Consider the following 72,089-nt stretch of genomic DNA (forward strand, 5'->3'; position numbering starts at 1 on the left):
AAGCCATGTTTCAATATCTGGGTACCCAAATAAATCTCAGCTCAGCATATCATCCGAAAATTGATGGTCAAATAGAGCGAGTGAATCAAGTCATTGAAGATATGCTTTGAGCATACTGCAACCAGCATCCCCAATAATGGATTAGTTTCTTCCCCTAGTTGAGTTTTCTTATAACTCTTCTCACCATCGCAGCCTCAGAATGTCACCCTTTAAAGCCTTATATGGTCAAGAATGTTTAGTCCCTCTTCAATTAGCCAACTCAGCTCTTCATATTCCTACCGTTGAGTCTACCCTGGAAGAGATAGATTATCAACTTCTAGTCATTACAGACAACATGAAGAGAGCTAGTGATAGGCAGAAGAGCTACGCTGATCTTCACCGCATCCACTTGAAGCTTTAGCAAAGGCGAACAAGTTTTCCTCAAAGTTAAACCCAAACGCATCTCCTTAAAGTTAGGGAAATTCCGTAAGCTTGCATTAAGATATTATAGACCTTTTGGAATCAAATAAATATGTCCCTTTTGTCCAAACCCTTGATCATATTTTTGGTTGGTTCTTCGGAACAACTTATAATTATTGGCACTTTTGATGTAATTTTTATCCAAATGTAATCAATCATCATATTTATGGAATTCAAGTATCTCTAGTCAGTCAATTCTTTTGAGATTCAAATCGTCTATGGTGTTTTACAGTCTAGTTGTTATGATACATGAAATATCTGATTACCAAGTGAAAGATGAGACAGTAAGCTATAGACAAAAGAGAAATAAGGATGGAGGAAATAAATTGGGTACACAAGGGAGGAGATATTGCAAGATTAATTGAAAGATCAGTATGAAATCCTTTAACTGTCAAGAACATGGTATCAGTTGGATGATATTAATAGTGAAATGAGTCAACACTCAAAATGGAAAAAGTTAAAGTGTAGGTAAGAATGGTAAGATTTTTACAAAGCGTATTGAAGCTAGATAGAGAGCGAAGTGAAGAAATGATCTTCATACCTCACAAGAGAAACAAAATCCGGTCACACCAAAGGAAAAATACCTAGTTGAGTAAGATCCCACTTAGTAATTAAAGTAACCCCGAGTCATTAAAACTTCTTTAAGATTAAGACTTTTGAATCAGCGCTAAAAATACATTCAAGGTCCAAACCAGCTTCACTGTCCTTTAATCTAAATACCCTAAAGTTACAGACCATCTTCAATCATAAGTTGACCGAAGATAGAGTTTGACTAATCTCTAAATCATGTCTGGAGCTGAGGACAACTCTTTCTTTTTGTTGGGGAGTTTGTAAGGTCCCTCCCTAAACCCTAGAGCCATTCAGAACTTTTTCCAGCATAGAAAATAAATGAGAAAAAGAAAAACCGACAAAGACACCATGTGGACAACGAGACTTTACTCCAGAATGAAAAGACACGGATATTTTGGATCAGAAATTACGCAATCCCTATATTTTTCCAAAAAGATTAAGATTATTTTTATACTTCTTCGTGAAGATCCGCGTGGGAACTGATCTAGATCGGGAATTGGGAGAAAAACGGACTAACTTGATTGAAAGATAAAGTTAAGAGATAAGAACTAAGAAGAAAATTAGGATCCAATACGAATTAAGAAGAGAATTGGGGTCCAATAGCATTTGAGAAGAGAATTGGGGTCCAATAGGAATTAAGAAGAGAATTGGAGTCCAATAGGAATTGAGAAGAGAATTGGGGTCCAATAGGAATTGAGAAAAGAATACCCACCATTTCCTATATAAGCACCCCCTCTCGTTTGTAATTTTACACACATATTGCTAAGCTACTTGCATACTTGCCATGCTCAAGATAATGCTTAAGTAAATCAAGGTTTTCATTAAACCTTGCGCTTGCTCTCTCTCTCTCTCTCTCTCTCTCTCTCTCTTGAAGGCCAAACCCTTGAGGGTTTTGTGAAGAATCTCCTCTCTCCTTCCTCTTCATCCTAAATCCCTTTCCTTCCTCCTTGAGCCTCACATCTCTTCAAGAAGGACTTCAACCCCACTTCCCTCTTGTTTAGAGGAGGTAATCTTCATTTCTAGTAGGTTTAATTAATCCATGTGTTTTAATACTAAGAAGGTGTATGTGTATCATTTTAGGTTTAAGATTTAATGGTAACCTTGGAATTAGGATTAAGTATTAATGGTAGTTATGCATCATTAAGTTAAGCTTCAAATGTAGATTTGCACTCGTAAGCTAAGCTTTAATGGTAACTTCACACTTAGGTGTAAGCTTTAGTGACTACCTTGCATTTTTAAGTTTAAGCTTTAATGGAAACCTCTCAATTAGGGTTAAGTAATAAGAGTATCTATGCATCATAAAGTTAAGCTTCAAAGGTAGATTTGCACTCGTAAGCTAAGCTTTAATGGTGACTTTGTACTTAGGTGTAAGCTTTAGTGACTACCTTGTATTTTAGGTTTAAGCTTTAATGAAAACCTCACAATTAGGGTTAGGTACTAAGAGTATCTATGTATCATTAAGTTAAGCTTCAAAGGTAGATCTGCACTCTCAAGCTCAGATTTAATGGTAACTTTGCACTTAGGTGTAAGCTTAAGTGACTACCTTGTATTTTAGGTTTAAGCTTTAATGGAAACCTCGTAATTAGGGTTAGGTGCTAAGAGTATCTATGCATCAGTAAGTTAAGCTTCAAAGGTAGATCTGCACTCTTAAGCTAAGCTTTAATGGTAACTTTGCACTTAGGTGTAAGCTTTAGTGACTACCTTGTATTTTAGGTTTAAGCTTTAATGGAAACCTTGCAATTAAGGTTAGGTGCTAAGAGTATCTATGCATCATTAAGTTAAACTCCAAAGGTAGATTTACATCCTTAAGCTAAGCTTTAATGGTGACTTTGCACTTAGGTGTAAGGTTTAGTGATTACCTTACATTTTAGTTTTAAGCTTTAATGGACACCTCGCAATTAGGGTTAAGTAATAAGAGTATCTATGCATCATAAAGTTAAGCTTCAAAGGTAGATTTGCGCTCGTAAGCTAAGCTTTGATGGTAATTTTGCACTTAGGTGTAAGTTTTAGTGACTACCTTGTATTTTAGGTTTAAGCTTTAATAGAAACCTCGCAATTAGGGTTAAGTGCTAAGAGTATCTATGCATCATTAAGTTAAGCACTAAAGGTAGAATTGCACTCTTAAGCTAAGGTTTAATGGTAACTTTGTACCATAAGAAAAGAGTAGTTGTTTAAGCTCGATAGAAGTAGTTCAATTTTTGGTATTGAAGAGTATTTCTAAAGTTGTCAATTTCAAGTTTGTTTGCAAATACGGGATAGGGGAGATAGGGGATAACTTCGCGGAATTGATCTCCATGTATTTTTGAGCCGAAAACTCCACAGGCTTCCATGGAGATGCCCCATGGATGGCAAAAAATTGCAAAACCTGGGATTCGTACAAAACTGGGATTGAACTTAAAAAGTTGGCATTTTCGAAGAGACATTAACCATCAAACTGCCTATGGAAAAAACTCGCTTGTATTTTTTAAATAAACTTGGCTGGTAGATAATTAATGAAAGTAGGAATTAAGGTTGATAAATGAATGAACTTGGGAATTACCAACTAGGAGTTAACAAGGAATCTCGAGAGGTGATAGGGATAGCCCATTGCAAAACATAGCTTTAACTAGGAGTTTTGAAGATTTTCTAGAAATGACCGGAAACCAAGATGGATCTTCTTGGGGTCAATATGATTGAAAGGCAGGCCCATTAAGAGGATTCTCTTGAGAAAATTGACGGAGATTGGCCCTTTTTGGCTAGGGCAGTGTAACCGGCAAGTTGTTATACCTAGGTCATTCATGCCCGAGGGATAAGGGATGAATGGGTTTGTTTTATTTTTGCCCTATCATGTGAAGTACCCGCGGTATCTTATTGGAAATCGGCCATAATTTGGGTATGTCCTGATGCCAATAGTTGGATGAGAAGGTCATACTCAGGGAGGATGATGTGAATTTAATTAAGGAAATTTTTTGACTTGATTGCTTAAAAAGGAACTGGAAAGGCTAGGAATATAGGGGCTATCCTATGCATCTGTCACCAGATGGTGCTATACCTCTCGAAATAAAATGCTTACAAAGGAATGATTAAATTACTTGATGAGCCTTTTCGAAACACTTAATTCTGGGAAATATTGTGAAGATACTGCCATTTTGATGGCTTGTAACCTATTATCTTGGCCTGAATGGGAAGGCAAGATGAATTGGTTGAAACTAAATGTGTTGCATGATTAGTTAGGAAACTAGTTACAAGCTAATTATAGCCGCGATAAAGGAAAGGAAATGAATTAAAAGTTTCTAAATAAAGATCTGGTGGGAACAACCAGATAAATTTTCCTGAACAAGGGTATGCAACAGATTGCATGATGCTTGTTGTTTGATGATGTTTGATAGACTGTTGTCTTCCTTATTTTGTAGTAGTTAAGTACTACCTCGGAAAGGGTTTTTCATGAAATGGTTCGGTGGGTGGGCGGATCTGGAGGGTCAGATGGCCGGATGTTGATTTAAAAATTTTATGTTAAACGCTAGGACTACGTGGGATAAAAATGGATAACCGAGGACGAGCAAGACCAGGTAGGATTGCAAGATCCCTCTTCCTATGGGAAAGTGATAACTACCATGTCTCCTTGTCAAGAAAAAGGGGTTATCGCCATGAACCAAGGGGAGAAGAAAAAAGCAAGAGCAGATCCTCAAGTTAAAGATCAAGAGAATCAAGACTAAGAACCACAATTTTTGGTGGAGAAAGCTGTCAAGGACAGATTGATTATGAGAAGCGGATAGAATCATTGAATGAAGGGATGTACCCCCTTGGGTTGGCATTCGAGATAGGCTGGAGTCCTGGCTGAGTGTCGTTCCCAAGTGGGAGGGATACTTGCAAATAGATCTATGTCATTCCCTGGAACGGCTGGTGGTCTGAGGGAGGTGAGTAGGGTCGAGTCTGGGTATGGCCCTCACATCATGTTACTATGCCATTCATTGATGATCTAGCTATTAAAGGATGTGAAGAAGGAGCCAAAGATGAGGTAAAAGATCAGAGGGGATGCTGACGGTTTGTTGCTCAACATATTGTGCTCAACATATTGCTGACTATGATGTGATTTTATCCAGGCTTGTAGAGGTTAACTTGAGACTTTTAAGGCAAAAATCAACTTTTGGTGCTACAGAGGTTTTAAGTGTGGTGCGTATGTTCGGCCCAGAGGGTAGAAGACCAAGTCTAGTTGAAGTTGAAGCTAGCCAAAAGATGAAAGAAACATGCTCTTCTGGTACTGAAGTTCGTCGATTTCTGGGTGCGTGTGTATTCTACCTTATTTAGTCGCCACATTTTGGTCATGTTGCAGAGGTGATTTATCAATTGCTAAGAAAAGGTAAAAGGTTTGTATGGGAAGAAGTTCACATAAAGGCTATCAGGAAACTAAATAAGATGCTTCTCGAGGCTCCTACCTTGAGGAAGGTTGACTACAAATGCCAAAAGCCAGTAATCTTAATAGTTGACACTGGAGCGACAGATATTGGGTGGGCTATAGGTCAGGATGATGAACAAGGACACATGTATGCAATTTGATTTGCAGCAAAGGTGCTCAATGCTCGTCAATAAGGTTACCCACAGGTTAAGAGAGAACTTTGGGGTGTTTTTACTGTTGTAAGGTCTGATAAAGAATATTCTATTGGAGCTTCAGTTGTGGTAGAAGTAGATTGCTTTCCATTGATAGGGATGATTGCAAACTTCTCTACTCTAGACATTGCCATGCTGCAATGGATAGCCTATATTAAGTCTCTTAACTCTAGATTTTGTCATATGCAGGTAGAGATAATCTTGTTGTAGATATGTTATCAAGGGCCAGGTTTGAAGATGAAGAAGAGATACTTACCACAAGTGATGATGTTGGCTTGAAGGTCTACACTTCTTCTTATTTACATGCAAATTGTGGTACTATTTCTCATGTTTTTATAGTATTTTTTGAAGAGTTATACAAGGGGGAGTGGCTTTTGATTGGCCTCTACCTTAGCACTCTTACCAAGCAAGAAGAATGGAGTGATCAAGATTATAAGAGGATCAGGAAAAAGGCCTACGGCTACTTCCCAAGGGACTATTATCTATGGAAGTAGCCAAAGCGTACAAGAGGGTGTCATAGTGGGTTGTTTGTGACAAAGCCACTCAACAACAGGTGATAAAATAGTTTCATGAAAGCTTATGGGATGGCACAAAGGAGTATGTGCAATCTTTGTAAGATCAAGGATCGGTATTGGTGGAAAGGTATGTATAAAGATGTGGCTCAATGTCTGGAGACACTCTTAACATGCCAACAATATTCTAATGTGCGACATTGAGATGGATTGCATCCCACTTATCCACTGGCTATGCACTACAAGTGGGTGGTGGACTTGATTACGATGCCATTAGGTGTGTGTAAAATGAGGTATATTGTGCTTGCTAGAGAATATCTTACTAACCAGGTTGAAGGCAGAGCTTTGCGTACCAAAGCTACATGTTTTGTATGCAAGTTTTTGCTTGAAGATGTGATTTCTAAGTCTAGATGAGTTGGTAAGATCACTGTTGATAGAGGAGAGCTCGATGTAGATGAAGCTCGTGAGTTCTTTGCTCGTTTGGGCATTAAATTTTCTCTCACTATAACATACAATCCAAAGGGTAATGGGAAAAGTGAGAAAGGGCATCCGCCTATTGTTAAACCTTTAGCAAAAGCATGCCAAGGGAATATCGATGATTGGCCTAAACTCTTACCATTTGCTTTATGGGCCGATCATACTACACACAGTTTGTTACGTGTTTTATTACATTCGAGTTGATGTATGGGCAAAAACCCATTATGCTTACAGAGGAAGCGGTTATGTCTTGGACCATAATTCCATGGGAATAAGGTATGACCACAAAAGATTTGCTTGCTTTACACATCCGCCAACTTGAGAGGCGTCAGGAAGACATCGAGCAAGCTAAAATAAAGCTTAAGGAGGCAAGGTTGAAGAATAAAGCAACATTTCATGAAAAGATTAGGCTATGAACTCATGCCATCAAAAAAGATGATGATTGGGTGCTTGTTTATGACAAAAGCTTGGAGAATAAGTATACTGCTATACAAAAAATGGTTAAGTGATGGTTTGGACCATATGTGGTAGTTCATGTTTATGATAATGCAACATATAAATTATGTGAACGTCATGGCACTATGCTCAAGATACCTACCAAGAAGGTTTGAAGTTCAATTGTTCTTGCCTATACATGTCTTTGTGGCATGTTTCAAAACAATGGACTTGCAGAGGACAAAGACGATGTGGCTTAATAGAAGAATTTCTATGACTGAAATGGATAATGTACCTGGAGACGGATGGAGTACCAAAGAAACTTTCCATATTGGTGATAATATTAGTTGTAGAGTAAGCCCAAATTCTATGTCTATCTCATATCAAGTATGTCGTCAGTCATTAGTTCTGAGCTATGACTATAGGAGATGGAGAAGCAAGTTAGGTAGTTGGGTAGTTGGGTTCCTCTCGACTCCAAGGAAAATTGTCCAAGTTTGAATTAAAGGTCATAGTCCATCCACACACTGAGCATAGAAGCCTTATAATAACAACAAATTGGAAACTACATGATGTTAGAGAATCTCTTGAGTTTCTTGATGAAACATCTCCCGAGTATAGATTCAAAGTGGATGGAATTGTTGTGAGCACAAGATGGAGAATTCAACCTCTTCCATCACATATATTCCCCCAAAAAGAGTTGTATTTGAGCCACTTGCAAGGACTTGACAAAACCAGGGTTCAATGCTGTAATCGTTGGGTTTTGCAAATATACATGTCTTTTCTACCTTGTTGTGACTATTATTTATGTTGTTTTAAATTTACATGACACCATGATACACAATTAAGAATCAAATAGTTGGTATAAAATTTTGAAGTACAAAATTATGAACCACCAAAGGGTGTATGTTCGTATGGACAAAATGAACAAAAGTGTACATAACTTTTGTGGAGTAATCAATCATGAAACTCCACTTTTCTTTTTACCTGAGAGGATCCTGCATCCTCAGAGTCCCTTTTCCTTTTGTGTTTAGGAGGGGGTGAAGTCGGTTCAGGAGGGGGTGTTGGTGACTTGGGCTCCTCAGGGCTTGGCACGAGGGACTTGGCAGTGGGTTCTATGGGGGTTGGTGCTTTGGGTTCCTAAGGAGTGGTTGGCTTGGGTGACTTGGAAACCTTCTTTGGCATCATGAATGGTAGTTTGAAAGGTGATATAGGTGCCTCCCCCTTACTGTTCTTAGCTGAATGACACGTTTGAACCTTGAATTCCAATGGTGAATGGAATGGATGGCCCTTGCATCTGCTTTTCTTTTTGCAGGGCTCTTCTTCTTGGTGGGGCTCTTCCTCTTGGCAGGGCTCTTCTTTGTAGGACTCTTATTTGTATGGCTCCTCTTTGAAAGGCTCTTATTTGTCGGGATCCTGTTTGCAGGGCTCTTTGCATGGCTCTTCTTCTTGTGATCCCTTTTCTTTGCATCCAAACCCTTGGTGTCTCTACCTTTCTTTGGTGGAAAAGGTGAGTCTGTTTGTAAAGTCACTTTTTGATTGTAGTACTTGAAAGCTTCTATATTGCAATCCTTATTTGTGGTACTCAGGTGAACAACGATAAGTTTGGCAGCACTGCAAGAAGACATCAATCAAAAAGCTACTAATAGAAAACAAGGGGCCATCAAGCATAGATCATAGTTCAGACTTACAATTTACTTCTCTCATGGATACTTGACAATGAATTCATAATTATAACATCTTTCTCCAAAAGATTGAAGATAATGGAACTCCAATGCCCTCTACAGGAAAATAACATTTAGTTAGGAATGCCACAAAATATAAAAAATTGTTAGGAGTTAAGACTTACCCTTCAACATAGGGGTATATTATGTAATTGCAGGTCAGCATGTCAAATTCTTCAAAAAAACTTGAAAGGCTTCCTTGCTTGTTGAAGAGGCACTGTGTCACTAGAGGACCAAGTATGGATATTTGCATAGCTATAGCCTCTGGAAGATCCCTCATAAGACACCTGAAGTCAAAGAAAATGCATCCCCCAATGAGGCCCTTGTAGGCGCATATGCACTAATAATTAGGAAAGGGGCAACACATACCTGAGATAGATAAAGAGCACAATATCACCAGCCCCAATGTTTGGGTTTACAAGCATACTTGTGTCTTGAGGGAATATGTCACAGTACACCTCATCATCCCCATATATGGAGACATCTACAACCATTTGGCCTGTAACTTTTTCATAAAGGAGAGAGTTGGATTCTCTTTAAAAAAATTTCTTGCTCTGTAAAGATAGCATCTTCTGATATCATGTCTTGCTCCCTCTCAACCTCCTTGCCTGCTTTGATATCCTTGGCCTTTCTTGTGTCATATTGATGTGTAACATCTTCAATAACAACCCCTGACTTCTTCTATTGCTTGGTAGGGGGATATTTAAAAATTGATAGGCCCTAAGATCCTCACTAGGAATTGACTCCAAATCTTTATCAAACTTGTACCTCAGTCTTGACACAAGCACAAAATCTTTGCTCATCATTGTGACCCTGTGAGCAAATGCAGCTCCAATGTAGCTATCATTCATAAAATCTATTAAGAAATCCTCAGAAGCTGCCTTAGAGCACTCTCATCCCCTCACCTTTTGCATTTGTTAACACCATTTCTTCCTATCCTATACATCCTCCAACAACATATCCCCCTAGGGGCTCTCCACATCGATCGAGCCTGCTCTCCACATCGTTCGAGAAATTCCCTCCTATCCCATCCATAACTCTTGTACAACGGGATAAGCGATAGTTGTAGAGTCTGCCTTAGACCAGTATCATGCCGCTTGGGTCTGAAGGGTCACAGATGGTCTCTCAAGTTACCTCCTGCACGATGCAATAAGATGTAGTTGTAGAGTCTGCCTAAGGCTAGTTTTGTGCCGTTCGATTTTTAAGGGTTCACGAATGTGTGGTCTCTCAAGTTACCATTCTTTTTAACCAAAAGATGAGTCTTATTGTTGAAGGTCATGAAGAGATTTTAGAGGATAGCCCAAGTGAGAAGCTCTTGGTTGCTATCATTGATGGTGGTGACATGGAAGTGTACTCAACATTAGGAAGAGGATGGGGTGTAGGAGGGCCTCTTTATTTGCCATGAGCTTATGGAGGTGATTAAAAATTTGATGAATAGGTGCATGCCATGTGTGCAAGAATGGTGGGTGTGTAAGAGATGTGTAAAAGTGGTCAAAGGTGCACTTTTCCCCCCAAAAAGAAGGGGATAATTTTATGATTTTCGGCCTTCCATAACTCCCACATATGATCTCCGATTTGAGCGGAGTCAGAGATCTGCAATCTGCGCGTCGAGCTCTTTCCATAGATATGCTAACTGATATGGTTTTACCCGCTAGATTTTAAATTCCAATTTTGGGGGAAACTTTGAATTCAAATAAACTAGTTGTTTTGCTTGTTTGAATTCAAAAGATGTCCTTTGATTACTTTCTTAATACTAAAGGTTTGACTTCCTTAAACTGCCAAATAAAGAGGCCCTCCTAGACCCCATCCTCTTCCTAATGAGGCATATGAAATATTCAATCCTTTGTTTGATTTTGCAGTTATGATAGACAAATTGGACATTTTGTCAGAGGAAGGCAAAGAGTTTGAAGAGGCAGTTGAGGGTAAGTGTTTGGTATTGGATGGCAAGACTTATTGTCATCTAACTGAATTTACTACCAAATCAATTAAGAAAGGCAAAGTAACACGGAGATTGAGAACCACTGTCAAGAGCGGGATACTTTCTTTGCTACTCTAGTTATGTAGCGGTAGTTGAGGAGACAAATGTCAACCTTCTTGGGGGCTATAGAAGAAGAAAGTTTTTGAGATAGGGGTGACATGCCTAGTGATACCCAAAGAATAAAAAATTGATGTGAAATTGACAATATTTTGCGTAAAAATATATTTTTTGAATTTGGATCTTTTTAGAAAGACTCGGTACAAAGTTTCAAAGTGAAGCATTATCTCCATTTGTGGTTGAGCAACATGGTTGTTTGATCTCATCCGTTGTAATTGCCTCCTGTAGAACCAAATTGAATAATTACTTTAGTGCATTGCCCCTTCCCTTTCTTTTACATCTGAAAAATGAAGTCCTCGCTTGATAGTGAGATTTTTCCATTCCTTGAGTATTCCGTGTTGCAAGGGGTCCTTATTTTGCAAAATATGGTCCATGCAGGTACAAAATATGCTAAAAAAAATTTAAAGGGATGTCGGTCTGCAAAAAGAGGCATTTCAATGTATCGTGGCTTTCTACTGGAATTTGAGCTGCTCCAATCCACCATAGCTTCATTTCTAATTGAGTTTTGTGGTATGGGGAATCTATCTTACCTTGGCTATAATCCAATGCTCTTTTCATAGGGATATGAATACTCTTTTCATTTTTTGACATTTTTGAATTTGATCTCATCCAATTTCATAACAAATATAAGTTTTCCTTCACAATCTACATCTCGCATTTTATAGTATCTCACCATAGCAGATTTAACTTTTTTTATACTCATCCAAATGTTATCAAAACATTATACACAAAAGAAGTATTTTTCTTTTGTTTTTTGTATGGCATCATTCCCTCTATTTGATAGTACTCTCCAAAATGTTCGCGTATTTCTTCGTTTAACAGAGTCCTTACTTTCCCAACATTGTGAGGCCTAGGCAATCCAAAAGTTTTAATCTTGTAATACTTCAAGACCTGAAACCAAGTTTTAGAGATGGCCCTATAACCCCTTATACTCACCCCCATTGTGTCACAAACTTCTTGCATTTGAGAAGGTTGGACCAATAAATCCATATCTTTTAGTAAATTTTGAAATACCAATTTCTTTTGGGTTCAATTTTTGGGAAGTTTCAAAATTTCACTCTTGTTCATTACCTCATTCAAGAATCTCACCCTTTCTTGAACATTGGACATATCAAATCCTAAAAGGCTGGTCACATGTTTTCTAGTAATCTTTAACCTTTTTTTCTTTGTCCAGAACCTTCTGTTAAGTTTACTACAGCTCTCATTTGTTTTACTCGTGCTCTTAATCCTATTGAAGTTTCTTTTAAAGTCTAAAGCTGATGATTTTCTTGTTTTAGATACGCTATTTGGTTTTCAAGTTCTAAAATTCTTGTTGCATTCGAGGATAAAGTAGTTTGGAGATATTGAATGTAATGTGTATGATTAATGTGTAACTGAGATAGCTTAGGACTATACCCTAGTAAGCCATCAATCCCATCTCCAACAAATCTCATCAAATCATGAGGTGCGTGAAAAGATGGATACCTTCCAGTGCTATCCGATGGATCCAAGCTCCCATATGTCCATAGATCAATGTGTTTCTTCCCCTTGTTTTGCGAAGTTATTGTCCTTCATTTGCATTTTTAACTGATCTTTGATAGACACTGCACGTAGTAGCATATTCTTGGCTTAGCTTAATGCTCAAGTGAAACTTGCGATTATCACTAATGGAAGATGTATTACTCATTGTAAGTAATGAAGGCACATAGAAAGTATAATGGAGATAATGTAGTAGCAGAGCTACTAGCATCAGAAAAGAAGAGAGAAAGCTGGTGAAAGGTTAGAGAGAAAGAAGAGGGATTGAGTGATCAAATGGAAACAACTATTTGCCGCCAAGTGAAGTAAAGGAGAACAAAGTTTGAGGTGAACCACAAAGGAATGGATTGAAAATGATATCTTTTTGAATATTTAGAGATATGTACTTAGATGCGCTTTAGATTACGTAGATATCCTTTAAATAACCAAAACGATCAAATTTGGAGCCATTTTGATTGTCGTCAATGGCTCTGCTAATTAGTAAGTTAACCAATTCCTTACATAACCCTTTTTGAGTTGTTTTTGGTCCTAATGAGGAGTTGACCTTAAAAAAAAAGTTTGAGATTTGTCCATATGGCCAAATCTTTAAGAGATTAGTGATTCCCAAATTTTCTCTAAAGTCTCAAACTTTCTAATATGGTGTTAGTTTGACTACTGAAGTGCCGCTAACATGGCTTGCATAAGGACGTGCAATGGCTAGGAAGGGGGGAGTGTTTGGTAGATGTAGCTGACAGGCACCCTCCTAGCTAAACACACCTTACCCAAGCCCAAAATTTTGATGTAATCTATATCTTTTTTTCAAAAACCCTTGTAAAAAGACATTATGATCTTTTAGCCGCATTCTATGTATTTAGAGATGGATTCTTTTGTCCTAAACCCAAAAAGCCTTGTAAGCCAACCAATGGACATATGAAAATCTCTGAGTATAAAGCTCAAAACGCTTAGTTTGAAAGGACACATTGTATAATTTTCAAAAGTTTTGAAGAGCTTCTTTGGACGTATGAGTGTGAGTGGCTATTCAGTAGCACCTTGTAACTGATTTTTTCTCTTCATTTGGTAATTAGGATTTTGTTCCAATAATTGCATTGTGTTCATTGTCTCTTTCTCTTTCATTTAAGTATAATCATTCTCAGTTTTTTTGTGGTTTGCAACTACCTATCCGTGAGCTAAATCTATAGTTTTGAGTGCAAAAATGGTTGTTTTTTAATATTTGGACCATAGAGAGCATTTCTAGACCTTAGGGCAACCTATCTGGAGTGTTTTGTTGCAGTTTTCAGAACTTGGATTTTGATACCTTGTCGGATGACCTCCAAACTTTGTAGAATAGTGCCCCTAAGCCTATTATAGTTCCTCCTAAAGTTTTGTTGCATTACAAATTCATTTGGTCGACGAAATGACGTGATAATTGAGAGCAATGAGATAAGACATATGCGGATTTCCTAGATTAGACAGTGATAGTTGCTGGTGGTGTTGATAGCTTAGTTCTTTAGGTTCACATCTTGAGGTTGACACCCTCAAAGAGTCTTTGTGCCCATCCGAGCTACTTCCCTGATTATTGACATTATGTTAGTGCCAGACAGCTATGTTGCAAACATCCGCTAACAATGGGCTTGAGGAATGCCTTCCGGTTCCTCTAAGAAACCTGGAGGAATGGGGAGGAAAAGGTATTGTACAATATCAGGAATGTATTGATGAGTCTTGCATGGCAATGAAAAAGAAGCAGGATAAATTTTTATCTTTTCATCTTTTGTTTAAGCTTGTCCTGAAACTAATCGAAAGCTTGTTTTTTGAAGGGCACTCCCTCCTCCATAGGTACTCCCAAGTGTCTAAAAATGTTTCCCTCTTAACAATCTCACCGAACCATCCACCATAGTCAAAATTGTCATCCTCAGAGAGGGACATCAATCTCAACTTCTCAATACTACATTGGGAACTAGCTATGAACTAGTTCCAATTCCTTTCTGACATTGTTCTGTTCAGCTTGCAAAAATAGTAATGAGTCATCTGCAAACATCTTAATTAGTAGATGATTGCCATTTTGGATTGTCCTTGGATCTATCCCCTTGCTGCTGCCTACTCCAACAAAGATATTAGAGGATGGGTACATGCAAAAAACAAAAGAAGGGTCAAGGGGAAACCTTGACAAATGGATCTCTTGACAACAAATGAGCCGACCAATCTTGAGTTGGAGAGAAGCTCGAATGAGCTACTGAAGCGGTCCGGGGCGGGCAACAAGAAGAGCAACCTCTAGACACCCTTCAAGGCTCCCGTGCTGCTCAATGGGGCTGGGGCACAACACAACACAAACCAAAACAACAAACCCACAGCCAAATCCCAACTACACAAGGGGCACCACCTAGTTTAAGAGCGAACTAGGACGCAAAAGAGGAGAATCGTTAGAGCAACCCACAAACAAGCAAGGAATTTACACTAACCCTAACACCAATGGAACACTCTCACACAATAAAACACTAGAGAGAGAGAGAGAGAGAGAGAGAGAGAGAGAGTGCTCGGGTTGCTTTGAAGTGTATCGTTAATGATCAAGCAAACACAAATATATATATGCAAGAAAGAGAGAGAAGGGGGAAGGGGGTGCTTGTTGCACTAATGCCTTCTTACAAATCTGTCATGACCAATCAAAGTGAGATTAGTATTTGTTCAACATAGCCTGAGTAAATTACACCACAACACATCACAAGAAAAAGCCACCCCAATCACTGTCTTAAGGCCAGGGGAGTCCTCTCCACCCTGTCGCCCTCTTACAGCATGTGGGATTTATGGCTAAATTTATAACAATACCCGGAGACAAGCTATCAAGAACTTAAATAGAACACCAAGACACTTACACATCATTATTGTCCATGACTTCACATTGGAAGGGAGACAAGGTATCCATGCTTAGTCCAAATTCACCCTCCTTGATTCAGCAAATGTTGGGCTTACACTAGTAGGAGAAATGATAGATTTCCTACCCTCAATTTAATGATTCCTCTCTCTTACAATGGCATAGAGTTCCCTTGCTAATCACCCCTAATACAACACATACATATGCCTAATGCCAATGAGGTTCCACTCAAGAGCTCCTTCTCAAGAGGTTGAGCTTGGCTTCTCAAGCTATAGCATAGTGCTCTTTCTTCTCCCCCTTGTTGTGCTAGCTACACCCTCCTTTTATAGCAATTTTGAAGGCTAGGGTTACTCCTCTAACCATGGTTGGGTTAGATTTTTAGCAATTTATCTAATTTCTTTTGCTTGGAATTATCAAGAAGTTGGTGGGGAAAGAGAGAGGAGAGAAATGGAGGTGATAGGACTTTTCATAGTGGGTTAGTGTTAGTAGAGTTAGTATTAATTTACAAATGGAATTGGATATTTACAATGGGAGTATCCATGTAGGATACAAATAAGGAAGAAAAACTCTTAAGATGTAAGAAAAGGTGGATTTCTTACAAGGTTGATGCTCCAAGTGTCTTGAGTAGGGCCAATTTTGACGCTTGTTGACGGTCCACTAGCTTTGACGGTACATTTTTTCTCCACTCTTGACCTTCCTTGAGAGACAAGGTAATTGAAGCTGAGTAATCAACCACCATGATGCTGTCTTTTAAGAGAAGAGGCTGAATTTTGTGGTTTTTTTGATAGATATGGATAATTTGGAGGAGGAAAAATGAGACTAGGTGGTCAATTTTGGAATGGAATTGTGTGTGGGAGGTATGAGTTCACCATGGTTTCTCTTATTCTTCAAGGTTGAGGAGAAGGTGAGTAGGGAGCAGAGAGGAGTGGTGAGAGAGGTGGGGATGATGAGTGGAGAAGTGTGTGTGAAAGAGGAAAATGATAAAGTGGAAGAGAGAGTGTGGCTGCATAGCATGGGAAAACTGGGGTCCACTAATAAAATCATAGCTCACAGCTCGTAGCTCAAAAAAATATGAAAAAATTTGAGGCAAAAGTTCAGCCCACGAGCTACAACTTTTGTTTGTATCACCTTTTCAAATTCAGAGAGCAAGTGAACTTTAAAAATTCAGCAAAACTGACCGTTTTTTTCCACTGCACAAGGTCCTTGTGGGGTCCTTCTTTGGATGATTCTTTTGAATACCTCCAAGAGTGAGCCCTCCATACTGCATGTATGCATGCCACCTACCCTTGACCTTATTTGGTAAGTCTATAATTGAAGATATTGTTGAGATCATGATATAAATGAATAGTACAACTAAGAAAATCAAATATTGAGGGGTCTAAAATATGTACATGTCAAATATAAATAATATAAGTGGAAAAAATATAAAGGGGTCAAAAGAAATCTCTCTCATTATGAGGCTATCATAAAAAGATAAACATTTTTGGTGTTCTAATTTTTTAGAAAAAAAACAAAATAGATGTAGGAAGGGAAAAATCACAATAGTGAAAAAATATACACATAAATAAAACTAGTTTTTTTGGATTTTTGTTGGGGTGGAGTTACACCAAATATAAGAGAAGCTTACATGAAAATATTTCTATATGGAATAAAGAGTATGAAAAATGGTAAGAAAAATTGTGGTAATGGTGAGGCAATGTATAGAGCATAAATAACACACACCTAGGTAGAAATATTTAAATAAATACCAAAATAATTATGAAAAAATCTTTTATTTAGGCCCTATATACAAAGAAATATTTACATACGCATGGGCCATAATATACTTATATTTTTTATTTTTTTTATTTTTTTGGCTCAACTAGCCCAATGACCAGCTAATTGAGGGTTTTTTATTTCAGTAAGGAGATATGGGAAAAGTCCCCTAACTCACACGCACCTATATACAGTGAAAGGGTGAGGGTAACCACAATGTTTGAGTGATTTGATAGGGTGAGATAACTCACTATGGCAATTACAGAGAGCCGAAAAACGGCTATCATTAGCCCTCCCCCAGGATGATGGTATATTCATGTACCATCATAAAGAATCTTTTCCAAAGAGAGTGCTTCAGAGTCCTTGACAAGATCTTCATTGTTTGGCCCCTTGGAATTTTGGTTTGTGTTACACTCATGCTTTATGGAGCAATACTTACATGGGATAGTTGCCTTTTGCTCTGGTAGATCCTTTGGTAGAAGGCGACTCAAGTAAGGCTTCAAGCGATAGCCGTTTACCTTCCTGGAGTGCTCTTTCCCATTCAAGTCCATAAGTTGATAGTAACTTGAACTGAAAGCCTTCTTGACTATGTATGGCCCCTGCCATCTTGTTTCAAATTTGGCATCAAAACGATTATCGAGTCGATTGTCATACCTTAGCACAAGATCTCCTTCATTGATGCCTTTGTCCTTCAGTTTCTTGTCAAGCTTCTCCTTTGTCTGTGTGGCTTTCCTCTTATAGCACTCGTATGCTGCTTCTCTTTTCGACTCAAGCTCAGCTAAGGTAAGAAGTCGATCCATCCATGCTTCTTGATCATCTTGTGCTGATTTGCCATGAAGTCGCATTGTTGGAATGTTTAGTTCAATTGGCTGTAAAGCCTCTTGACCATAGACCAAGTGAAATGGTGTGAACTCCGTGGCTTCCCTATATGTGGTTCGATACGCCCACAAGGCACCATCCAAGAAGTCATCCCATAATTTTGTCTTGTTTTGCACCATCTTTCTAATGATTCCTGCAATGACACCATTAGCCTTCTCCACCAAACCATTTGACTGTGGGTAGTATGGTGTGCTATGACGATGTAGAATGTGAAGCTCTTCACAAACTTCTGTGAGCAATCCCTTTCTAAACCCTGGATCATCATCAGAAACAATCTCCAAAGGTGTGCCAAATCTACAACAAATGTGAGTGTAGACGAATTTGCTCACTGTCCTCTCATTTACCTTTGCCACACTTTGTGCTTCCACCCACCTAGTCATATAGTCTACAGCCACTAGAATGTAGAGTTCACCATTTTTTGTCCTAGGCAGAGGACCCATAGCATCAATGCCCCACTTTTCAAAGGGTCCATTTGCAAGCACTATTTGCCTCGGGCCATGCACCAACCTTCTATTTCCATTTATCTGACAATTATGACAGCTTTTACACCAATGTTGAACATCCACATGCAAGCTTGGCCAAACATACCCCGCAAGCAAAATCTTCTTCACAGTTGATTCTTGGGCAAAATGACCACCACATGCCTCTTCATGCAAACCTTTTAGAATGGCTGGAATTTCCTCAATAGTTGGTACTCTTCTGCACACTTGATCCCTCCCTCTTTGATAGAGGGAGCCTTCTAGGAAGAGATATGCGCTTGCCTTCTTCATGAGTCTCCTCTTCTGAGCCTTTGTGAAGTCTTGTGGAAACTCACCCTCCAAAATGTAGCCAATAATGGGAGCCAATGACTCCAATCCCTGGTGTCTCGGTTGCTTGACAGCTGCTGCCACCATGATGACCTGCACTTCTCTCTCAACACATGTAACTGCTTGTTGTGCAAGTAAATCGGCATCTTCATTTTGTTTCCTCGGAATATGATATAGTTGCACTTCTTCAAACTGATTAAACATCTTACGAATGGCATGAACTTTTGTCCTTAAGCTTTCATTCTTGCATGCCCAAATTCTTAAAATCTGTTTAACAATGAGAAGTGCATCTCCCTTTACCATGAGACGTTTTATCCCTTGGCCAATGCACATCTTCAAACCATGAAGTAGTGTGTCGTATTCTGCTTCATTGTTGCTAGTTGAACCTGGTAGATTGACCTTCTCTTTCATGACCACCTCTCCACTTGGGTTGAGCAACACTAGCCCTCCCCCTGCTTTCCTTGTGGCTCGTCGAAAAGATCCATCAAAGAACAAGGTAAAAGCATTGGGAATACTTTTTGGTGGTGGCAATGGTAGGGTCTTTACTTGAGGCACCTTAATTTCCTTCTCATGTACCCTATAAGTGAGAATCCCTGCCAATTGTGCACGCACACTATCTTCTACCTTGAAAGAGTATTGGAACTCTTGCAACTCCATAATCCACTTTGAGATCCTAGTACTAAGATTCATTTGAGATGACACCCAAGGGAACAAATTTTCTGCAGTGAGAATTACAAAAGGTTTTGGTAGCAAGTAGGATCTAAACTTTCTCACCGCAAACATGAGAGAAAGCATCATGAGTTCTGCTTCTGTGTAGTCTCTCTCCAAAGCATTCATGACCCTACTAGCAAAGTAGATGGGTCGCATCCTTGTACTGTGGGGATCTTGTTGTAGCAACACAGCACCAATTGTTTCCCTTCCAACACTAGAGCTAACAAAGAATGTGTACTCCCAACAAGGAGGCATGAGTGTTGGTAGCTCTGACAAAATGACTTTAATGTTACAAAAATACTCTTCAAGCTCATCAGACCATGCAAATTCTACTTGTTGTGTCAACTTTTGCAAAGGATGAAGCAACTCCGAGGCTAAGTGAATGAAGCGTGACATATACTTCACCTTCTGAATGAAAGAGATGACCTCCTTAAGACTCTTTGGTGATGGGAGCTCAATAAGAGCCTTTGCCTTTGAAGGATCCACCTCAATGCCTTTATAAGAAACCTTGTGACCGAGCAAGATCACTTCTTCCTCACCTATGTGGCACTTGTCGGGGTTGAGTTGACCTCCCATGTGGTAGAGCTTCTTTAAACCTTCTTCTACCCTTTGTAGATGCAATGATTTTGAGCTATAAATGCAGAAATCATCAATGAACACCCTAATTGACTTTCCAAAGAATGCTTGAAACACCATGTTCATGAAACGTTGGAATGTTGCAGGAGCATTTGTCAGACCAAATGGCATGACTCTAAAAGCATAACAACCCCAAGGAGTGATAAAGGTTGTTTTCAATTGATCCTCCAATGCAATCCCTATTTGAAAGTAACCTGAGTAACCATCGCACACAGTGTACTTCTCATGACTAGCTACCTCATTTAGTATCTCATCCTGGAATGGAAGGGGAAAGTGATCTCTTTCTGTTGCCTCATTGAGGGGACGGTAATCCACACACACCCTCCACTTGCCATTTTTCTTAGGAGTGACAACAACAGGAGAGACCCACTCTGAATTCTCCACTGGATAAATGAAACCTGCTGCTAGAAGCTTTCTTACCTCCTTGAGTAGAGCCTGTTCCTTTATAACTCCTAGCCTTCGTAGCTTCTGAGCCTTAGGTGCGGCCTCTGGCTTCAACTCAATTTTGTGTTGAACAACATTTACTCCACGCACATCGGTGTAGTCTTTAGCAAAAAGCCTAGGAAATTTCCTTAGTACACATTTGAACTCCTCTCTTTCATCCTTTGTAAGTGTTGTAGATAGCATACCTTCTAGCATTCTTTCATCTTCCACTTTGTGGTTCTCTTGGGAACCTACCTCCTCCAAACCTTGACAAGAGGTCTCTTGGTTGCTTGGCTTAAACCTTACCTTACCCCCATGACTTCGATGGAAGACTCCTCTTCAGTAATGCTAGACTCCTCTTCACTTGGAGAATAGCCTCAACAAGAGTCGGAGCTTGCAAGTGAGCACATATAGATAGACATTTATCACTGAGACTACCAATGGGTGTTATAACAAAGTTGACATTTTTTTACCTGGCCATTGCATATTTTGTTTGGTAAAAAGCTTACGAGATAGGCACAAGAAGATTTAGAAATTTTCTCATGTAGGAAAAGGGAGTCTTTTCCAGTGTTTTTCATACAATGAATAACATCATGAGCTTTTGTTCGAGAGGCACCGCATACCTAGCTAGGTACGATTGGGGGTAGGGGACCACCATCCTGGTGCCCTACGATTGGGGGTAGGGAACCATCGGCCCCCCACCGGGCCGCCGGTCCCCTACCCCCAATCGTACCTAGCTAGGTATGCGGTGCCTCCCTCACAGAAGCTCATGATGTTGAGGTAAGTCACAATGTGGGAATTATTGTGAGAATTTGTCCAAAACTTCTTGTGAGGTAGGATACTCGATTCAAAATGTGCATCTACCAATTCTAGTGACTAATGCGATTAGAAAAAGATAACATATTCAAATGCCATCTTATAACTCACATTAGACTTTGGTCTTATCGTTCTATAAAGCACACGTTTGTTAAGACTTAACTTTGTGTCCAGGGTGGCTAACTTATTAGCCAATGTGCTGATGGATCATATAGTACTCTATGCTTTTGGGATGTACTTGTTGGTAGCCATGGCTCGGTTTGAACATGGTTTAACTGAGCAAATTTTTTTAGTTTTCTTAATGAGTTTTGCAAAAGAAAAAAAAGGACTTAACTTTGGGTTCAGAGGAGCTAGCTTGGTTGGTTGAGCATTCGTTTGCCATGACCTGGGTCTTGGGTTCGATTGTAACCAAGCAAACTTGATAATGCTCACGGACCTACTTTGTGACATGCGAGCCAGAATGCTTGTGCTGTTTAAAAAAAACAAGTGATAAAATTACAAGCCCTGCCATCTAAGATACAAGCAACTAAAGTTGAAGAGTTTAATAGGTAGCTAAGTGGGATAGCTTGAGCAAATAAGCAAGTGATATTCCACCTGCATAAGTATAGTATTGTTCAAAGAAAGACATAAATTAAGGCAACATGGACAAACAAACCATAACTCTTAACGAGCATCCATGCATGCATCCCAGCACAAAGATCTACAATTCCAACACATGGACACTTGCAAATATCTTTTCCATGAAAAAACAATACAACCATATGTTTCTTCATTTTCATGTGATTTAAACTCACATAATATAGTAAAAAAACACTTTGGGGAAGACTTGCTTAGGCTTGGAACATAGCTAAGATTTTCTAGTTATTCTTGCTAAGACGGCCAAAAGATAGCTTCTTTTAACCACATATATATATATATATATATATATATATATATGTGTGTGTGTGTGTGTGTGTGTGTGTGTGTGTGTGTGTGTGTGTGTGTGTGTGTTATATATGTGTGTGTGTGTGTGTGTGTATATATATATATATGTATTATAGAGTGGGGTTTTCAAGCATCCTACTTACTACATTCAATTTGTTATATCCACAAGCTACTCAAGCATTTAAACCATAAGCAAGCTTATAGGGCATGCGCCAATCTCACTAAAAATCTCAAGACACTCTTTTCTCTTTTGATCTCAATGGAGGCTCCAGGAAGAAGTTGATAAGGGGCTAAACACAACCTTATATGAAAGTCAATCTCACATCCACATGTTTTACGATATGTTCAATTCACTTGCAATTGAACCAACCATTTCATTAAGACTTGTCTTATTTTCATCAACTTTATCCAATCTTAAGGCAAAAAAAATTGGTGAAGAGGGTGACAACAAACTTAAACACATAAGGGGTCTACTAGACATCTACATAGTTATTATCAATAGAAATAGGAGTGTTGTGTTGGACACGAGTAGGGGTAATATGTGAGGTGATAAATATCCATCAATACAGGGTGCCAGAGTTAAGAAAAGAAGGTAGTGGTCTATGTCTACGATGGGGGTGGTTTAGGCAACGGTATGATATCATCATGTGTGGAGAAGCATTATTCATGTATTTGATTAAAAGCAATGTCAATTCATAATTTCTACTCACTCTCCTGAATTTTTCCACAAGGCAACAAGAATCTATTGACTGCATGTCCCTGATAACATCTCGTTCACCAAAAGCAAAAAAAGTAAATACTAAAAGAACCAAAGTATTTCTTTTGATTTTTGACGTTTTTGAAATGTCCAACAAATAGGTTTCTTTTTCATTAGAAAATAGGGAGACATCGTTAAGGAGTCTCGCATTCAGGGTGGGCAAGAAGTGAGTTGTAGCACCCCTTTGATCTAATCAACCTGTGGCCATACAAAAAATGAGAGGCATTCAATGGAAGATCTGCAAGATATTGACCATTAACTATCAAAGAGCGGTGTATACCTTGTCATCTTGAATACACACTCGTATAAGATCTGCACATCTGATGGGTGCAAGATGAAATAACGACAAAGTAATAGGTACAAGGAACCATGAGAACCATAGCACTATACAAAATATTAACAAATTACTCAACCTTAGCGGACCTGATTGTAGGCGCTTGACAGTATAATGAGTCGAATCTGCAAACTAGTCTACAACATGAAGCATGAAGGTTAGCAAGATTTAAACACTATCCAAAAAGATCAACATAATATCCTTTACCCAGTAGCTCAAATCTACACGCCAAAGAATACGCAGTACGCAAACCTATAACACCAAGTCCTGCAATATTCATATCAGTGCTAAGAGAGAGAGAGAGAGAGAGAGAGAGAGAGAGAGAGAGAGAGAGAGAGAGAGAGAGAGAGAGAGAGAGAGATCTGCTAATTGGGTAGTGTGAGCTCGCTTATGTGCACCGGCCCCTGAGTATTTTGCTTGTGATTTTGTCTACGAGCTATCCAATCGCGCCTCCATGCCGTGACAGTATCCCGTAAGCCTTGTCATTATGCTCGATAGATCTTGCCCAAAAATGCACTCCAAAGGGCACTACATGGCTTTTCAAGACTCTCTAAAGCTAATCCTTGCGATGACCTGCCCCACTACTGCGTTTCAAAACGTCTCGGTAAGTCGCTACAGTAGCCTAATCACAGCGTTTTAGAATGCGAAATGAAGGCCCCTTCACGCACGTCAGGTAGCTCAGCTGTCAGCCTAGTGTTCCATAACGCAGGCCAATTTGGGCGGAGGTGCTACCGCTGCTGAGAATCTCACCTGCAGCGCTTTAAAGTGCAAGAGAAAGCACCAGCAAGCCGAACCACCAAGCCACTTAGTCATCTCCCACCTCTCTCTATTACCATGTCAAAGATGACAATGTGGAAGCATCAAGCAACCAAGAGAATGCGAGAGAGAACTCGTTGAACCAACCAACAGGGTAGTGATTATAGAATGGGAGCACTGGGTTGCTTATACACTACCTATAGACATGGCAGATCAGGTTCTTCAAGACTGGTTGGTGGCAATTGGGAATAGCAGAGAGTGCCCTTTGCAACTGAGAGAGAGAGAGAGAGAGATTTAAAGCTTCGAAGTGTGACCATGGGAGCCTTCTTCTTCTTCCTTCATTCCCGAGAGGGAGATGCGGACTGGTTTTGTTATATTCAAGCTCTGGGAGTGCTCTCTCTCTCTCTCTCTCTCTCTCTCTCTCTCTCTCTCTCTCTCTCTCTCTCTCTCTCACACACACACACACACACACACACACACACACACACACACAGGCTCGTAGACTGAGTCTCTCTTCGCTTAGTTGTCGCCTTGCCTCCGTCACTGATCGCCTCTCGCAACCCGACTGATTTCCCAATATCTTCAAGCAACGCTACCTCACGGGAGTTCTGGCCCTCCATTACCTTGATCTGAGCAGCGCATAGCCTGTGCCCCCAACACCCCTTCGACCCTCCATTGGCCATCGCTCACTCTGCAGCACCATCTGCGTTCCCCTGCTCACCTATCCGCTCCTTGCATTGCTTCGTAGATAGAAGCACGCCATTATCTCCTCCAAGGAGAATAGCAACAACATTTAACATAAAGGGTATCTGTGCGGCTCCACTCTCGTTGTCTCCTGCAAACAAATCAATGATTGTAGTAAACACCATGAGCTTGCATTTGGGGGACACACACCTAAGCTGCAATTGAAAGGTGTCGGTGTTGCTCTCTGCCTCTCCTGCAAGTTCCCCCACACACATGGCAAGTTGCAACCCCCCCCCCCCCCCCCCCCCTTCTCTCTCTCTCTCTCTCTCTCTCTCTCTCTCTCTCTCTCTACCCATGCAACAATGGAAACAGGTCTCTGCTGCACTAGCCTCCTGCAAGCTCAAGCCGTCGCCCACAAATATGTCTCCTACACACCCTTAACCGCCCTCGCCCCTTTCTTTCTCACTCATCAATTTCTAATTCTAATTTTTCCGCTTCTCCATTACTCTCGAATCGCGAGCTTTACGGTAGCCTAGGTAGTGTTTCATCACTTTCTTGAGAGCCTTCGTGCTACAATGAATACCCACTACCGCATACATTCCTCCCTCCAGTTGACTGTTGACCGACACTAGCAAGAAGCAACTACCCTTTCAAGTTTCTATTCCAACACCTAACTAGCAGAGGTGACTACGAAAATAAGCATTCATTTCATATTTTAAAACTCAAGATATGTTATCATTAGATTTACACACTGTTCATTTAAATGAGTGTTCACTTTCTTATTTCAACCAATCAGCATTTTTGGCCTCTCAAAAAATGCTTGAAAATACAACTTAATCTTTTTTCTATTTTAGTCAACAAAAACAGAATGCATCTCTATAGCCTTTGCCCTTTGGGCAGGCTTAAAAAAAAAAAAACTTTTAACTTTGTACATAAGTCCTCTTCTCATGATATCTCAAACTCGTGGTAGTCATGCACAAGACACTACGACCACTTGAAGCATCTCCAAAGAGGTGAGTTTGGAAACTCACCACACCTTAAAAAGTAGGAAATAGTGAATCTAGGATAAGCTTATGAGTTTCTCAAACTTTTGTATTTGTGTAAAAGTCTTAAATGTTTGGAATAGTTTCCAAATGAAAATAGTAGTCTCGATTGTATGACCTCCCTTTACATGCATTTTGTTGTTTTTCTTTCCACATTGGTTGCTTACAAAGCAAACCAGCTCAATGTCACTCATTGAGTTGTCCATGGGGCTTCCCTATTAGCCGATGTATCAGTGACATCTAAGAGTTGTTATGGCTCGGCATGAGCATGACACAATTGTAATTTTTTGTGGTTGTCAATATAATTCACTCACCATTGTGAGTTTTGCAAAAACAAAAAAACAAACCAGCTCAAGCAAAGCTAAACTCGGATACAAAAGGATAGCAGTTGCAATGGACGAATCATGAGCCTTGCGAGGAATATGCGCTAGTTCTTTGTCATCGCTCCCATTGCTCGATGCATGATGTTCATTCAAGACCTAGTCGATCGATGTGGGTTTGGGGGGGGGGATCGATGGTGGGATCAATTTGTGGGTCGTGGGTGACTCGGATACAAAAGGATAGCAGCTGCAATGGATGAATCATGAGCCTTGCGAGGAATATGCTCTAGTTCTTTGTCATCACTCCCATTGCTCGATGCATGCTGTTCATTCAAGACCTAGTCGATCGATGTGGGTTGGGGGGGGGGGAAGATCGATGGTGGGATCAATTTGTGGGTTGTGGGTGACTCGGATACAGAAGGATAGCAGCTGCAATGGAAGAATCATGAGCCTTGCGAGGAATATGCGCTAGTTCTTTGTCATTGCTCCCATTGCTCGATGCATGATGTTCATTCAAGACCTAGTCGATCGATGTGGGTTGGGGGGGGGGGGGGGGGGAGGGGGGGAGGATCATGGTGGGATCAATTTGTGGGTCATGGGTGAAATTGGAGATGTAGATCGTTGCCCTAAATTTTCAAAGTGTTGCTCCGAATATGCGAATTTATATCAAGTATTCGTTTATACCATTAGTGAGGCATTGAGTTTAAGTCGCAGAGGGTTGAGAAGTGGCCGTTACCTCAATTTACTTTTTGGTCGGACTATGCAAATCTGTCATGAAGTTAAAAATTTGCATCGAAAGAATCTCGTGGTCCCAACTATTGATCCCCTCTAAACATGTCTTCTGCGACTTAGAGCGGTGTCCCATTGGACATGGCATAGAGTGCAAAGCCCATTGCACTGCATGTGCTACAAAAAACGAAAAGCAAAGCAAAATTTGTAGTGTATATAGCAAGACGAGGCTTCATTTCATACAAGCCTTTGCACTGAATGTCCCACATGCGTCCAATGGGGTGCAACTCTTAGAAGAAGTTTTTTTTTTTTTTTTGGGGGGGGGGGGGGGGGGGGGGTTTCTAAACCTTGAGGCTTGGAGCTTGTGTGACATCGTGTGTGTGAAGATGATGCAAAGCTATAAGGTAGGTTTTGCAACTTGCCAAGGCAACATTTAGTCGTCGTCTCATGGGCTTTGTGTCTTGTAGCTACAAATGAAGCCAAAGCTATGCAAAACTCTGTCGATTTTGGTCAAGTTAAGATAACTTTGCCACTCGCTAGTTGTTCTTGAAACAAGTGATACAATCACTAGGCCTGCCTAACATAAAGGATAGAAAGCTAAACTCTTAGCCAATAGGGTACTCATGTGGTGATTGATGGTCCATTAAGTGAAATCACTAAAGATCCCGTTAAGTAGGTTCCATTTGTGAGGTGAGAAAAGGAAGGTAGTGGTTACAAAAGCCATGTAGGTTCACCGCACTTTTTCTCCTAGTTTGTCTTGTTGCTTTAAAGTTGTCCTTCTCTTCCTCCATGCCTGCAGAGTGCTGGTGCAAAAGGGGATGGAGTATGAGAGGTTGATTTTGCAATGGATGCATTGATGCCCTTGCCCAAGTCCATTTTTAGGTAAGGGTTGCCTGATACATCATTGGAAGCATCCTCAGTTTGAATGTGTACTAACAAGGGGAATATTGTTCATGAGAATGGATTTGGAATCTACAAACAAACAATCTAAATTGTCCATAAGGATCTGGGATTTACAAAAAAACAATCTTTAAGTGTAGCAGTTATAAAACCGTCACTTGGAAACAAAGACAACTGGCCGAGTTCTAGATTTCTCGAGGATGTAGATGTCGGAGTCATGCTCTTTCTTGCCATTTGGTTTGATTCTTTCTCAAATAAATTCATCAGTTTCTTCACGGTATTATTAACATCCCCTGTTGGAGCTCAAACAACGTGCAATTACATGCAATCCGACTTGATTCACACTAATATGAATTTGTGTAGGTCTCCCATGCTAGGCAACAACCATATATCATGACATTGAAAAGCACGTGAAAGTTGTTGTATAGCTACCCTTGGAGCTCATTATTAGACCTACAGAAAGGGAGGGTGTGCCAGGTTGTTGAATGTGACTCTATAACTGCGTGAGTCTTTAGAGTGTAGGACTTCATTTTGGTATCAATGGCTAGGCATGCAAGGTTGTTGACCTTGGCTTGATGAACGAGGAAGTAGAAGGACGATACATGTGTAGCTGAAAAACTTAAATTTGAAGATGCCCGCCTATTAGCTCTCATCTATGTCCTCTATATAACTCCTCCACAGCTGGAACCCGTACTAGTTGCTGACTCAAGATATCCTCCGCAACTAAAGATACATTATGGCTCGCATCGGAATGCTCCACAAAAATTAAGTCAGGATTGCATGGGCAAAGCTTCCAAGACCACTTTACATAGTGAGAAGGAAGGCAACAATGAGCAAAGATGGCTTTTGTGGCTCGCTTCTATGTGAAACAAAAAGTTGAGTTTGTTGCGGGCAGAGCGAGGTTTGACATGACCTGCAGCTAATTACTTGCATTTGCATGCATGATGGTGGTTTCAATGTGAGCCATAATGTATTGTTGGTTGTTCGCTCAGTCATAAACTTGATCATGCCACCCACATGTTGTGGCAATGAGACCAAACCCTCATCGTCCCCTCCCCCCCTCCCTCTCTCTCTCTCTCTCTCTCTCTCTCTCTCTCTCTCAGTGTATGCGCACACAAGCATGTGTGTGTGTGTGGAAGGTATCCATTGTTGGGCTTCCTTGCAGCCCGCAAGACACTTCCTGTTGCATTGGTTTCGCTTTGTTGCGTCCATCTTCACGTTGAATCCTGCTGCAACATCCCACCAATAGCGTAGGACATCTGGCCGCTGCATCGAAACCTGCAGCACATCCCACCAACAGTGTAGGATACCTGGCCATTGCGTACAAGATGAAGTGCAGGAGGAGCAGCAGTGAAAGCACCATGGCTTGCACCTTCAATCATACAATCGTGCAGAGACTGGCACTCACTGAGATTCTGAATGAATATGAGCTTCAAGCCATTGCTATCTATGATGTTGACAAGCGCAGTTTGATTTGAAACAATTGGATGTGTGCCTTGTACACGCGGGTGGGTTGGCTAGTGCATCCCATGGCCAGTAGGACAATATTGTGTCTGCAGCTGTAGAAAAAGCTCAAAGAGATACCATCACCACCCACTTTAGAACAGAAGGCGTTGTTGCAGTCTGATCTGTAGACGAGAGGCTTGGAGTGGGATTGGTTTGAGGCCAACTTCACTGTAGAGCACCTCTTTTGAAGTGGCTTTGCTAGGCGTGGGAGTACTCGATTAGGGTATAATTAAACTTACACTCCCGACAATCCCTAGACACTCATAAGAAGGCCAAGTAATATCCAAAAAGCTCAAAGCTAAACCACATATTTTTCATTAGAGGCATCCCAAAATCCTTAACATTTCAAAACTCAAGACAATGTGTCCATCATTAGAGTTACACACTCTTCGTTTAAATGAGGTCCCACTATCTTATTTCAACCAATCAACAAATTTGGCCTATCAAAAAAGCGTAAAAATACAACTCAATTTTGTTCTATTTTAATCAGCAAAAAGAGAAGGCATCTTTATAGCCTTTGCCCTTTGGGTTGGCAAAAAACACACACACATAGTGCACACTTATTTGGCTCCCTGTTTTCAGTGCAGTCAAGAACAATAGCCAAGAGGTGCTTTCATCACTCAAAACGCTGCTGCTACAGCGTGCGAAAGTTCTCTAAACCTATAATATTTAGTGAAGGAATTCCTTTGCTTTGTTTCAGGACAAGAGTAAGGAATTTTCACACCAAAATGATGGAAGGGAAGATTTTGTAAACAGGCTAATTAAAGCCACTGTAATGATAAAGGGAACAGAGAGAGAGACACACACACCAGTGACCAGATAAAAATGAAACGTTGTTTTGCCAACTTCTCAACGGCCTTTTTGTTCAAAGTCCACCCACCCTTCAACCAACCAAGGGTTTTCGCGCTTTTTGGGGCCAACAAGAAGAGAGAGGGAGTCGGGATTCGGGGGCTTTAAATTTTTTTGATCATGCCCGTGAAAATAACATTCCACATGCCCGAGACGCCTCAAAAGACTGAAAGAGAGAGAGAAAGAGGGATTGGGCAGGTGGGGATCTGCCACACGAGAACGAAGCGAGAGAGGGAGGAGAGAGAGAGAGGGACACACACACAAGAGAAGGAACTTGCAAGCCTGCAAGTAAAGTGAGTATCCTAACGTTGTGGAAAGTGAAAGAGCGAACGCGTAAAAAGCAGCGAGAAAAGCCATAGACGAACTTTGTGGAGAGAGAAAAGCAAGAATGATATGGACTGCGTGTGAAAGAGAGAGAGAGAGAGAGAGAGAACGAACATACCATCAGAGGAAAACCACAATACGAGAGGAAAAACCATTCCAGTGAGAGAAAAACACTGCTCATGAGAGAGAGAAGGCGGGGGGCGGGGTTTTTTTTTTTTTTTTTGGGAGAGCGAAAGTAACAAGGGTGCGGCAGCACTACTAGACTCACGGGAGACAGTTGACGCCTTGAAGCTTTAGATCCAGCTAGAGAGAGGAGAGAGAGAGAGAGAAGACTCGGGAGTCGGAACGGAAGTCGGGCAGTTCTCTCGAGGTTATGTGCAGATTGCTCTCTGGCGCAGAACAGAGAGACAGAGCTCTAGAAAGAGAACGACACATAGGAGGGAGAGAGAGAGAGCAGTGGCTAGCTCCAGTAGCTCTACTGCTACCTAGCAGCAGCCTATATGTATTCTGTGATGATGTCTTCTGCCCCGCGATTTCTCTCCCCCCACTCCACTTCCCTCCGGTCTGTCTGTGCAAACGGGAGTGTACACTCTTTTGCAGTACATTCTCGCTTCAACCTTTTTGGAACGAGAAGGCCCTCTCTTCTGCATGCAGATGCAGAGATTCATCCCCTGCTTTCATCTCCTTGCTTGCTTCTCACAGTAGCTTTCTCGTTTTTAACACGAACTCCTCTCTCTCTCTCTCTCTCTCTCTCCCGTTTTTAACACGAACTCCTCTCTCTCTCTCTCTCTCTCTCTCTCACACACACACACACACACACACACACACTCAGACTACAGTGTCTTTTACCTCCCCTGCACGTAGATTCCGTCCAGCGCATTCATTTCTCGACGAGCTTAGGAGCTGCAGCTCGCCATGGCCTTGTGTCCTCTTGCTCTCCTCTCCCCCTCCTCTTCTGAAAAAGCTCGCCACTTCTGAGCCTCGGTCCCTGCTCTGAATTGCCAAGCTGCATTCCTCGTGAAGCGCCGACATCTCTCCACTGCTAACACAGCTACCCACGCTTGAGCTGTGTTGCTCTTTTCCTTGTAGTGAGTGTTGGAGCTCAAACTCGCAGCTAGCCCATGCTTGTGCTGCCCGACTGTAGCTGATTCCTATCCCCATTGAAGCTTCACTAAGTGGGTGACAAAATCTGTCCTTCAGTGATCTCCTTCAACGTCCCAACAAGTGCCATCGACTTCCATACTTCTAATGATCATGCCGGCAGACCTCGAGGACATGATTCGGCGGCGATACAGGAGCTTGTTTCTTCTGTTCTTCATGCTTTGTAGCTTAAGCAGCCAGGTCATTTCCGCTGTGAGCGCTAGAGCCACTCTCCGTGCCTCAAGCAGTACCAATTCATCTGTGGTGGACTCAGATTTAGCAGCTTTGGTTGCAATGAAAGCTGCTCTCATAGACTACAAGGGCATTTTGCAAAGCTGGAACACAAGCAGAGGAAGTGCATGCGGCGGAGGCTGGGTTGGCGTGAAGTGCGAAGCCGGGCGCATCATTGCTATACATCTTCCAAGTAAGGGGCTCGGGGGGCAACTAGCAGCAGAAATTGGCCAACTCTCATATCTAAGGCAGCTGAGTGTACACACCAATGCAATTACCGGCGCAATTCCAGTCTCCATCTCCTCACTTCGCAACCTGCGCGGTCTCTATTTGTTCCACAACCTCCTCACAGGTAGCATCCCTGCTTCACTCTCCCCTGTTTTGCAAGCACTTGATTTAAGCAACAATCATCTCTCCGGGGCCATTCCCACAAGCCTTTCGACCTCGGCGCTCTTGCGACGCATCAACCTCAGCTACAACAACCTCTCCTCCACCATCCCAAGCACCTTTTCATCTCTAGCCCGTTTGCAGGCGCTTCTGCTTAGCCATAACCAGCTTGTTGGTGCTGTCCCAGACTTCTCGCAGCTTGCCAACCTTCAAACCCTAGACCTCTCTCAAAATTTACTGAAGGGATCCTTCCCTGCTCTTCAACAAAGTTCAGCTGGAGCAAGCCAGACCGGTGCTATAGTTCATTCGTCAGCAACATCATCTAGCAAAGAGCTCTTCCCTTCTTTGTTCACATTAAATCTGTCACACAATGCTCTCACAGGTAAATTACCATCTCAGATTGGAGAGCTCTCTAGCTTGCTACAGCTGGACCTCAGCAATAATAAGTTCTCTGGAGCCATTCCACCGCAGCTAGCCAACATTACCGAGCTCTCGTCGCTTGATATATCCCACAACAACTTCACTGGTAGCCTGCCCTCCTCGCTGTCCTCGCTTGGCAACCTCACTCATTTCAACTGTTCCTTCAACAGCCTCACAGGGAAAGTTCCCAAGCTCCGGCACACATTCCTAGCAAGTGCTTTTGTGGGGAACAAGGGTCTCTGCGGTTTCTCCCCTGCCTCTTTATGTGCATTGCCGCCCGCCCCGTCACCGGAAACTGGTGCGGCGAATTCTTCTGGAGAAGCGGCGGCCGCCTCTACAGGGGAGAAGAAGAAAAAGCTCAGTGCTTTGAGCATTGTGTTCGTCGTGATAGGAATTGTAATCGTGCTGTTTTTGTTAATGTGCTTGTGCTCATTGCTTTTCATATGTTGCTGCCGGAGGTCAGGAGAGTCCATGGCAAAGGCAGGATTCACTGGTGAGAAGCCGGGACAAGCAGGCGGAGGCAAGGGGGAAGGTGCTAAGAGAGAAGGAGACGCACCAGGGGGTAAATTAGTACATTTTGAAGGGTCTTTGGGATTTCTGGCGGATGATCTTCTCTGTGCAACAGCAGAGGTTGTTGGAAAAAGTACATATGGGACAGTGTATAAAGCAACTCTTGAAGATGGGAATCAGGTGGCAGTGAAGCGTCTTCGCGAAGGGATTGTCAAAAGCCAACGAGATTTTGAGGTGGAGGTCACTGCTGTTGGTGCTATAAGGCACCCAAATCTCCTTGCCCTTCGATCATATTACTGGGGCCCGAAGGACGAGAAGCTTCTCATCTTCGATTTTATGCAGGGCGGGAGCTTGGCAGCCTTTGTTCATGGTAAATCCTGCCTAATCTTTCAGAGAGGGTGCTTAAGCTGTATGCCCAATTGTATTCTGGTTTAGTGTATGCTGTGTTCCTGCTTTTAAAAGTTTTCTTAGTCTTATGCATGTGGTATGCTTGGGATCGTTGGGGGCTTTATTGCTTGATGCTGTGTTGCACTTTTAATATCTGTTAGGACATTAGATCATTGTTACAAAAACTGCATTTTTCCCTTTTTTTGAAGTGACTTGGTTTTCTCTTCTGTCTGAGCTAGCCCGAGGACCGGAGACTCCATTGACTTGGCAAATGAGAATGAACATAGCCATTGGTGCCGCTAAGGGCCTAGTCTACCTGCATGAGGAGCAGAAAATGATCCATGGAAATCTCACATCAAGCAATATATTGATAGATGCACACCAAAATGCAAAGCTCTCAGATTTTGGGCTGTCAAGGCTAATGACGCAGGCAGCAAACTCGAATGTGATTGCGACTGCAGGAGCATTGGGATATAGGGCACCAGAGCTAACCAAGCTGAGAAAGGCAACGACAAAATCCGACGTGTATAGCTTTGGCATTGTTTTGTTGGAGCTTCTGACAGGAAAGGCACCAGGTGAAGGGCCATCATCTGGGCCGACGGAGGGAACCACCATGGATTTACCTGACTGGGTTGCCTCAATAGTGAAACAGGAGTGGACTCAAGAGGTGTTTGATATTGAGCTGATGAAAGGTCGGGCGCCGGGCGATGAGGAGCTCATCAACACGCTGCAATTGGCCATGAATTGTGTGACATTGGCGCCTCTCGAACGGCCTGAGATGTCAGAAGTGTTGCAGCAGCTGGAGCAAATCAAACCAGATCTTAAGCAATGAAGCAAGAGCCATGAACACACTGAGAAAGAGAAGTCAAGTAGGTGCTGAATGCTACAGAGTGGGGGCCTACACTCAGCATGTCAGCCTTTTGAAATTGAACAGAGAGGGTTGCCAAACCTTAACCATCAGCTTTTGCTAAGCTTTACCTGACTGCTGAGAGGGAAAAGGAGGGGTGTAATTTTGCTCTTCTCCTAAGACCTACATACAGGCTTTTGTACCTGGAGCATTGACCAATCACTTTTGCTAGGCTTTGCTCATAAGCAAATACAGAGGGTATGATCTGTGGTAATAATGAGGAGAAGGTTTTTCCATGGGGGTTGGATATTGGCATGATTTACAACATTGGATTGGACACTGTATTTAACCAACCCACTTGAATGATTCTTTTGTTTTTGCAACCCTTTTTGGTGTTGTCCAAGTGATTCACAAGAAGTTTTCATCGGCTTCCCTTTCGGGAAGGAGATCCTCTTTCCCGAGTTTTTTCTATAGTGCTCAACATCATAAGCTTCTGCAGGCTCCGCACGCCTACAGAACCTCATGTAGTCGTAATTCACAATGTGGTGAGTAATTGTGGGAAGATTGAAAGCTTCCTGTGATTTGGGATCATGAATGCTCTTTTTTTTGGGGGGGTTGGGGGGGGGGGGGGGGGGGGGGGGGTGTTATATTGTACAGTCTTCAAATAGGCAAGGGCCATGCAATCCTTCATGATATACAGACTTGCAGGCCATAGATTTGCATGGTCATGAGCTGCCTCCTGAGAGGGGCTAGGTGGTGAGCAAAGAGGAAAGCCACTTGACCCATGAAGCAAGAGAGGCTCTCACTCAGTGCACAAGTGTATAAGTTACCCAAGTGGCACTTGTCAATGCCTTGCTCTGCCAACCCTTTTAGTCCCTTAATTGTTAGCCCTGAAAAGCAGGCCTTTCTTTTTCTTTTTACATTCTCTCCAGGCCTCCTCTAAAGTGAGGGCAATGAATTTTATTGCTTTTAATAAAATCGTTCAAAGCTGGTTTGTATTTATGGAGGCTCTTTTTTGCCTTGCACATAATTGAAGGAGAAAGGGTGCCATTAAGGTGGGCCTCATCATGTATACTAGTGTAGCTTGAGAATTTTTCTTGAATGACAAACCAATGGTATCTTAATATGTCAAGATGTTGGCACCGCGCCAAGCCCGTCAAGCATTGATGCCCGTCTCAATGATCTAGCTTGGGAGCTTTGATCAATTTTCTTTCAGCATTTGATGCCTAATTCTCAAGAACTGTATGGTAATTGCTTTTCCTCACGAGTATAAGGCTATGGTCATGTGAGGCTTAGTCATTAGTTATCGATGAGTATTGCCGGTCGCCTTTGGCGGCCTCTCTCTCTCTCTCTCTCTCTCTCTTCCGCTCCCCTTCATCTCACTTGGCGTTTAGCCTTCATCTCGCAGAGAGACGTGTAAAGGGTTATGTACTCCAACACCATATTATGTTAGTAGATAACTAAGCCAACTATGCCTAGACAGAGCATCTAATGAATAACTAAGCCTTTTGCATGGTCACGCGGGGCTTAGTTATTTATTCATCCTCCCAACTAAGCCTTGAACTTCACAACTATGCCAAAAATCGTGTAGTTACAAAAGGTGGGGGGCTTAGTTATTCATTTAATGCCCCTTTTTGCATGTGATGAACAATGAGGCTTAGTTATTTGTTCAAATAACTGATAACTAAGCCTCACGTGACCATAGCCTGAGGATGTGATCACAACTCAGCCGTGCATCAATCATGGTGTGACCACTGCCTACTTACATGAAACCATCTATGATCCTAGTAGGACCACATGGCACATCAAAGCCTTAATAACTCCCTTAAAAAATAAACACATAGACGAAAGAAACAAATCCACATGGCAACTTAAGAATGTAACCAAAAAGAGGTTGGCCATCGAAAGAGCTTCTAGCAAAAGAAGTTGCTACCTCTAGGGTAAAGGAGCCAGTTTAGAGAAACTCAAGAAAAAAAGTGTAAGTTTAGGTGGGATTTTGCAAATTTGGTCAGATTTGAATTTTGAAATTTGCATGAGATTCCTCATGCAAAGGCGGATTAGGTAATACCAAGATTGATATTTTTTTGATTTAATTTGGGCAGTCAATTTGAGAAAGTTTAAATTTTGAGGTCTTTTAGGGGTTAGAAACACCCAAGGCCTAGTAATGGTACAGTTTTTCAGCAAATCACAAGTTGACACATAAGCAAGATTCCTAGCATATTCCAAATTTTTGTCTCTAAATTGGGGCGTGCATGACTTTTATGGTGGAGTACATAACCCTTTACACGTCTCTCTCTACGAGATGAAGGCTAAACGCCAAGTGAGATGAAGGGGAGCGGAAGAGACAGAGAGAGAGAGAGAGAGGCCGCCAAAGGCGATCGGCAGTACTCGTCTATAACTAATGACTAAGCCAACTATGCCTAGACAGAGCATCTAATGAATAACTAAGCCTTTTGCATGGTCACGCGGGGCTTAGTTATTTATTCATCCTCCCAACTAAGCCTTGAACTTCACAACTATGCCAAGAATCGTGTAGTTACAAAAGGTGGGGGGCTTAGTTATTCATTTAATGCCCCTTTTTGCATGTGATGAACAATGAGGCTTAGTTATTTGTTCAAATAACTGATAACTAAGCCTCACGTGACCATAGCCTGAGGATGTGATCACAACTCAGCCGTGCATCAATCATGGTGTGACCACTGCCTACTTACATGAAACCATCTATGATCCTAGTAGGACCACATGGCACATCAAAGCCTTAATAACTCCCTTAAAAAATAAACACATAGACGAAAGAAACAAATCCACATGGCAACTTAAGAATGTAACCAAAAAGAGGTTGGCCATCGAAAGAGCTTCTAGCGAAAGAAGTTGCTCCCTCTAGGGTAAAGGAGCCAGTTTAGAGAAACTCAAGAAAAAAAGTGTAAGTTTAGGTGGGATTTTGCAAATTTGGTCAGATTTGAATTTTGAAATTTGCATGAGATTCCTCATGCAAAGGCGGATTAGGTAATACCAAGATTGATATTTTTTTGATTTAATTTGGGCAGTCAATTTGAGAAAGTTTAAATTTTGAGGTCTTTTAGGGGTTAGAAACACCCAAGGCCTAGTAATGGTACAGTTTTTCAGCAAATCACAAGTTGACACATAAGCAAGATTCCTAGCATATTCCAAATTTTTGTCTCTAAATTGGGGCGTGCATGACTTTTATGGTGGAGTACATAACCCTTTACACGTCTCTCTCTGCGAGATGAAGGCTAAACGCCAAGTGAGATGAAGGGGAGCGAAAGAGACAGAGAGAGAGAGAGAGAGGCCGCCAAAGGCGATCGGCAGTACTCGTCTATAACTAATGACTAAGCCAACTATGCCTAGACAGAGCATCTAATGAATAACTAAGCCTTTTGCATGGTCACGCGGGGCTTAGTTATTTATTCATCCTCCCAACTAAGCCTTGAAGTTCACAACTATGCCGAAATCGCGTAGTTACAAAAGGTGGGGGGCTTAGTTATTCATTTAATGTCCCTTTTTGCATGTGATGAACAATGAGGCTTAGTTATTTGTTCAAATAACTGATAACTAAGCCTCGCATGACCATAGCCCGAGGATGTGATCACAACTCAGCCGTGCATCAATCATGGTGTGACCACTGTCTACTTACATGAAACCATCTATGATCCTAGTAGGACCACATGGCACATCAAAGCCTTAATAACTCCCTTAAAAAATAAACACATGGACGAAAGAAACAAATCCACATGGCAACTCAAGAATGTAACCAAAAAGAGGTTGGCCATCGAAAGAGCTTCGAGCGAGAGAAGCCGCTCCCTCTAGGGTAAAGGAGCCAGTTTAGAGAAACTCAAGAAAAAAAGTGTAAGTTTGGGTGGGATTTTGCAAATTTGGTCAGATTTGAATTTTGAAATTTGCATGAGATTCCTCATGCAAAGGCGGATTAGGTAATACCAAGATTGATATTTTTTTGATTTAATTTGGGTAGTCAATTTGAGAAAGTTTAAATTTTGAGGTCTTTTAGGGGTTAGAAACACCCAAGGCCTAGTAATGGTACAGTTTTCAACAAATCACAAGTTGACACATAAGCAAGATTCTTAACATATTCCAAATTTTTGTCTTTAAATTGGGGCGTGCATGACTTTTAAAAGGCACATGTGTTACAACTCGCTCCTTTACCCTACCTCTTTTTTGTCACAATGGAAGTTTCCAAGCACGCTTCAAACTATTGTACAAAATTTTTCTCAAGCTTTAAAAGAAAAAAAATCCGAGTATCTCAAAGGGTGTGATTGGAGATTGCTTTGGAAAAGTGACATAAATCTCTATTGAAGACATCAACCTCATAGGAAGGGAAAGGGAACGGTTACCTCCTTTTGAACTTATAAAGCTTCATGTAAATGTTGCTTATATAACAATATTCCAATTTTAATATTGAACTTTTACCACTTAAGTGCCTGAATTGATTAGAAAGAGCAAAAAAGAATTCACACAAGTGGAATAGGGTAGCTCTCCGGTTGATTTTGAGCATGGTGCTGATATAAGGCACACCAACTAGGTTCTTCTTATTAATATAATCTCTCACATAACATGAGATTTGCAAAAAAAGAAGAAGGAAAGAGCAAAAAATTACATCAAGTGACAAGAATTGGGTTAAGTGAAATATACTTTTTTGTCGAAGAGGCGGGGGAATTTCCATGTACGAAAAAGGGATAAGGTTGAGGCTATCCCTAGGGCTAGCTATTCCAATAGGAGATAACGAGAACATGATATTGAAGAAGACCTTGTTGTGTTTCAGTCTAAGCTCCCCCAAGCCCAGGAGTTGCTAGTTAACATCCAATTCCAATCTCCTTGGACTTCAACAAAAGAAGGATATTCTTAATAATTCCATCATAAGGATTTTCATAGATGCACTCGCAAGGATGTCAACCTCTTTGAACAAAGCCTAACACATGATTGCACTATGAGTTCTCTTGTGAGGATTGATTATTGAGAGGCAAGATTGCCCTTCATATTCCAAATTTTGCATCTTTAATGGTAATTAAGTGCAGCTCTTAGTCAATAACTCACATTTTTCCTCGTTCTTCAAACTATCAAATACCCAAAAATGACTAGAAATGCCCTTCAAAAAAGTGTTGCCTTTGCTTGAGGGTTTTTCCTTACCTTTGGGGAGTGAGTGGTTATAGTAATCAAGCTCCCTCCTGTTTGGAGTTAGGGTTGCAACAATGAACACACAACGTGGAGATAGAAAAGAAGCTCAAGGCACACAATGGAGAATTTATTATTTGGTGTGTGACTACAAGATAAGATAGCTCTAGAGAGATGAGTATATATACAAAGCATGGGGAAAAAAACCTCCTTGTGAGGGATAAAAGGGCAACGGCAGTCGTAAGTGTGTTCACACACATCATTAACGTATACATGGTAACAAATCTCTTTGGGACAGATGTGGTGAACAAGAGCTACTCCTTTGAACTTAGAAAGTTTCATGTAAATGTTTCTTATTGTGAGACCGAGGGGACTAGCACATGTATATAACCACCCAACCATGCTCTATATAGGCCCTTGGCCCTGCTATTTATAGGACCCCCTTTATCCTGGCCCTTGGCTTGTCAGGTCTTATGACATTTCTCCCCCCTTGGAGAAGCTGCTTTCGTCCTCACAAACAGAAGTGATGATATTTTCATAAGAACACTAATGTTTTCCATAGTGGCATCCTACATGGATCCAATTGTCCATTTGATCGAAACAGGGTTCAATAAGAGGCTTGATGAAATCAAGAATAACATCTTGATTTTTCACATTGCTTCCCTTTACAACCATTTTGTATCACCGGCCTATATCCAACGTAATGTGTTAACTCTATTTATAACTCACTAAAGTATGCTAAACGTGTTACTACAACTAAGGGGTGTCTAAAGAATACCTCTTCTCACTTTCCACGAAAGTAACATGTTGACATAACTCACTAGCAAAGATTAAGTCCTTGACTTGCTATCATTTCTCATTAGTAAATAACCCCACCATAACTGATGATCGAGGTCGAGAACCTAACCGAAATATGAAGGGACTAAACTTAGTCGCAACATGATTTGTCACAATATGCTTTGCTTCATTAACATGTTCATTGGCAGAATATAGCTTTGCTTCATGGTAAGAAAACTCCAACTAGAGAGATAACATTTCCAATTGGATTGCTTAGTGCTAACGTATGCACTTAACATATCCTTTAACATAAGTTCAACACTTGTAAGTTGTCTATCCTCTCTGATGACTAGCAGTAATGAGGTGTGTTTCCCCACTGTTTGCAGACAGTCCTCATGGTATATAGGGATCACAATTCCTTGCAACATTGCTCAATAATCAACAATGTTAAGAATAACTGTTTTTGGTTAACTTTAGTGAACTGATCTACAAGCATCCAAACCGGAACATAACCTCTATTAGTGATTAATAGATCCAATTAATCTCATAGAGATAATACACATATAGTGCAAAATGATTTAGAAATTACTAATGCCATGAATGTGCATGCTGCTCCAAATCAGCCTTTGCTAAACATTATGATCATAGCACTTAGTGTGCATGCATGTAGCAAAATAAGATCCGAACCTATATATCCATGACTATACTTGCCAATGCTTATGGCTAACATTATGCTCACAACTCACAAGAAAAGAAGTAAGTATCTTCCATATGAAATCCGTGCTAACATATTTGGACTATAATAGAATGTGAAAATCGATCACATCTAGGTACCAAAAGAAACATGTTCATTAACAAAACATAGCTTTGCTACATTTGTAAACAACCATCCGTTAAAGTTGTTTAACAATACTTGTAACTTTAACAAGTCTGACTAGGTATTCGATAATTTTTGGCCACTGAAATTATTTTTGATATGACTGCGTAGACAGTCTATCAAACGGGTGCGACTAGTACCTAGAGACTTTGTCTTGTGACACATAATTGAAATAATGGACACGAGTGTTAGTTCCAGAGACTCATATTCTCCACCATGTGGAATATGTCTCATATAAGGATGTATGAAAAAATGACATCCATCAAGTACGAGATGCACTTGTGTGGAGGTAACTATAAACACTCAGCAACATGAATTAGAGGAACCCTCATAAACTGTTCTTCACACTGGCTAAACCGAACTCCATGAGTTCCTAGACCATGTTTCTTCTAGAATTGTGACGACATGTGCCAAAAAAAAAGCCTACCATGTAGTTCTATAAGTGTATAATGTAGGAATGTATGTGGGACACTACGGCCCCAAATTTATTTGCTCCTACATAACCTGGTCATGTCTTTGAAGAGATTGCTGAGTCTGAGTGGTGTGTCATCAAATGCTAAAAATATGAAGGAGAAAGTCACTGCTGTGCTGGTACAATAAACAAATACATGAATTTTCATCAATAGGTAAGCACTCGGAAGCACTTTTAATCACTTTGAAGCACTTCAAAGCACACTTCTAAACACTTTGAAAAGCCTCAAAGTGATTAGAAGTGATTCAAAGTGCCTTAGAGTGCTTAGGAGTGCTTCAAAGAGCTTATTAAATCTTGCAAACACTTCTAAGCACTTGAGGGGATATTTAACTGCTCTAAAGTGCTTAACAAGGGCACTTGGAAGCACTTTGAAGCACACTTCTAAACACTTCGAAAACTCTCAAAGTGCTAATAAGTGTTTTAAAGTGCCCTCAAGTCCTTAGAAGTGCTTCAAAGTTCTTATTAAAGCTTGTAGGAAATTCTAAGCACTTGAAGGCATATTTAACCGCTCTAAAGTGTTTCTGAGTGCTTAATAAGGGCATTTTGAAGCACTTCGAGGCAAAGCACCTTAAACACTTTGAAAAGCCTCATAGTGCTTAGAAGTGCTTCAAAGTGACTCAAAGTGCTAAGAAGTGCTTATTAAATCTTGTAAGGAATTCTAAGCACTTGAGGGCACTTTTAACTGCTCTAAAGTGCCCTTGTTAAGCACTTTGAAGCACTTTAGAGTTGAAAGATGTCATAAAATTCTTGGAAGTGCTCACAAGATCTAGAATCTAAGTGATTTACAGGGGTTTTATCAATATTCAATCACTTTGAAGCCCTTGCAAACATTTCCAAGCACTTTCAAACACTTTGGAAATGCCTAGAAGTGCTTTCAGATGCAAAGAAGTGCTAAATAGTTCCTACAGGTGCTTCAAAAGTGCTTATATAAGATGTATTGTGCTTCAAAGTTCTTAGAAGTGCTCAAAAGTGCTAGCATCTAAGTGATTCACTTGGATTTTTATCAGTAATCATGTACTTTGAAGCACTTCCATGCACTTTGAAGCATTTCCAAGCACTTTAAAATGGCTCAAAGTGCTCTAAAGTGCTGCCAAATGCCTAGAAGTGCTTAGAATTCCAAATTCAAGTACTACACAACTTTTTGAGGCACCCATGCATGCAAGAAGCTTTAGCTTCATGCAACTTTGTAGCTTTTTTTTACCATGCTATCATATTGTCAGCAGTTGATATAATATATAAGTGCTTTTTCTCAGTTTTTGTGCAATGTCTTAATTTTAGCTGTTTTGACTATTTCATGTGTTATGTAGTTAAAATTTACATGGTTGGCTCAAAACCCCAACCATCCACATACGAGGTAGAGCAAATTGAGTGCAAAGTGTTTACTCGCTTTGGATGCTTCATTGGCAACCAAAATTAAGCAGTCATTGTTGAATTCCACAATGTGCTTGCTTACGTGCTTGATAAGCGTAAAACCAGTCTGCCCTCGAGTGTGTCAATGCTATACTTTAGCAAAATAATTGAAGATGATAACATCAGCTATTACTTGCGGAATGATGCAGAGGTATTCTTACTTGCATTGAGTCAGGTAGCAGAGGTGTTTCTATGGACCTCGTGCACTCACCGGAACTTAAAAAAAGCTATTGACAAGTGCCTGAACTAGGCCAAAAGATGCTTAAGTGGTTGGCTCTCACAGGGTGCTTGCCATGTTAGTAGTTGAAAATTTGATGACCAAGGCCAATGTACTTCAAGAAGCTAGAAACCATTTGGTATCTTTTCCCTAGGTTCGCTAAGTCAAACACATTAGTGCTAGATGATTCTTCGTATAAAATGTACTTCAATGATCCTGCATGCTATGTCATTCTTCCTGACTTGGAGAAATCGGACGCCGAGGCAGTGGGAGAAGTTTTTGAAAGAGAATGTGGTGGCGTTTGTTTACGAGTGGGCTGAAAATGGTGACAGAGTGAAAGCTGTCAGTGAGTGTCCATTTGATGCAAGGAACAAGACGCTGCACAATGGAACTGGGACATTGTCACTGAAAATGTACATTGCAAGGAAGGAATTAATAGTCCAAACTTGCCGAAGATGCCAAGTAGTCAAAAGTGACAAGAATAGACACCCTGTGTAGCTAGTTATTGTCTTTGTGTCATAATGTATGTAAAATTGTTCATACATATACACAAATAATTTTGTGTTGAATATACACAAATGTAATTGGTATGTAATATACACAAATGCTTTTGTATCGATGCCTATCTCATTTTTATCTTAAGGTGCTCTGAAGTGCTGACCAGGTGCTTTGAAAACTATCAACGGCCAAGTGGTAATAATGTGCATGTCTTTGTGCCTAAGTCTTTGTTAAGTGGTTTGAAATGCTTTGAATTGGTGTTTTCCAATGCCTATCGAGTGGATCTAAAGTGCTGGCAAAGAGTGGAATGTCTTTAACAAGCGATTTAGTGCTTTGAACTTCTTTGCATTGGTGTCGGTTCACTGCCTACTACGTGGATCTAAAGTGCTAGAAAGTGGTAGAAAGTCTCTAACAAGTAGTACAATGATTTGAAGTTTTTTAAGTTGGTCCTAGCCTTGTGCCTAACAAGTAGATCTAAAGTGTTAAAGAGTCCCTAATAAGTGCTAGCCCAGTTCCTATAAAAAAGAATCTAAAGTCATGGATAGTCCCTAGCAAGTGGTTTAGTGGTTTGAAGTTCTTTGAGTTGGTGCTGGCCTAGTGCCTATCAAGTAAGTCTAAAGTCTTGGAAAGTGGTGGAGAGTCCCTAACAAGTGATATAGTTGTTTGAATTGGTGATGGCCCAAGGTTTATCAAGTGGATCCAAAGTACTGGAAATTGGTAGAAAGTCCCTAACAAAAGCTATCCCAGTGCTTATTAAGTGGATCTTAAGTGCTAGAAAGTGGTTGAAAGTACCCAACAAGTGCTAGCCCAATGCCTGTCAAGTGGATCTAAAGTGCTGTAAAGTGGTCGAAAGTCCCTAACAAGTGCTAGCCCAGTGCCTGTCAAGTGGATCAAAAGTGCTGGAAAGTCCCTAATAAGTGCTAGCCCAGTGCCTGCCAAGTGGATCTAATGTGCTGGAAAGTCCCTAGCAAGTGCTATCCCAGTGCTTAGTGGATCTAAAGTGCTAGAAAGTCCCTAACAAGTGCTAGCCTAGTGCCTGCCAAGTGGATCTAAAATGCTGGAAAGTGGTGGAAAGTCCTTAACAAGTGCTAGCCCAGTGCCTGTCAAGTGGATCTAAAGTGCTAGAAAGTGGTGGAAAGTCCCTAACAAGTGCTAGCCCAGTGCCTATCAAGTGGATCTAAAGTGCTAGAAAGTGGTGGAAAGTTCTTAACAAGTGCTAGCCCAGTGCCTGTCAAGTGGATCTAAAGTGTTGAAAAGTGGTTGAAAGTCCCAAAAAAGTGCTAGCCCAGTGCCTGTCAAGTGGATCTAAAGTGCTGGAAAGTACCTAACAAGTGCTAGCCTAGTGCCTATCAAGTGGATCTAAAGTGCTGGAAAGTCTCTAACAAGTGGTTTAGTAGAGAGCCTATGACTAATCACCTAAATACTCTAGGGGCATGCTATTGTAGATTTTTTCAAATACATTAGTTGGCAGTTCATATACATTAGGCTCCCCTTCCATTGGGCACATTGGGAACTTGATGCATCACACTAGGTGGGAGTAGATAAGAGCAGTGGGCTTGTTGTCCAAAAGCACATAGGTATCTTCTCGCCCATTTACCTTGTCATAAAATAGTCCCTCAACAACAAATGATTTGTTCTTAATATGGTTGTGCCATTCATCCCTTTCATAGTGATAGCCGTATTTCGGCTTTCCATAATTGCCATAGTAAGCTACCTCACCCTATCAAATCACTCAAACATTTTGGTTATCCCTACCATTTCACTGTACATAGGCGTGTGTGAGTTAGGGACTTTCTCCATATTTTCTTAAAAACCCTCAGCTAGCTAGTCACTGGGCTAGTTGAGCCAAAAAATAAAAAAATAAAAAAAAAATAATAATATTATGGCCCATTTGTGTGTAAATATTTCATTGTATATAGGGCCTAAATAAAAGGATTTTTCATAATTATTTTGGTATTTATTTAAATATTTCTACCTATGGTGTGTTATTTATGCTATGTACATTGACTCACCATTACCATATTTTTTCTTACCATTTTGCATACTCTTTATTCCATATAAAAATAATTTCATGCAAGCTTCTCTTACTTTTGGTGTAACTCCATCCCAACAAAAATCCAAAAAAACTAGTTTTATTTATGTGTATATTTTTTCACTATTGTGATTTTTCCTTCCTACATCTATTCTCTTTTACTCTCATAAATTAGAACACCAAAAATATTCATCTTTTTATGGTAGACTTATAATGAGAGAGATTTATTTTGACCCCTTTATATTTTTTCCACCTATATTATTTATATTTGACATGTACATATTTTTTTAGACCCCTCAATATTTGATTTTCTTAGTTGTACTATTCACTTATATCATGATCTCAACAATATCTTCAATTATAGACCTACCAAATAAGGTCAAGGGTATGAGGCATGCATGCATGCACCATGGGGAGCTCACTCTTGGAGGTATTCAAAAGAATCATCCAAAGAAGGACCTCACAAGGACCTTGTGTAGTGGAAAAAACAGTTGGTTTTGCTGAATTTTTAAAGATCACATGCTCCCCGAATTTGAAAAGGTGATACAAACAAAAGTTGTAGCTCGTGAGCTGAACTTTCACCTCAAATTTTTTCATATTTTTTTGAGCTACGAGCTGTGAGCTATGATTTTATTGGCGGACCCCAGTTTGCCCATGCTATGCAGCCACACTCCCTCTTCCACTTTATCATTTTCCTCTTTCACACACACTCCTCCCTCTCCTTCCCACTCCCAAACCTGCAACTCCCATGTACTAATTCACCCTCTTCACCATTGCCACATCTCTCACACCTCCATAGCCTTCATCCTCCATTTCTACACCCTAGGTGTCCCCCTTTCTCTCTACATATATGTCCATATTACCATACTCTCTTCAACTTTGTAAAGAACTTCAAAAAATCAGCAAAAATCCAAGGATAACCTCTGCAAATGAAGGGTTTTATCATGAATTTTCCAAGGTTTGAAGATAACATAGCTTCATCGACACACGCTACTTCGCCATGCTGACTGCTTCTTCTTCCGGTGCTGTAAAGACATGAATGTCAACTTCTCCAAAGCTTCAACCTTGCTTTACAAGCTTATCCCTTCTCTAACTTTTCTCATCATATATCTCACCATTTGGTGAATGATTTTGTAAATATTTTGTAGTGATAATTACTAACTACTAACCACTAACCTTATTGTAAAATGCACCCTCTACTAGAGTAGGCACTCCCAAATTATTCACTCAATCCTCTCTCCTTTCATCCTCAATAATTCTCTTCCCTAGAGCCCACATCCATGTGACTCAAAGGACAAGAGAGACCCACCCTCATTAAAAATATGCATAATCTTTTATTCCTTCAAATAAACTTGATTAGGCCTAATCCAAATCGGGGCTTCTAAAACCTATAAATAGAGCCCTTCTCTCCCTTGTAAAACATCATATGATCACACTACACCACACTATTCTCAACACATAACACACCACTCTTCAAGCCTATTTGTGTAGAGTGTGTGCATTGTGAGTTCTCTATTCCATCACTACACATAGGTGCATGGAGAAGCTTGAAGTTAGTTATGCCATCTAGAGGAGTGGAGTGAAACTATACTCTGCAATCACACTTGTAGCCTGCTCTTGTCCATAAATAAGATTCATAGTTTTGGGTGCAATTGTATGCTGCAACTACGACTCTTCTCTCCAAATTGACTTGATAAGTTGGCTCATCAGGTGGTTGAAGGTATATTGTCCTTGAAGTTTGTTGTGCCATTTCATGCTTGGTGGTTTGAGGGCTTGTTGAATTGTTTGCCAAAACTTTCAATTGTAAGAGGGTGCTCGGTGAGAGGGCTCCCGTGACCCTAAGACAATTTGTGTATTGGCAACAAGGTCAAGTTTTGTGTTGTCTCTCTATTTCTCATCAAGCTTTGTGTGCATCTAGTCTTTAAGGCTAAGACTGAGTTGCTCAAGTTGATTTGTGCTCTTTACCTCTCTCTGGCGTGGTGAATGTTTGTGTTTGGTGTGTGTGGCTATCTTGCATTCCCCTCTCTTTGTGCGTTTGAGTACAAGGAGATATCACGTGCGTCCTAGTTCGCATCTACAGCTAGGTGGTGCCCCTTTTCTTGTTTGGTTTCTGGCTGTGGGTTGTTGTTGTCTCTGATTGTGCTTGCCCCAGCCCCAATTGAGCAGCACGGGAGCCTAGAAAAGTGTTTAGAGGCCACTCTTCTTGTTGCCCGCCCGGACCGCCTCAATAGCTCTTAGTCAAGTGTTTTGTGTTAGTGCACTTGAGGATGTAGAATTCTGCATCTGGATCCTCTGTAGCCATTGCAAAGTGTTGGACAATCATTAAAGCATTGTTGAGGTCGTCATGATGGCCAGCGTATATGGGGGCATATTCATCCTCACTGGATGCTACACTATTGTTTTCATCCCTGACTATGGATTGTATTTGCAAGTACTCCCACGCCTCCACATGGTCTTTGTTTGCCCATATCCTCCATTGACGTTTCATGCACGCATAGCAAAATCAAGACAATAGTCTGCACCTTAGCCCATACATATTTGTTTGGCTATAGCCATTGAGACAATGAAAATATTGAGACCCTTTGATTCGCATGCAATCCCACTCTGTGTCTCTGTCTACATCACCAAGCTTGACCTCCCAGAATAAATGATCGCCTTTCTTGATTGTCTGTGGTTCTTGTTTCTGAAGGGATGCATTGAGGAATGTGACCGCAGTTGAAGCGTTATGCAACACCCATCTGTCAGGTTTCAACTGCTCATGTGTGAGTGCTCTTTTTAGTACTACACCAACCCCATTGTGTTCACCCTTCCCATGGTGAGAAACAAAGAAGTTGTGCATCATATCGATGTGAGTCATATTGAAGTAGCGGGCTACAAAATAGAATGGTCATCTTGCTTTGAACTTTGAAGCAACACCATCAGACCAAACCTAGTGTCGTTTGACACTATAGCCTTGATGTTTTAGCCAATCATTGTGTAATAGAAAACAATGTTGCACAAACAAAGTGTCACGCATCTTGTCATAAAAAGTGTAGAGGTGGTTTGTCTTTTAAATGGCACCCAATGCATCACATAACTATGAAATGTGAACCAAAATTGTGACCTGAGTTGAATACCAATGCATTGATTGAATCTCATTCTACACCTTGAAGGAGTAATTGTCTCCAAAATCCATTACAAACACCACTATGTCATCAAGAAATTTATCCAAACACTCCTTGAACTGTTGAACTTGCTATCTGTACTTGTAGTTGTGCTTGATAAAGTTTCCCAATTTTCTTTGAAGTAAGGAAATGAAACTCATCGAACTTATCTCGCAAACCATGAGGTTTTTTTGAGCTTTTCTTGTATCTGTCTTGTCCAGTTCTTGTATAGGAACCTCCTCAACAAGCTTCACAATCATCAAAGAGATGCCATTACTTTGTTCACCTAGATACAAAGTGAGCCTTTCAATGCCACAGGTTGGCATGTTCCCAAAAGACATTTTCTACTGTGATAAGCATAATCAATGGCTTTGGGCACAATACAGACTCCCTTAGGTCTACTAAACTTGGAAATGTGGTACTTGATGTTATGCATTGTGCTGTTTCACCATGGAGTCTGCAAACAAGGCACCTACAAAGCAAGACTTCAATGTAGCCCACATCTTTCCTGACACACCTGATTAAAGGCTTCCTTAAGGTAGACAAGCTGAACATGGTATTCATAGCAGCAAGTGCTGCAGTCCTTTAACTTGCATACAAAATATGGCTTCAGACCCTCAAAGCATCTGAGGGAGATCCTAATGTTAGGATGAGACCCTTAGAACCGCATGTAGAAGTCTCTCTACAACATAGTAAGACACATTTGAGTAGCTTTGACATGATTTTGGGAGTAATTGAAAGCCCTTAAAAGCATCAAAGCACACAGTCAATCATAAGCACATAAAAGTAATTGGTAGCACTTGGAAGAACATGGAAGCACTTCAGAGAACTTCAAATTACTCAAAATCACTCATAGAAGTACTCTGAAGCACTTAGAGTCTTTCTAAAGCAGCTAGAGCCACTTACAAGCACTCAAAGGCACTTAGAAGCACATAGAGTCACTTACAAGCACTCAAAGGCACTTAGAAGCACATAGAGTCACTCACAAGCACTTGAAGTGTAATACGAATCACTTGGAAGCACTAGAAAACACTTTAATTTCACTACAAAGCACACCAAAGCAGTCTGAAGCACTTGGAATCACTCCCGAGGAGGTCACCTAATAAAAATGTAACCTATCACGTGAGTTCAACAGAAGGGTATTTAAAGTTCTTGAAACTTACAGAAATATATATACAAAAGGTCATTATTTTTTCAAATTTGAAAAAAACTTACAGATTTTAAAAGGAAAGGGTACATTATATTCTTAACAAAATTCACAGATAAGGGGTTTTACAAACATGTCTTGAACGCACGTGATATGGTAGTTTTACACATAGTGAACCCCTCGAGGAAGCACTTGGAAGCACTTGAGTGACTCAGAATCACCCATGAGCATAGAAAAGCACTCTGAAGCACCTAGGATCACTCATGACCTCTTGAAAGCACTCATTAATATTCTAAAGCAAGCCTTTGGAAGCACTTGAGAGCACTCAAAAGCATTTATAAGCATTTTGAAGCACTTGATAGATGTGGAAAGCACTAAGAAGCATTTTGAAATACAAATATACCTTAAGAGCTCTAAGGAACTCGGAAGCACTTACAAGCTCTCAAAGGCACTTAGAAGCACATCGAGTCTTTCACAGCACTTGCAAGTAATTAGAATCTTCTGATAGCACTAGAAAACACTTGGAGTGCACTACAAAGCACGTGGAAGCAGTCTGAAGCATTCTAAAGCACTTGGAAGCACTTGGAATCACTTTGAAGCACTTTGAAGTACTTGACCAACCTAGAATCACCCATGAGCACATACACGCAGTCTGAAGCACCTGGGATCACTTATCAACTCTTGAAAGCACTCATAAGTATTATTTGGAAGCATTTGAGAGCATTGAGAAGCATTTATAAGCACTTTGAAGCACTTGATAGATGTGGAAAGCACTCATAAGCATTCTGAAATACGAATATACTTAAAGCACTTGGAGGCACTTGAAAGCACTTACAAGATCTTAGAGACACATGTAAACACTTATAAACCTCTCAAGAACCATAAAGCACTTACAAGCCGTGACAGACATATGTAAACACCTACAAGCATCTCTCAAGCACCATAGAGCAAGTTCAAGCACTTCAATGCATGGATAAGCATTAAAAAGCTCTATCAAAAACCATAAAGATTGGTAAAGTACTGTAATTCACTAACAAGCATCTGGGTCCGCTTGGAGGCAGTTGGAAGCACTTGAAAGTACAACAAATCATAATGGACTAACATACACATGAAAGCAGTTAAGCTTTTTTTTTAAACGAGAAGAAGATTCTTATATTAGTTAAGAAAAACTGCCCATAGTGCTAGAAACCATCTCTACTAGAGAGGCCTACATCAAAAGCATTGGGAGACTCTCCCAGTGCATGAACAAAATATGTACAATGAGGCTAAATCACAAAATGGGAGGAGGAAAGAGCCACACATGTGGCTAGTAGTGCTATATGGACACACCCTGGACCATGCTGAAGAAGGGCCCTGGGTGCCAGAGTCGCAGGAAGCCTCTCTACACTCTTGCATGCGGTCAGAGCAACCCTAAAGTCTCTCAAAATGACCACTGAGAGTATGTATCAACTCTAGCCAAAAAGTCACGAACAGTCTCCGCCGGTGGGACAGCGTGAACCTCAAAGATGCAAAAGCAACGGGCCCACCAAATGAGCTAGTGTCAAGCCACATACGAATTCCCAACACACACCTCTCTCATTGCACCACTCGTGGGGGGTAAGCTCTATAGTAGGCTGAAGTGTAGGTCGACTCCCCAAGATCACTATCATCCTACTGGTGGAAGATAGCTCAAACTGGAGTGCATGGCCCGTGAGGGTGGACCAGGCAGCAACACCCCAAGTATACTGTCGTGCTGAGGAAAGAGCTGGCATCAACCAAAGAAACCAAAGCCAAACCTGCTGTGCCATGGGGTAGTCCCACAGACAGTGACACTGACTTTCCAAAGGATGGCCACAAGCTGTACAGGCTGCCGAAAGGCCACTATGTACCAATAAGCTCCCTACTGCTGTAGCTCTGTGTGCAACTAGTCACTGGAACAAAGTGACTCGCTCGACTTTCTGGAGTCCCACAACCGCTCCCACAATCCTGACAAAAACTGAGATGTAAGATCGTCCCCTACCAATAAAGCGCTGCAGCAGGACGAGCCTCTCTCCGTGCTGCCAGTATGTGATTCCCCAGTCTAATAGTGTACTGGTAGAAAGGTATCCCAGGGTAGTCGTCTAAAGAGAAGGGGTCTCTCCAGAACCACTCTCCAGGGTCCCACTGCACTCATGCCAGAGGGTATCTCTCTGCCCAGAGCCTCCAGTGGCTTGTCTCAAGATTCGATGGGTTAGGATCTATGAGACAGGTCCTCCCACAAATGCCCGCTACTCGTATCCTCTGAAAACAACACTTTGCAACCTATGAACTCTCCTACTGAGACTCTGTGTAGTTGACCCTCACCGTGGATCTCAAAGAACATGGGGGGTACAAACTTCGAGCAAGTAGGAACTGCGATGAGGACCTCTAGTCGCGTAAAGACCCCCATCCATCTTGGAGCTGCTATCTCTAGAGGGGTGAGCCACCCAGCTGGTAAAGCCTCTATAATGTTCTTGCACATGCTCTGCACCCCTCTCATGCCTTGTAACTGGATGCTCTATACCTCCTCTGGCAAACCCAAAAACTGAAGCAGATCACCGAGAGTGCGAGCTGGGCCCTCTTCCAAGGGACCCCAAGAAACATGAGGCCTACTACCAACCAAGTTGCCTCTCTGATGAGTGCTAACTATGGGGTTCCAAACAAGGGACTATCTGAAGTGCTCCTTCCTGACAGTGGGTTGGTGCTGCTCCAGGCCACTCCATGGATGCTCCCAAGAGCAAAGCAGGCTCGTAGAAAATCGATCCTCTAGTCTCTTGCTCACACCAACTCTCCGCATCTCTATAAAGATCCACCTGATGGAAGGGCCCCAAGGGCCTCCTACATGAGGCACTCAAGCTCTAAGTCGCTAAAGCAACAAATCCTTCCAGGGCTCCTCCCTTGGAAGCAGTCCTCTCACAATAAACTTCCCAAGAAGGGCTCTGTTTTGCTATGCTGTGCTAGGTCTATGATCCCCAACCCCCCCTGAGAACATGGTAGAGTGATGACCTACCAGGCTACTTTGGCCTAGGCTAATTGAGTGTCCTGCCCTGACCAAAGAAAGATCCTGATCAACCTATCTAACTGGCTGATACACAAGCTGGAGAAGATCCAGCAAGATGTGATGTACCACATAGTAACCAACAACACCTGGTTGGCCACTACAACTCTGCGTGCCAAAAAGAACCGTCCCAAACTCCAATGTAGCAACTTCCTCCTAATGGACAAGAGGAGAGGAGCAATCTTCTTCTTAGGGGACAAGTTCAGGCCAACCTAACAACCCAAGTAGCATACTGCAGTCCCTGGAGGAATCCATTTGAAACCCTCACCTAGTGACCAATCAGGTGTAGGAGCAGTGCCAACCTAGAAAGAAATTGTCTTCCTCTAGTTTACCAATGCACCTGATGCACAACATAACACCTCAAGAGCTTGCTCACACCTGTGAAGATTGGCCTCTTGGACCTCTAGATACAAGGTTGAGTCGTTGGCAGATTCAGCGTCAAGAAGCTCCTGTGCCCTAATAGGGAGCTAAAGACGATGTAAGCCAACCTGCTAAGAAGTCAAAAATCTTCTCATCACCTTAGCATAGAACAAAAAGAGAAAGGGGGCAAGAGGGAAACCTTGTTTGACCAAACGCGTGAGCAAGGAGCATTCCCCTCTTCCCCTTGCCAAGAACACATGACTATGTGCATGCCTGTAGAGAGTTGACACACCTTTGATCGAAGCATCTGAAAAACCCATCCTGTGTAGAGTGCCCTCCAGGAAGTCCCAGTCGAATTTGTCGTAGGCCTTTTGCAACCATGCAAAATTTGACCACATTGTATAATGCGGCTCTCACAAAGATGATGCTCGTGTAGCATAAGAATATCAATCTCACCACCCACAAGGCATCACTGAAGCTCCTAATGCAACCAGCCCCTCTGAAACTGAAACTTGGGCCCTCCTAATCCCTGCACATTCCATGAGACGATCCTCATGGAGTCAATGAGAAAAAACAGATGCTGTAGTAGCAATCAACCTTGCTATCTTTGAGGCTGGTTTGGATGGGGAGTAATCTGCATCCGAGCGACCTCTAGACAAACGTGTTTGAAGTGACTGTCCCACCCAGGCCTAGGTCAAGCATGCAGCCTGTAGGGCTAAATTCTCTCTACATTTCATGTACAAATACATAGCAAGGGGGGCTTTGAGTGGCAGAAAACAAATGCACCACAATGTGGACGTGCTCGTTGCTACTGTTCTCATCCTCCTCGCCATCGCCTAGCTCCCAAGCCCCCCTCGTGGAACTCCCCCTGCCCACTACGCACCCCAACTAGATGTCCACTGCCCACACATTGCGCATTGCCCGCTGCCCCCTGGTCCCTTCTTGCATGCTGCCCACTGCCACCCCCTACCCCCTGTTAGCTACATTGCCCGCCTGCTTTGCACTGGCCGCCCTCCTTCCGCCCTTGACTTTTTCCTTTTTTTGTGGTGGGTTGTTTGTAGCTTATCAATAATAATTTTGACACACTCAACCCCGCCTCAAGAGCAATAGACATAGAATAACGGTCCCTGCTCCACCACAGGGGGACTCCTCAAAAGCCCCCTCGACCATGCCCGTGGAGCCCACCCTTCGAGTTTCTCTTTTGCTAGAAGAGAAAGCGAGCTTGATGGCTGAGGTGGAACGCTTGCAAGCCCCCTTGGTTATCTGTAATATTATTGGAACTCGACCCAATAAAGGCGAGGTTCGAGACTTAATTAAGGTCCGACTCCTCTCCGATGTAGGCAAGATCACTGATGTAAAGATCCTCGGGAGAGGGTATTATCATATAGAGTTCAAGTCTCCAGGGATGACGACCAAGGTGATATCAATGAGCCTGCTTGGTATTTGAGCAGCTCAATCTTACTTCAGACGATGGCATCATGGTTTTGATCCTACTACTACAGATGTGCTTGAGGAGGAGGTGGACTTGCCTATCTCGGTCTGTTTCCCAGGCCTGAGGAGAGAGTACCTCCCTCTTCTTCTCGGGATTGGTTCCATGTTTGGGATAGTTCTAGAGTCATCGTTCTCTCTAGCTTCAATTTTGGCCAAGGATGCATGTTTACCTACTGTGTGGGTTCTTGTTTGAGACACACACTCCCTCTTGAAGGTGATACTATTGCCTCGTGTGAGTGGGGGTTGGATCAGACAGAGTGTGGAGTATTCGGGTCCCAAATTAGTGCTTCATTTGCAGGCAGATGGGCCACTTGGCAAAGGCTTGTCCTTGCAGAAGATCTTTGTAATGCCCAGGGAACTGCTTGGCCTAGATTCACCGCCCAACCTCCCTTATATAGCCCCTGGCTACTGAATCCCCTGTTCCAGACTGACAGCCGACCACTTATTGGCCCATGTCCGTGACCTCCCCTGGGTATGCCCTTGGCATAAAAATACTCCCCCCTTGGAGAAGCGTTTGCATCCTCGAAAACAAGAGTGACAATACACTAATGTTTTCCACAATGGCATCCTTCATGGATCCAACTGTTTGCTTGAGTGGAACACGGTTCACTAGGAGGTTCAATGAAACCAAGAGTAACATCTTGATTTTCCACATTGTTGTCCCTTTGTAACCATCTTGTGTTACCAATTCCAATCTAATCATAGTGTGTAGACTCCATTTAGAACGCACATGAGTATGCTAAACAAGCTATCACAACAAAGATGTACCCGAAAGAGTACCTCCTGCCACTGTCCATGAAAGTAACTTGTTGACATAACTCATCAGTCAAGTTTAAGTCCTTGACTTGCTCTCAGATTCCATCAGTACACAACCCCACCATAGCTAGTATTCCAGGTTGAGAACCTGACTTATACATGAAGAGACTAAACCTAGTTGGAAACATGCTTTAACTTATGGTAAGAAAACTCCAAGTAGAGCAATAAATGCTTATTAATTGGATTGCTTGGTGCTAATGTACGCACTTTGCATATCCTTTAGCACAAGATTACACTGTGTAATCTACCTATCCACTTGGATGATTGGCAATACTGAGGTGTGTTTCCCCCATTGTAACGGAGGTCACAATATTGTACAATAGTGCTGTCGAATCAACAATGTTCTAAATAACCATCGTGGTCACCTTGAAAGATCCACAAGCACCCAAACCGAGCCATGACCTCTGTGGGTGATTGGTAGAACCCAAAAGGAATCGCATAGAGATATTGCGCATATAGTGCGAAATGCTTCATAAGCAACTAATGTGATGAATATGCATGCCGCTCCAAATCAGCCTTTGCTAAAACACTAGGGCCCATAACACCTAGTGTGCATGCATTTAGCAAAAAACGGATCCGAACCTGTATATCCATGATCAACCTTGCCAATACTTATGGAGAATGTGATGTGCCTAGCACACATTAAAGAGGAATGTAAAGAGTTCTGAAAAGAAACTAAATACTGTCCGTTACAATCATTTTCAAGCCTTGCTGAAACGTCAGGACCATAATAGAAGGTGAAACAGTTATCACTTCTAGGTACAAACAATGAAACTTTTTCATTAACAACTCATAGCCTTGCTATATGTATAAACAACCATCTGTTAATGTTGTTTAGCAGTACTTGTACCTTTACAAGTCTTTCTGAGTATCCAACAATTTCTGGGCACTGAAAGTGCTCCTAATACGTCGTGCTGAAAATGGACTAGAAAATAGATTTGACGCGCACCTAGAGACTTTGTCGTGACACATACTTGAAATAGTGGGTGCCAGTGTCAGTCCCAGAGAATCATATTCGCCGCATGTGGAATATGTCTCAACTAAGGATGTCTGAAAAAAGAACATCCTACAAGTACAAGATGTACTTGTGTGTGGAGGTAACTGAAAACACTCTCCGACAGGAGTGAGAGGTACCCTCATTAGCCTTGCTCACACTGGCTAAACCAAACTCCGTGAGTTCCTAGACCATGTTGTATCCCATGTGACAACATGTGCCAAATAAACCCTACAAGTGGGTCTATAACTGCATAATGCAGAAACTAATTTTGGACAGTACAACCCAAATGGCTTGGCTCTTACATGACCATGTCATTTGTCTTAAGAGAAAAATTGGATAATAACATAGTGTGCGCATCCGACGTGAAAAACAAACAAACAAAAAAGAAACAAAACCAAATTAGATGCGTACCTGAAGGTTGAACTTAAAGTTCACTTACCCGTGTTCAAATGCATAGGAGCACTAATGGAAAAATGAAAAATAAGCAACATTGCAATGGAAACCCTGGGTGTTACCTTCATAATCCAAACCCGTTGTTTAGAATCTTTGTAGTCAAACCCCTTGGCCTGACGTGTGAGAGAAACTGTACAAGTAGCAATTAATGGTAACTAACATAGTCAACTGTGTACAAAAATGATTGGATTTGTCCACTACCCCGTGGTAGATTGCGGATGTCTTTCCTTGAAAGTGCAACTGTGATAGATCAAAATGTGATTCTGAATGCCAATGGAGCAATTTAGTAATCACCTGCTGGGTCTTACCCCAAAACTGTGCTTCCATATAGACACTTGTAGTGCTATAGAGAGAGCAGGAGGTCCACACAAGTGAAATGCCTAGCTCTTATGGACAACTATGTTGTCTCAATGGTTTGCTGCCTCTAGACTCCATGGTATAGATCAGGAGATGTGAGTTTAAGATTATCAAAAACTCAACTTGAGCGTCGCACTAAAAACATGTAGTACAAAAATGACACGTTAAACATCCGTAATGACAAGACTCTTGCTTGTCCTATTAACATCGATGTATTCGATGTGTACTCCACTGGGGAGATCTGTTTGATTTTAAGAACAATCACCCTAGGAATGCCAATAGTTGGGTCTTACCTAAGATCTGACATTGGCTCTTTAGCCAGCCTGTGTGTGTGTGGCTCATTGCCCTTATGGCAATTAGTGTTCAATCAATGAATTGATAAAGACTAATGTGAATGGCATCTTGGCCAAGTTCTAGTTGAGAGTTAGAGCACCTTGGTTCAAACTGAATCACAAGCAGAACATGTATCAAAGAGCTTCTTAGAAATTTTTCCTTATTCTTCGAAAGAGAGAGAAGAGATAGCATGCTGGGTTGAGGAAGGTTTCTTAACCTATTGTAGTGCGTACCCAATCCATGTGCTTGTGTGCATCTTATGTCTGGTTTGCAGCTTATTCTATAAGCATACAAAAATCTGTCTGTATGTCGCTCTCATCAAAAGAGGCAACATAAAACACAAGTCAAATATTGACCCATCTACATTGTATGGGGTCGTGACGGTACGGGGATGACTTGAATAGGGCACTTTTCCTGTGAATCAAGTCCAAGTTTTAGGTTCTTTTTAGTGTTGTTGTGCATTGACAACAACCAAAAATCATGTCAAACAATCAAGAACTTATCTTGTCCTTGATAGAGCGTATGGTGTTATAGCGGAAGTGTAAACCAAAAAGTGATAGCTAGCATGCCTTGCATGCAGAGTGGTAGGCCCTTGGCGAGAGTGACGGCCTCAAAGGTGAGAGCCCAAAACCATAAGTGCCTTGCACCCAATAGATTGGTAGGGATTCTTTGAGGTGATATGCCTATTATGCCAGTTCCCCGAACTTGTGTGCCAATGCCCTTGATTCCAAGTCAATGGGCAGTATCTTGGCACAAGGGAGAAGCCTTGCTTCGTGTAAAACTGCCAAAGCACTTTACTTTGCATAGTAACAATAATTTCCAAGTAAAAGTGGAAACATGAAACAACAAGAAAAACTGGAATCGAACGTAACCTGTTGCCTAGAAATTTCAAAGATAAACTTGTTTGAATCTGGCTCCTAGACAATTTTTCTACGCAAGAGAGAGTGGTCATGTGGATCATATACACCCCCTGAAAAACCCTGCAAACATATGGAGAAATTCCCCAAGGTCGTGCTCATAGCATACTCCAACCGTGGGAAGGTTCCATACAATATGCAGGAAGTGAAGCCGTGCTTCACATAAATACGTCTGGCCTCATTTCCAATAAATGCTATTGTCGATAGCAAAGAGAGTCGACCTTGTCGGTCATTCACAAATAATGGACCTTGTCTACTTGTACATCATATTGCGAAGCAGAAAAATACTTGCAAGGTATGAATGTGTACCTGCTTAGCTTGATTACGGTTGTCCTTGACTAGATAAGACCATCTTAATCGATTGAAGCTCTAATTAGAGATACGTTTGTTGGTTCTACAAACTGTCGCCCATGCGAGCAAAGGTAGGTGAGAAGAAATGTGGATGACAAGTCATAGGCCTTACCTGAACTTGTTGTACTATAGTTGGTACTTGTCCAAGCCATAATAGCAGTATCATGGAATGGTTAACCCATACAGTGGTAAATAGTCCCCAACTCAAGATGCTCATGGCATACGCATAGCTGTGGGTAGGTATTATCCCCTGAGTACAAGAAAAGAAAGCTGTGCTTCTTACAATTTGCTTGTAGTTGTGCACATGCCATGCATGGGAAGAAATCTAAAATTCCAACTCTGAAGTGTTGTACATAACACAACAAATTTGTATGCAGTTAATGAGCCTTGCTCAACGATCAAAATGTCACTGTGGAGACCAAGTGAGCCGTGCTCCAACATTTCATTGACAAATGTATAAGGAGAACTAAGTAAAAAATGCAACAAATATTCATACCTTGTCTTGGAAGGCTTTAGAAAAATATTATGCATGTCCTTATCGTCGCACTTGCTTAGACTCTAGTTGCCGATCTAAATTTTTTGAAACGGAAAACGTCTACTCTGTTGTTGGTAGCCTTCCCCAAAACGGCAACTTGCTGAGCACAGGAGAAGGAATCTGGTACGCGATGATGCTTGGTACTTCAAGAGAGTAGAGGGGAGTTGCCTACTATGGGCACGCTCCCTTCCCCCTTTTTGAAAAAAAAAAATAGATAGGGTTTTTTTGGAAAAAAACTATCCTGTTCTGCTGCTTCCGACGATGGCCGATGATGGTGAGGAAGGGGAGATGCTAGTAGCTCTCTCTAGGGGGCTCAAAAGGTCACAACACAGAACTGGGAAACGCTGGTCTTTGCAACACAATCCGAACAATCCGGGCTTGAAGGTTGACGAGCTCCCTCCTCGGCCAAGCCGCTGTGCACACGCCGTGGTTGTTTCGGCCTCTCCGCCTAGCAAGAGAGGCTGCACACGAGTTTTTTCTCATGGAGCTTGTCCACGGCCATGTAGAGAGAGAGAGAGAGAGAGAGAGAGAGAGAGAGAGAGAGAGAGAGAGAGAGAGAGAGAGAGAGAGAGAGAGAGAGAGAGAGAGAGAGAGAGAGAGAGAGAGAGAGAGAGAGAGAGAGAGAGAGAGAGAGAGAGAGACCATGCAACAACATGCAAGCACTAATCTTCTCCTTCCTCCATGGCTACTCCTCCATGCCCTTCGCCCCTGAGCTCTGATACTAGTGTAATGCCCAGGGAACTGCCTGGCCTGGATTCACCGCCCAACCTCCCTTATATAGCCTTGGCTACTGAATCCCCTGTTCCACACTGACAGCCGGCCACTTACTGGCCCAGGTCCATGACCTCCCCTAGGTATGCCCTTGGCATGACAATCTTGACCCACAACGCATGTGCAACCTCCTAAGGTTGAGCAGGCCCAACAAACAGATACCCATGACACACAAGCTGGTACCACGATAGAGGCCAACGATTAGACAGATGTTGGTTGGGAGCAAGTTCCTAACTGTCGTCGACATGGATGGGCTTGTCATAGTGCTCCCCTTTGTGGCCACCCTTCTATAGCTTAGAAGTATTGTGTTATGGTAGGGAACCATTTTGATCGCCTTCAGCAGGACCCTCTGAGGAGGCTCCCTTCACCTCAGCTCCACCGTCTCGAACACCTCGACACTCAGATGCCTCCATTTTGCCTCCCCCTCCTCCACCTTCACCCCCACCTCCCATTCCTTATCTCTCCTCGGTGGGGTCCTCAGCCTCATCTCCCGACCCATCCCACACTCCTCCTTAGGCGCAGGGGTTTGAACATACATTTGCAGGGAGAAGATCTCTTGGTAGTGCTTTTGCTACGAGTTGCATGGCTCGGGAGGGAGAGCCCCATTCAGGCCACCACTTTTGGTTTAGATATCTCCTTTGTAGCAGTCTCTCAAGGTTTGACCAGCTTTGAGATTTGTGTCCCTTGAATGCGGAATACTCCCCATCCAAAGCGGCCTCAAAGATAGCTAGGTTGGCTGCTATTGCAACATCTATTTTTTTGTCATTGACTCCATGAGGATTGTCTCATGGAATGTACATGGATTAGGAGGGCCCCAGTTTTAGCGTCAGAGGGGTCAATTGTGTCAGGAGCTTCAACGATGCCTTGTGTGTAGTGAGATTAATATTCTTACTTTTTCCTACCATGTTCCAGTGATTCTCACTGTGAAAGACAAACATAGGAGGGGGGTGTGCGATGCTATGCATCCCCTAGAGGATCTTGCTAGACCTAAAGATTAGAGAGCAAGTGGAGGCACTTTGGACAGAGAGTCTAGACATGCAGGACGCCCCTGCTAATAAAGTGGCCTTTGGACTAGTAGAGCTTAATCGCTTCTTCCTTCAGGAGTCTGCAGGTTTCTTGGCTGTAGCTAGGGAGGAGGAGAAGCGTATTTGCCAAGGCATTTTTTCCTTATAGACGATGCAAGAGCAGCATCCAGATAGTCCATGGTTGGAGGAGCAGATGCAGTAGGCTAGGCAAGAATTGACTAGCATTGAGGAGAAACACCATGAGTTTGCCTTCCATTGAGAGATATCTCAGTGGACCCAGGTGGGTGATAGAGTTATTGGGGAGTTTTTTGAGACAATGGGGCCACGCCATGCATACAATAGTGTTAATCCATTAAGGAGACATTTGTGCAGCCAAAGTTGGTCTGAGCTAGAAAGTGGTTTACGCCAGGCAAAGGTTGCAAGCAGGTGCAATGCAGAAGGCTAGGGCAGGTACCAAGGTCTTGGGCAGCCAAAGGGTAGCGGAAATGTATGTCTTAAATGTTTTTTTAGGCAAAACAAGCTTCAAGATGGGCCCACACGGGATAGCAAGTGAAGGTGCCCGAAGTGCCAAGTCAGTACTCTAGAGTGAAGTGTTGGATGTTCTCTAGAAGCCGGTATAGATGGATCGTCAAACAGAGCCCTCGTGTGCAAGATACTGTAGTACAAAGTTAGAAGGTGATGCAGATCCCCGACAAGTAGGGCAGCTGGGGACAGGTGTCCCAGGATAATGTTAGTGGATATATCTGTAGAGCTCAAATTATGGAGCATGCCCGTCTTCTCGAATTGCGAATCATCTATTTGATTCTTCCTCTTCATGGCCTCCATTTCAAGTAGAGATCCTTGAACCAATTGAAACATCTTTGAAAAATCTCAAACTTTCCCACTATATAGCATGGCTCCTAGCCCTTTGCCCTAGTTGGACTCCCTTTCCACACTGCCTAGCCCGGCCTTGCCCTTGTCTAGTCTGGCCTTGCCTTTGTTCTCACATTACTCCCCCCTTAAAGAAGAGTTTTCATCCTCGAAAACAAAAGTGGGAAACTTCTTCTTAAGAACACTAATGTTCACTTATCTTCAAAACCATTTGCCACTTCCCCACAATTTCAACATTGTAGAACTCGTCTGGGTCATGGCTCTCACTCCTCATCTTTCTTTGTTTGTCCCTTGGTCGACGACGACGACAACAATGTCAAGGATGAAATCTGAAAAAGCTAGGTACTTCTGTTGTAGATGTGCTACTGTATCCTGCACGTGGTCCACTGGTTGCTATCCGCGGCTGTCTCTTTGGTAAAGGTTCCGGTTGTTTTCCTGTCCCTTGCTCGCATGGTCATTCCTTCTGTGCTTATCACTACTTCAACCTTGTTCCCTTGGGGGCCAGTGATCTGTGCAGTTCCATCTTCTTTAATTGTGGATAGAAAGCTTGTAAGCTTTCTGAAAATCCACTCCGCAAGACTCCTGTTCGTAGAAATTCTTGAGGACCAGCCTTCGGTTAGCCTCTTTAGTCTCTGGCTTTGTGGCTACATCATAGACTTCCTTGGGTAGGAGTTGCAACTCCACCTGATGCCCCTCTTCACTCTTGAATCTACCAGTGAAGACTGTAGTGATGCTCTTCTAGCTATTCTTTGGAGAGGTATGATGCCTTGGCGGCTTTGACTGATTCTGGATCCAACTGATATGCGGGCAGTTCCTGTAGCTTTTCCTTTTGGTTGAGCTTCTTCTTGGCCCTCTCCGCTGCTTGCATGGCTCCTGTTCAATGAATAGAGTGCAAAGTTAACATATTTGTCGGAATTTTCTCTGAAATGTCCTTTAGGTTGAAATGCTGACAATTTTGGTCCAATTTGCTTCAAGTCAATTTTTGAACAAGCAAAGATGCATAAAAACATGCAAGGAACAAAACTGTGAAGTCAAAACGAATTTTTGCAACAACCAAAGTAAATAATCGCGATTATTTACAACTAAGAAAAATTTTCAACTTTTTGCAAACTTGGCTTCATAGGCTTAAAGTATATACCAAATACACGCTCTGAGTGAAATATGGGCTCATTTGGATGCACAGGGTGAAAATGGTACCAGATTTTGGCTTTAGGTCTCTAAACAGTAGATATAAAGGAAATTTGAGATTTTGAGCTCCAAATTGGTTCAAATTTGGCTAGTGGGCTCAACACATCATGTATTTTGGATGTATGATGGCAAAATATCAAAACTTCCCAATTTTGATCAAAAAGTAAATAATCGCGATTATTAACTTTTCTTCCAAAATTGACATTTTTTGGTACAAACTAGTTCTAAGCATTGTATAGACCCTGTATATGAGGTAAAATGTGATTTGAATCAAGAAATGTGGTCCATAACCAAGAAATTGGCTTGCAAAGACTTGTTTGTGTTTTTTGACAAATTTTTAAGTAATGGATGGTCATTTTGGCTCATACTTGATTTTTGGCATGTAATAGGTGTGTACACATGATAAGTGAGGTGAGATGACAATTTCCAAGCAAAACTGATGCAAAAGTAAATAATCTTGATTATTTACAACAGTGACAAATTCTTTGCAAAACTCACAAATTTTGACCTAGACATATTCCATACACCTAATACAAGTCCTAAATTGAATTTGGTCAAGTTTGGTCATGCCGGCATCACTTTGTGCTTTGTCGACTCTGAAATCACCGTTTTTTGTGACTACACTGCCTGTTGGGTTGGTTGGTCAACTTTGCGGCTTTGGACTTGTCCGTAACATAGTCGTAAAGCAACTTGTCCAATTCTTGTTCATTTGGAGTCAGTTTGACCCCGTATGTCGAATTTGACACTTTGTAACCTTCGAACCGTTTTTTGCTTTTCGAGGTCTTTGCTTGATGGATTTCACCAAACCAATCATATACATTGTATATGGACCTCATAAGCAAGCCATCTGTGGAGTCAGGTTGGAATTCTGGCATTTGCCAAAAACCTAGTTTTTCTACTGGGGACCCCCTCGATCCCTGCCAAATGGTCAACTGATGATATAGAAAGGTTCTATTATGTTAGGGCATGCTATGGTTCAAATCCCATCTAGTTTGGTTGAGTTGGCAGGCCGCTATGGCCAGTTTTTGGTCGTAGGTCTTCGTGCACTGCTCGGTTTCTAGGGTTTTTTCTAGAGCTTTAGACTAGCTACCGGCCATACAAAATGGATCATTGACGAGTAAAGAACTTACTCCTCATGTCTCATGTGAGATGGCGCTGAAAATGGTCAACTGTGGGCTCCAGAAAAGTCGTGTAAAAGAGGTCGAAATCTCTCTCTTTGCAAAGGCTCCAAGTGGAAATGAGGTGGTTTTAGATATCTATACCCAGACTTCCCGAACCAATTTTCCCCAGATTCCCCCGTTAGTCCTACTAGGCCGTGAAATCTATGTTATACTCAAAAAGTTCCCTGATCGGATTCCTGTAGCTCATTCTGCAAGAATTTTGCAAAAGTAGGCCTGGCCGCCTAATTTAGGCTTCCCCCTTCCATCTTCTGATTTCATTGAAAATTTTTGTGCTTGTTCGCCTTTGTCTTTTTGATCACCATCGTGACTTACATTTTCCCATATGAGCTTCCTTGCTCTAAAAAAGTAAAGTAAAAATCCAATAATTAAGAAAGTCCATTAGGTCTCCCCAATCTCAAAAAAGTACGAATTCTTTCAAAACATATTAAGTGCATAAGTGAAGGGTGAGATTAGGAAATGAAAAGACAGATGAAGGTGGAAAGTCAAAAGACAGATCAAAGTGGAAAGTCAAAAGACAGATGAAGGTGAAAAGTCAAAAGATCTTTTATGTCCATATAAAGAGGTGTTTCTCTTCTCCTTCATTTTTTCTTTAGCGTTTCCTTATCTTCTCTTTAGCGTTTTCCTTGCACTCTGTGTGTGTGTGTGTGTGTGTGTGTGTGTGTGTGTGTATGTGTGTGTGTGTGTGTGTGTGTGTGTGTGGGTGTTGTATCCATCCTTCGGAGCTAATACTATTTCAAATCTACGTACTTCGTCACTGCCCGTTGCTATGTGCTAAGACTAGCGCATCGTTTCTTTTCTTTCTTTTTGTTGAGAGAATCTTTGAATTAAGAATACCTTTTATTTTTTTAAATCCATTAGGAATACCTTTTAATTTTTGAGAAAATCCATTACAAAACACAACTTTATTGTTTTTTGTTGGATTTTTCTATTTTTAAGCCTCATTATCGATAAAATGATGAAAAATACCCAAAAAAGAACTATTTTTGATGATTTTTTGATAGTATTTATACTACTTACAGTCATTGGGAAGATATTATCAGTGAATTTTTCCTTGATGATGAATTATAAGGGCGTGATTAGGTAACTTTGCAAAAAAACCACACGTTAACATCAAACTGTTTCCTCCCTCTTCAAACATTGCCCTTAATTACTTAGTACTTAGTGCCTTTCCACCCTCCTAGATGGCGTACTCCGGGACGACTGTGTGCATGGGTTGAAAAATCGTGAATATGCATAGCCGTGGTTGGCTCTACCATGCTATGAAGATCAATGCAGTTCAAACCAATATGCTTTGCAAGAGCTGGGTCTTGAGTAATTAACTCAAGGGTTTCTGATGTTGAGGTTTGCTGTTGATGTCTTCCAAAAAGAAAATCTTGTAGCTTGTGTGCTCTCTATTTGATTGTACCATCAGGATGCTTCAACACACTAATTGCTTGAGCTGTTGGTAGCACTTTTGACTGTTGTCGAGCTTTTTCTCGCCATTGGTAGCTTGGTCGGCTTGGTGCTGCATGGTGTGGTGGAGTCTTTTGAGACTTAACTCACCATTGCTTGATTGGTTTTATGGTTTGTGGAAAAGATACTGCTCCTTTTTCTTCTAAACCATTTCCATGTTAGGTTCCTTGCTCGGAGAATCCCGTCTCTGTGTTTTAACCCTTGGAACTTTCTTTTGTTTTGTCAGTGAAGCTTTAGGCACCTAGATCTGAATCGGTTTATCCTTAAGCTGTGCTTTTGGTACCCAAATTTTCCTGACTCCTTGCATGCTACTTGTAGCATTTGATTGTCGAGGGGATGGAGAAGATTGACTACTTCGTGGTTTGGTATGCTGATTGCTTCTTTTCCATTCCTCTTTGCTTGGTGCAATTGGAACAATGAGTTGCCCTCCTTTAGGTGATAGCTTTAGCTGATTTGTATCCCAATCTGGTATTGCTTTGTATATTCGCATCCAGGGATTTCCAAGGATCGTCGTGTTATTCATGTGTTCATCTAGTAAACATACAAATTGATGAGGACATGAAGATCCATGTACTATCACGTTCAAGTTGACTACTCCCAATGTTGGAATTGGGTTCTTGTTGCATCCTTTGATTGTCGCTATTCCTACTGTCAATGCTTGACTTGTTGCCTTCTTGTATGTGAAATAACTGACTGCATTTACTCAAGCTCTTGTGTCGACCAAAGCATTGGTGCTATGATTGTTGAGCTGTACTTTGATGCGCACGTCCATTCCATCTAACCAGTCATCATCTGTTGAAACCGCGTCTTTAGGTAATTCCCATTGTCGATCATCTATTTCCAGAGTGTTGATGGAAATCGGTATCTGTTGATTCTTGAGAGCAGCTTTTCGCTTGAGTACTCGAAACCGAGCTTCCTCTTGGGATTGATCAATAACCTGCTACCGTTTGATTTTTCTTTGCTTGGCTGCATGCATTCTTTCTAGCAAATCATTGGTTAGTGGAAAATTGTATTTATTCAAACGAGAGCCATTCGTTCACCATCTAGGGTGGACAATTTTACTGCTCCACTTGGAGATACATCTTCAATGATATATGGTCTGCTTCCCTTTTTCTTAAACTTGGGAATGTGTTGCTTAAGGAAATAGACTAAAACTAAGTCCCCTTTCTTGAAGATTTTTGTGATTAAGTGGGAATCAAAAAACTGTTTTTGTTTCGCTTTTGTGCATAGATATGGGCAACATCAGTTAGCCTTTGCTCATCTAGCTTTTCCAAGTCTTTCTGACAATTCATGTCCATTCCACTCAAGATTCTGTGCTACCCTTAATGTCGGGAATAGAAATTCTATTGGAATTATGGCATCAAGACCATAAACAAGGTTAAAGGGTATAGCATTTAAAGCTGTTTTGAATGAAACTCGATAAGCCCATAGAGCATCGTGGAGATTCATTTCCCAGTCTGTCCTTCCTGAACTAACCACTTTAGCCAGCACCGAGCTAAGAATTTTATTTGTTGCTCAGCTTGTCTGTTTGCTTGTGGGTGATAGGGAGCTGATTTGTTATGGATGACCATAAACTCATTAAGCAAATACTCGATTACCTCATTGAGGAAATACGTTCCCCGATCACTGGCAATCTCTATTGGCAGTCCATATCTCATGAATACATACTCATATAAGAATGCATCAATGGTTCTGTCATCATTCCTTTGAGTTGCTTTAGCCTCGGCCCACTTGGTCAAATAGTCCGTAGCTACAATGATATATTGAGCTTGGGTTCTATAAACAGGTGGCTGTATTGGTCCAACAAAATCTATACCCCATTTTGCAAAATCTCTAGCCCCCATCATTGGTCTTAAGGGCATGCTATCTACTCGTGTTGGCATTTTTGCTCATTGACAAGCATCACACCTTCAAACATATTCTTTGGCATCTGCAAAAAGTGTTGGCCACTATATGCCTGCCATCAAGATTGCTCTTGCGGTGGTTTTACTAGAAAAGTGACCTCCAGCTAATCCAGCATGTGCTTGTTCTATAATCGGAATATACTCGTTTTTATTTGCACAAAGACGCAAATATTGATATTTACCTCTCCGATACAATTGGTTCCCGATAAGAGCATAGTATCTTGCTTCAGTTTCAATTGCTCTTTGACGGTGTTTACTCATATCCTCATGAAATGTTCGGCTCGATAAGCAAGTAACCAGATAATTACTCCACTTAGGAACAAGTGACATTTGAAACAATGTTACATGAGGTACGGGTGTTTGTTTTTGACATTGAGGGAAATCCTTTACAAAAGATCGAACATCTCTCCTCATAGTCAGCCAAAATACTCCAAGTCTCAAGATTCGTTGCATAGTTTGGTCTTCCGCAAAGTGAATTCCTACTATGGTAACATGTGCTTGACTTAGGTACTGTTCTTTTTCTTCAAGATTAATGCATAAGAGCAATATCCCGTCTCGGTTTCTTTTGTATAGCCTACCAGCTAGTAATTGATACATAACCGATTGCTCGATTAATTTGATCGTGATAGGAAATGGTATTTGTGAATCCACTTGAGCTATTGTCATCAATGACACAATGTTTTCCGACCATCTAGGTATCATTTCCATGGAGAAAAAATAGGCATCTGGTAGATCATCGTCTACCCCTGTAGGTGATTACCGTAAAACAATCCTCGACAAATGATCTGCTCGTTGATGTGTAGTGCCCTTTTTTACAACCATAGTGAAATCAAATTCCAGAAGAATGATGTACCATCTCACTATTCTCCCTATGCTACATGGCTTGTTGACCAAATACAACAAAGCTTGGTGGTCCACAAAGAACACAAACTTGTTGGCTAATAGGTAATGTCTATACTTTTTAATGGTATAGATCATTCATAATCCTTCTCTTTCAGTGGTGGTGTAATTCTTTTCCCGCCATGTTCAATTGTCGGCTAGCACAAGAAATAGGAAAGTCAATTTTTCCATCTCCTGGTTGAGCTAGTATATAATCGATAGCAAAATTGGAAGCATCTACATGTACATAGAATACCTTATTCCAATATGGTGCTTTCAATATTGGAGCTGAGGTGAGAGCTTGCTTAAGCTTCATGAAGAATTATTCACATGCCTCGGTCCATTCTAAGTGTGTAAACAAGCTATACATGGGTTTTACAATTATAGCGTACATGTAGATGAACCGTCGGTAATATCCACAATGCCCAATGAAGGCTTGTACCCCCTTTATTGTTGTTGATCTAGGCAAATCTGCAATGACATGAATCGTCTCAATATCAGTAGCTATGCCATTTTTAGACACTATATGTCCAAGAATTTTTCCTTGTCTACTCATGAATGTGCACTTTTCAGGATTTAAGTAATCCTATAAAGTCTACATTTCTCGAATACCTTTTTGAGGTGTTCAAAATGTTCACCCCGGATTGACGAATGTACGCATAGATCATCCATATATACTTCTAGAATTTCCGAAGATACTCTTTGAAAGCATGGCTCATCAACCTCTGAAACGTGGCTGGAGCATTAGTTAACCCAAACGGCATAACCCGTAGGCAAATATACCCCATTCTGTTGCAAAAGCAGTTTTATGCTGATCTTTTGGGTCAACCAAAAGTTTGTATCCTGAAAAGCCGTCTAAGAAGCTGTAAGCTTCTTTTCTTGCAACTCGTTCTAGAACATTCTCAGCTATCGGAAGAGGAAAGTTGTCCCTAATGGTAGCTGCATTCACCTTTTTGAGATTAACACACACTCGTAATTTCCCATTCTTCTTAGATACTACCACAATTGGAGACACCCAATTTGTGTATTCAATCTTGTAAATGAATTCGGCTTCCTTTAGTTTTTCAATCTCTTCTTTTATCTTCCTGGCAAATGTTTCATTATACGTGTATGGCCTTTGTCGACTTGGTCGCATCATCTCTCATGGGTATGGTATGTTGATAGATTTCTGGATCAACACCCTTGAGATCATTGTAAGACCAAGCGAAGATATCTTGGTATTCCTTTAACAAGCTTAGCAAAAGATTTTCTTCTTCTTCTATTAGGTCATTCGCAATGTAAGCCGGTCTAGGCTCTTCTCCTGGTTCAGCCAAGTCTATCCTTGTAGCGTTTTCAGGTCCTTCGTAAGATTCGCGCTGTTTCCGTAGTTCCCTGACAGGTTGTTCGACTATGATTTTCTGATCTTAGAGAGTATACTTTTTGTAATGGGATGGAATATGCATTACATCCTTTCCATCCTCTTCCGTGGTTTCCATTTCGGTCATGTATATCTCCTTTAGAGCTTTTTTCAACTCTTGATATTTCTTTTTCCGCTCGACTCTGGTCATGAATGGTTTCTTATCCTGTGATTTTTCTTGAGTACCCTTCCCTGTTTTTCTCGATGTCTGAGACATTTCTGAGTTTTTGTTTGAAGGATATCTGTCAGTTTTTTTGTCCTTGACACAATCATTAGCATCTATTTGCATCAGAAATTGTGTTTTACTAGAGATTGATGGCATAGGTCGTGTTTTCACAATTCTGGTGTCTCTCCTTCGTCTATACCATTTTTGTCTTCTTGAATTCTGGTTTGGAAAGTCAAAAAAATTTTCCTCCCCTCCTTTTAAAATTAACTTAGGTCTCGTATGCTCTTTTTCAGACCCTGAATCTTCTAAGGTAGTTGAGTGTTTATCAAACTCATCAGTTGCATCGTAATAGCGGTATGAAAAGACTTGTTGAGCTTTCATTAAGTCCTTGGGTTCCTCATCTTTGTCTTCAATGTTGAGGATTGAAATCATTTGGATGGGAATTATGTCGTAGCCATTCTCATTGAAAAATTGAGTAGGCATAGACGTATTCACACATACATCCATTGTCGCTAAAATTTGAGTCCACTCGAATGGCTCAAATAAATGCTCTGGAAAGGGTTCAGGTACATAGGCTTCGTTTGTGTAGTCCCTTTCTAGGATACATTCTTCTCGTCTTAAGCTTCTGTTTTTTGAAGCTCCACACATACAAATAGGAGTGTCTTTGTTTAGCCAGGATGGAAGTTTAGTTTCATCCAAAGAGACTGAATCAAACACTTGGATGGGTGTTTTCAAGACATCTCTATAAGTGTGATCTTTTAGATTTACTCTTGTTATAGATCCCACTTGCTTCAAGTACAGATAATTGTTTCCTCAATCTTGGATAAGTTGTACCTGTCGCATGAAAGGTCTTCCCAATATGATTTCATAGTTGAGTTTTTTCCCAAAGTCTACTATGGCAAAAGTGTGTTGATATTCAATTCCATAGGAATTGACTATTACTTTTTCAAGCAGCCCGAATAGTCTCTCAATGTGTCTGTCAGTCAACTGCAATTTCATTCGAGTTTGTTTAATGGCTGGCTGTCCCCAGGATTCCCTTACTGCTTTAGTGGCTATGGCTATGCCAGCTCCACTGTCCAGTATCGTCATGGTTTCAATGTCATTATATTTCAATGGGAGAGTGGTGTTTCCTTCTTCCCCTTCATAATATTCTCCGACTTTGTTCATGGGAACTGATCGAATCTCTTTGTTGTCCATTTCATTTTTCAAATTTTCCAATTTTTTTGAGATTAACCCAGTTATCCCCACCTTCTCTAGGGTTTTTTGTAAATCATTCCATAAGTATGGTCTGAGTTTTAACAATTCTCCCAAGGTAAGAGTGCATTGGATGGGTGTAGACATGATTGAATGAATGTTGTCTACTTCTAGGGTCTGTTCAACTCTTTTTACTTGAGTGGTCTTACACACGATGGATTCATCTTCGTTATCTCCCAAGTAAGAGGGTAATGTTTTTAATGTCAATGGTTTCAACATTCCTAAAGCTTCTGATCCGCAATCCTTGTACAAGGATTGTACATCCATGTTCATATCACAAGGTAGGTTATCCAACCGTACTTCCTCTATAGGAGCTGACTTTAGAGT

The 72,089-nt window shown here is 41.4% G+C and overlaps 1 protein-coding gene and 1 pseudogene across 1 annotated transcript; one reads left to right on the forward strand and one right to left on the reverse strand.

Moving 5' to 3' along the window:
* Positions 1–21,678: 21,678 nt before the first annotated feature.
* On the reverse strand, positions 21,679–24,972 carry LOC147439450 (uncharacterized; annotated as a pseudogene).
* A 5,725-nt stretch (positions 24,973–30,697) lies between these two features.
* On the forward strand, positions 30,698–34,673 carry LOC147439451 (putative leucine-rich repeat receptor-like protein kinase IMK3). Its single transcript, XM_086485303.1, has 2 exons — positions 30,698–33,426; positions 33,683–34,673. Exons 1-2 carry the CDS (start codon positions 31,617–31,619, stop codon positions 34,273–34,275), a joined length of 2,403 nt encoding a protein of 800 aa, XP_086341429.1. The 5' UTR covers positions 30,698–31,616; the 3' UTR covers positions 34,276–34,673.
* Positions 34,674–72,089: the final 37,416 nt, after the last annotated feature.

The sequence above is a fragment of the Adiantum capillus-veneris genome, chromosome 16 (genome assembly GCF_014529385.1).
Source record: "Adiantum capillus-veneris isolate H3 chromosome 16, ASM1452938v2, whole genome shotgun sequence".
Lineage (NCBI taxonomy): Eukaryota > Viridiplantae > Streptophyta > Polypodiopsida > Polypodiales > Pteridaceae > Adiantum > Adiantum capillus-veneris.

Excerpts from the sequence above, each read along its gene's own strand:
- LOC147439451 (XM_086485303.1), top strand. The coding sequence starts at position 31,617 with ATGATCATGCCGGCAGACCTCGAGGACATGATTCGGCGGCGATACAGG. Across the intron at positions 33,427-33,682 it reads CTTGGCAGCCTTTGTTCATG|CCCGAGGACCGGAGACTCCA; the intron begins GTAAATCCTGCC and ends TGTCTGAGCTAG.